Source organism: Podarcis pityusensis (assembly GCF_964106645.2).
Source record: "Podarcis pityusensis genome assembly, chromosome: 4".
NCBI classification, from domain to species: domain Eukaryota; kingdom Metazoa; phylum Chordata; class Lepidosauria; order Squamata; family Lacertidae; genus Podarcis; species Podarcis pityusensis.
Window position 1 is genome coordinate 8,800,055 of NC_138027.1, and position 71,565 is coordinate 8,871,619.

The window sequence follows — 71,565 nt, forward strand, 5'->3', positions numbered from 1 at the left end:
CATCCCTCGTTTTCCAAGGTGCTCCTCCCATTTCTACCAATTGTGTCTTTCCTCCAGGGAGTTGAGACAAAGCCGAATGGGCTGCAGGAGAGCCGTATGATTCAAGCTGACCTTCTCCTGACACCCCAGCTTGGCTGGGACCACACATCTCACTTGCAAAAGGCAGCACATTGGTGCCAGGAGCAATCAGGGAAGACGCTTGCGAGCGGATTTTTTTCAGAAAATATATCAGAACCGCAGGCCGCTGAAAGTTATGATTGTACATTTCATCATTAGGCCATCACAGGTCTGCAGAGATTTCTTAGCCATGTAGATTGGAAAACTGAGAGATGCAATTTCAGGGCATGTTGACACCATCCATTTAAACTAGGCTAGCTCTGAATCAAACCCTAGGAGCTGTTATCCGAAAGATGATGTTGATGATGATACAGTAGTACCTCGGGTTACAGACGCTTCAGGTTACAGACTCCAGTAACCCAGAAATAGTACCTTGGGTTAAGAACTTTGCTTCAGGATGAGAACAGAAATCGTGCTTCAGCAGCAGGAGGCCCCATTAGCTAAAGTGGTACCTCAGGTTAAGAACAGTTTCAGGTTAAGAACGGACCTCCGGAACAAATTAAGTTCTTAACCTGAGGTCCCACTGTAATAATAATTTTATTTATTTATTTATTTATTTATTTATTTATTTATACATACATACATACATACATACATACATACTCCACCCATCTGGCTGGGTTTCCCCAGCCACTCTGGGCAGCTCCCAACAGAATATTAAAAAACACAATAAAACATCAAACATTAAAAACTTCCCTAAACAGGGCTGCCTTCAGATGTCTTCTAAAAGTCAGGTAGTTGTTTATTTCCTTGACATCTGGTGGGAGGGTGTTCCACAGGGCAGGTGCCACCACCGAGAAGACCCTCTGCCTGGTTCCCTTTAACCTCACTTCTCGCAGGGAGGGAACTGCCAGAAGGCCCTCGGAGCTGGACCTCAGTGTCCGGGCAGAACGATGGGGGTGGAGACCCAAGAGAGCTTGGGTTGCAGCAAAAACTCTCTGGATTAAACTCAGAATCTTATGTCTGAGTCAGGGACCTCACCCCTAACATTATCATTTCAGAAATAGGCTGGGGGAAAACAAGGTTATGCTCATATGCCCCCATTTTAATATGCCCAGGTTGGTGGCTCTTCACTGCCTCCTGCTGGAGAAAATTCCATATTTTATCTATTTGCTTCCTTTTAATGGCATCTACGTTGGAAACCACCACTGCTTACTGTGGGATGGATTGCCATGGTTCACTGGAGCAAGACGGTCTGAGCACATTACACCGATCCTGGTCCGACTGCACTGGCTACTGATTAGTTTCCAGGCCCAATTCAAAGTGCTGGTTTTGACCTACAAATGGCTCAGGACCGCAATGCCTAAAGGACTACCTCTTCCCATATGAACCTACCTGGACCCTGAGATCATCTTCTGAGGCCCTCCTTCATGTGCCTCCTCCTCAAGAGGTCTGGAGGGTGGCAACATGAGAACGGGGCCTTCTCTGCAGTGGCTCCCCATTTATGGAACACTCTCCCTGGGGACGTTCACTTGGTGCCTTAATTATACACCTTTAGGCACCAGGCAAAAGCATTCCTTTTAAACCAGGCCATTGGTTGATCAGTTTGACATCCAGCACCCTTTTAGAAAGTGGCTTTTTTTGGAGGGGCGGGTGTTTATTGGGTTACTGCTTTTGGTTTGATTTTGTATTTTGTGGTCCTGTTGTGAACCACCCTGAGACCTCCTGGTATAGGGCGGTGTATAAACTGAATAAACAACAACAATAACAACAACAACTGCATGGATAAGTACTTCTTTTGCAGTGGCATGTGGTGAAATTTTTCATAAGAGCACAGTTAGGGCCAGAAGTGCGTGTGAGCATCCAGAGCTTTGGGAAGGTGGCGCCAGGCTTTAATACTTTAATGCTTTTGAATTCTGGTGCTGGAGGAGACTCTTGAGAGTCCCATGGACTGCAAGAAGATCAAACGTATCCATTCTGAAGGAAATCAGCCCTGAGTGCTCACTGGAAGGACAGATCCTGAAGCTGAGGCTCCAAGACTTTGGCCACCTCATGAGAAGAGAAGACTCCCTGGAAAAGACCCTGATGTTGGGAAAGATGGAGGGCACAAGGAGAAGGGGACGACAGAGGACGAGATGGTGGGACAGTGTTCTCGAAGCTACCAGCATGAGTTTGACCAAACTGCGGGAGGCAGGGGAAGACAGGAGGGCCTGGCGTGCTCTGGTCCATGAAGAGTTGAACACGACTAAACGTCTAAACAACAACAACTTTAATTTACCAGGGGCATTTAGAAGACTAGCTTCGTGCCCCTCGTCCACTGACTTCACGACATTGGAGCAAACCTTTGAGGAATGAGGAATGGTGGTGGGGTGTGTGTGATCATAGGTTTGAAAATCACAGGGCTGTTCCAACAACGCTTGCTTGCTTGTTTACATACAGTGGTACCTCTGGTTGCAAATGGGATCCGTTCCGGAGCCCCGTTCGCATCCTGAACGGAATACAACCCGCGTCTGCACGCCTGCGCATGCGCGGGCTGCGATTCGCCGCTTCTGCGCATGCGCGTGATGTCATTTTGCACGTCTGTGCATGCGCGAGCGGCAAAACCCGGAAGTAACCCTTTCCGGTACTTCTGGGTCGCCATGGAACGCAACCTGAAAAGATGTAACCCGCAGCGTTCACAACATGAGGTATGACTGTATCAGCATTTCCAAAGGACTGGCTATTTAAAATCTCTAAGTGGTGTACAAGGATACAAGGAGTAAAACAGAGATGAAAACAGGACCCTGGTTGTAGTAACCTCTGGGGCTTTCCTCCTCCCCTTCCAGGCTAGATAGGATTCCATGCTATGAGCTAACACCACGTCAGTATAACCTCTCTGGTTTCAAGAGTCTTAGCGGGAGAATAAATTTCATCCTCTCCCCCACCATAAGAGTAACCAGAGCAGGGCTCCCAGTACATCACGGCACCCTGATGTCTTGACCCCTCAACTCTCTTCCACGCTGAATGGATTTGTCCTCGCGGCAGAAACATTCGTTATGTTCCGAAATCCCGGAGCAGCCAAAGGCAGGTCAGTTTTTCATGCGAGCTGCACATGTTCAGTTTCAGCTGAGCCCAGCTAACAATGGATTAGTTAAGAAAGTCCAGGTTAGGGATTCGAAGACTTTGAAGTCCCATTATTGCCTTCTAAAACGCATTGGCCACGGGATTCAATATGTTGTGAATCTCGGCTTTGCATGTTTCTAGTCCAGTGTGTGCATTGTACCTCTAGCTAGAAAAAGCTTCTCACTTTTTTGCAATAATATTTTATTCTTTTTTTCCGTATAGAAAATTGCATTTGTTACTTAGCAATTATATTACAGTTTGACAAAACTAGTGACTTCCCACTCACCCAAATGTTTATAACTCAAATTACATACAATTGTGTTTTAATTTGCGTTTTAATTTCACCCTCTCTAACACGTTGATAAATCCTGCTGTTTTCTTACACTTTAAACCCCACTGTGATCTTTGCATATGGGAAATAACTTTTTCATATAGACTAGACAGGGTTTCCAGTCTTTTTTAAAAGATTCTAAATTTGTACAGTGGTACCTCGGGTTACAGGTGCTTCAAGTCAGATAGTCCTTTATTTCCTTGACATCTGATGGGAGGGTGTTCCACGGGACAGGCACCACTACCAAGAAGGCTCTCTGCCTGGTTCCCTGTAACTTCGCTGCTCGCAGGGAGGGAACTGCCAGAAGGCCCTCGGAGCTGGACCTCAGTGTCCGGGCAAAACGATGGGGGTGGAGGGAAACCCAACCAAATAGGTGGGGTATAAATAATAATAATTTATTATTATTATTATTATTATTATTATTATTATTATTATTACATTGGCCAAACCAGTTTCCAAAATATATACCATATCCAGGCAAGAAGGAGGCATTATCAGAGTTCAAGCCAGGAAGAAGCATACAAGGAGGCTGCAAAGCAGGGCATAAGGAGATCAGGTCATGGCTTGGGAAGGTTCCCGGGGGCCAAATAAAGAGTCACAGAGGGCCGCATCTGGCCTGATATGCCCTGTCCCTGATTTAGGACATCTAAGTTCCACATTAACTTAGGAAGCTGCCTTCAACGTGCCTCCTCTGCCCCCTTTCTTTAAATATCTAGGTCCATTTCAAAGTGACTCGAACAATTGCCATTTCCGCAGCAAGCCCCGTGACCTACAAAGCCACCCCTCTGAGCTTTGTGCCATTTCGTCCTCTCCTCTCCCCCATAACCACCTCCAGCCCTTGCGAGCGAGCGCGGAAACTCTGGCAGCAAAACCCATCCGTCAAATTGGCAACACAGAGAGGAAACGACCCCTGACCCCGGCTTAAAATGAGCCTAGATGAGCCTCTGAAGGAGGAGGGGACCCAGCAGGCTGCAAAAAACCCCGCTCCCCCCCCCATCTTCCCAGCCACCCCCCCCCCACCCCGTCCCGCTGGCCCAAAAATGTAATGAATAAAAAGCCAACATTTGGTTGCCATTACTGGTGATTAGGATAAGCTGTTTTAAAATATGAAGTGGGGGAATTTATCTTTATTTCCTAGGACAGCCCAGATGAAGACAACACAGCCCCATCTCGGTCTTCCGAGCTGTCTCGGTTTTCAATCATTTTTCTTTGTCAGATATTCGTCTTGCTTGGCTAAAGACCCCAACTTAGACCCAGGGCTGGTGCAGTCTTAGGTGGAGGCATTGATTGGTTATCTGCTGTGGTTAAGATGGCACAGGATGTCATAGAATCGTAGAATTGTACAGTTGAAAGGGGACGCAAGGGTCATCTAGCCCAACCCCATGCAATGCTTGAACCCACGACCCTGCAATTAGGAGTCACATGTTCTACTCCCTGAACAGCAATTTCCTGGGTTGGGGGGGGAATGCTGGATTTACGTATAAGCTAGTTTAGGGCTCTACTCTCTTGGGGGCCCCCAAAAAAATTAAAGGGGAAAAAACTGGATGTACATTTCCAAAATATAAGATTAAAAAACAAATAAAATAAAACCTACATACAGCGACAGTGTTTTGTGTTGTGTAGGCTCCTGTTATATAAGTCATGGGCCCCGCCTGCTACCCTGCTCCCTAAAATATCACTGGTTCGCTCCTTTCTATATATCTGGCTGGGTCTTCCCAGCCACTCTGGGCGGCTTCCAACAAAATATTAAAATACAATAATTCATCAAATATTAAAAGCTTCCCTAAACAGGGCTGCCTCCAGATGCCTTCTAAAAGTCAGATAGGCCTTTATTTCCTTGACATCTGGTGGGAGGGTGTTCCACAGGGCCGGTGCCACCACCGAGAAGGCCCTCTGTCTGGTTCCCTGTAACCTCACTTCTTGCAGTGAGGGAACCACCAGAAGGCCCTCGGCACTGGACCTCAGTGAACGATGGGGGTGGAGATGCTCCTTCAGGTCTACTGGGCCGAGGCCGTTTAGGCCTTTAAAGGTCAGCACCAAAACTGTTGCAACAATTGGGGACCACTCCTCCTCCATCAGTTTATGTACCTTTTCCCCATGGGCTCCACCCACATAGCCAGAGACTGCATCTGCGTGGAAGCGGCCATAATTCTCTCCTGGTTCTGGGAGACAGTGGTGTGGGATGTGTAAGCAGCCAGCCCTTCCATTGCCTGACTAGCCTCTTCCTCCTCTTCCTCCATCTCTGAAGCTCCCCCTGCCTCTAATTCTTGCCTTCGGGCTGATACAAGCCCCCCAAAACTACTGCCCCCCTCTCCCGAGTCAAATCCCGGCCCCCTTAACCTGGTACACCCTCGTCGGCTTCCTGCAAGTCCCTGGCATTTTGTAAGTTATTTTGAGTCGCCTCTCACGGGGGGGGGGGAGTGCCTAATAAATTAACATAACAAATGCTAATAAAAGCAATTAATCTCATTGGAAACAATTTAAAGTTACGTTACTGTCTGCTCAACTCATCTCTTCGAATGCTGGAGGGGTAATCAAATTTCTCTGGCTTGAGTCGTAAATCATTAGAAAAAATTAATTACACATGCTTGTTTATTTATTTAAACATTTGCATAAATATCAGGTGCCTGAGGTTTCTTTTTTTAAAAAAAAGATATTCATTTTGATTTTGATTCTCCTTGGAGGGCAGCGCCGCGGGGTCCATAACTCAACATTACCCGCATGCAATATGGTTTAAACCAGACACTGATATATGGGTTTGCTCCTGCTTCTATTCAAGTCAATGGAATATTTGCTCAGGGCCTGAAGGAAAGAGGCGAAGGGTCTGAATATTAACTTGCCTTTTCCTCCCGGGGAATCTCTTTCTGATTCTTAAAAAACAAACAACTCGCAAACCGGTGCAGAGAGCGATGGGATGAGGGAATAAAGCATGCCAGAACTCCACCATAAATTTCAGGAGTTCATAAAGTAAGGCAGCGAAGGAGAGAGAAAGAGGAGACTTCGAAAGAGAATGATCCCCTCTCTTTCTTCGTGGCCATCTGGTGATCTGTTTTTGTCCTGGTCGCGGCTTGGCAGGAATATCCCACCCGGGACAAGGAAGGTCACAACCAGACAAGAAGGAAATATAATTTCTTCCTTCCCTGAAGTCCAAAGTGGGGGACAGTTGAAAGGTAAACTCATCCGCCGGTGAGCTACTGCTACTTCCCTGCTAGCCAAGGAAAGCATGTCATGAACATAAAGAGCCCTTTCCAAAGCTTATGGCTTCAACAGAATGCAGATCTTCCTTCCCTCTGACACATAAGAAGAGCCTGCTGGATTGGGACCATGGCCAATCCCGACCAGATGCCTTTGGGAAACCCGCAAGCAAGATTTGAGCACAAGAGAACTCACAAGAGAGCCAGTGTGGTGTAGTGGTTCAGAGCAGTGGACTCGTAATCTGGTGAACTGGGTTCACTTCCCTGCTCCTCCACATGCAGCTGCTGGGTGACCTTGGGCCAGTCACACTTCTCTGAAGTCTCTCAGCCTCACTCACCTCACAGAGTGTTTGTTGTGGGGGAGGAAGGGAAAGGAGATTGTTGGCTGCTTTGAGACTCCTTAGGGTAGTGATAAAGCGGGATATCAAATCCAAACTCTTCCTCTTCTTCCTCTTCTTCTTCTGTGGTTTCCAGAGAATGGGATTCAGAAGCACGGCTCTGGGAATGATCCTCATGCACCTGACACCCCTGCACACAAGGGATTTGGACAGGTGGGCAGGACAACCCACCTGTCAATCAGTGGCAGAGTGTCAAGCTCCGGCGGGGAGGGCGGAGAACAGGTGTGGTTGGAGCACGTTCTGGGGGCGTGGTACACATCCCGGGGGCGTGACACGCCATCCACAAGGGCATGGCTCGCGTCCTGGGGGCGTAGTGTGCCGCCTGCGGGGACATGGTGCTCAGCACAGGGTGGGGGGCAGCCGCGATGGCTCCCCACTGGGATCGTGCTGCCGGGGGCACCGCACCCGTTCCTCCACCAGTGCTGTCAATTCATGTCCTGCCCATTTTCTGCAGCTGGTCCACAGAGCCAATAAAGTTCATCACCCCCCGACCCAAACCAGTGCTTTGAAATGGCAATAAAGAAGATTTTGGCTAAACATCAGGAGGAACCTTCCGAAGGCAAAATCTGTTCGACAGTAGAATAGTCTCCCTTGGAAAATAGTGAACTCTGCTTCCTTGGAGATTTTAAAGAAGTGGTTGGATGCTTTAGCTGTGATTCCTGGGCAGGATCCCTTCCAACTCTGTTTCTACAATTCTAGGAAACAGATGAAAGAGAGAGAAAGATCAGTTTTCACCGTCGTCAAGACCATGGAAGTACCTTGTTCTCAGCCTCTCTTGGGCTGAGCACACCTGATTTACAACAGCAATCCCGCAGGCTGATGGACCTCAAGATCTGGCAGCCTCAGGAAATCTACGCAGACACTCTGCAAATAATGTCGAATCCATGTCCGTAGAGCTGGACGTGCAGAACTGATGCTCAGATTTATTAGCCAATCAATTTCTTGGAAAGAGAAGTGGAGGAAAGGAATGATGCGGGAGGAGGGGGTAGAGAGAAAGAATGACAATGAGTTATTTGAAAATATTTCATGAAGACAAGCTGGCCCAGAAGTGTCTGGCGGATAGCTAGGAAAGGGTTGGTTTTTGTTTCGGGGTTTTTTTTTGGGGGGGGGGTTGCACTGATTTGGCAGTTGCAGTCCCAGGTGGTTGGAGATACCCGCTTGCGGAATGAATAACAGGCCAACCATCCAACTGTGAGTCAGGTTTTGCTAGCAAGAGCAAAAGTTGGAAGTTCTCCAAAGACTTATTGTGGAGAAGCTGGGCGTCTTCTAAAGGCCCCAGGCTATGTTCATCACCATGCATGGGGTGAAGGACTCTGTATTTAACAGAGATAATTGGAATTAAAGAGGCAATTAGTCCACTTCATTGACTAATTAGATGTCACGGCGCTGTCAGGCAAAGAAGGTCCAGAGTGAAGAATTAACTATTTTCAAAAGTACACTTACAAGTAAGGAAAAGGCATGTTCACCAGTCCTATGTTTCTCAGCTAGGTAAAGGTAAAGTAAAGGACTCCAGTGGGCTAATCCAGCAGGGCTGTTATATGCCATGCCAGCAGTTTCAAGGTTGAGCAAAGACCTAAGCCAAGGTCACCCTGGTTCAAACCCTAAACACTGTACCGGCTCTCCAATTAGCCTTAATTGGACCCCCTGGACCAGAGCACGCCACTTGGACAGGGATGTGGGTGGCGCTGTAGGTTAAACCATAGAGCCTAGGACTTGCCGATCTGAAGGTCGGCAGTTTGAATCCCCGCGACGGGGTGAGCTCCCGTTGCTCGGTCCCTGCTCCTGCCAACCTAGCAGTTCAAAAGCACGTCAAAGTGCAAGTGGATAAATAGGTACCGCTCTGGCGGGAAGGTAAATGGTGTTTCCGTGCGCTGCTCTGGTTCGCCAGAAGTGGCTTAGTCCTGCTGGCCACATGACCCGGAAGCTGTACGCCGGCTCCCTCGGCCAGTAAAGCGAGATGAGCGCCGCAACCCCAGAGTCGTCTGCAACTGGACCTAATGATCAGGGGTCCCTTTACCTTTACCTTTACCCACTTGGACTATCGTAATGTGCTCCACGTGGGGCTACCTTTGAAGGTGACCCAGAAACTACAACTAATCCAGAATGTGACTAGGAGCGGCCGCCGAGACCACATAACACTGGTCCTGAAAGACCTACATTGGCTCCCTGTACTTTTCTGAGCACAATTGAAAGTGTTGGTGCTGACCTTGAAAGCCCTAAATCACCTCTGCCCTGTATACCTGAAGGAGCTTCTCCATCACTGTGAAACCCAGATGTTGAGGGTTGTTGTGGGGATTAGCTGAGGTGGGGCAGAACCATGTATGTCACCTTGAGCTCCTTGGAGGAACAGGTGGGATAAAAATGTAGTTAATAAGGAAATGCATACATTAACAGGGCCATGGAATCATCACCTGCACCAGAAAAAAGCCCCTTTTGGTGGACTGGTGGTTGTTGTGAGATTCCACAACAAGCCCTAAACAGCCTCGGCCCAGCATACCTGAAGGAGCGTCTCCACCCCCATTGCTCAGCCCAGACACTGAGGTCCAGCTCTGAGGGCCTTCTGGCGGTTCCCTCCCTGCAAGAAATGAGGTTACAGGGAACCAGGCAGAGGGCCTTCTCGGTGGTGGCACCCGCCCTGTGGAACACCTTCCCATCAGATGTCAAGGAAATAAGCAACTTTGTTGTTGTTTAGTCATTTAGTCGTGTCCGCCTCTTCGTGACCCCCTGGACCAGAGCACGCCAGGCACTCCTGTCTTCCACTGCCTCCCGCAGTTTGGTCAAACTCATGCTGGTAGCTTCGAGAACACTGTCCAACCATCTTGTCCTCTGTCGTCCCTTTCTCTTTGTGCCCTCCATCTTTCCCAACATCAGGGTCTTTTCCAGGGAGTCTTCTCTTCTCATGAGGTGGCCAAAGTCTTGGAGCCTCAGCTTCAGGATCTGTCCTTCCAGTGAGTACTCACTGACTTTAAAAGACATCCAAAGGCAGCCCTGTTAAGGGAAGCTTTTAATAGTTGATGCATTATTGTATTTTAATATTTTGCTGGAAGCCAACCAGAGTGGCTGGGGAAGCCCAGCCAGATGGGCGGGGTATAAATAAATTATTATTATTATTATTATTATTATTATTATTATTATTATTATTATTGCTTTGGCACACATCAGCACCTTTATATGCAAGTATATGTTGCGCCCAGTTCTGGGCAGGGGCTGTTGAGAGTCTTCCGCCAGCCTTATCCTCTTATTCACCCCAAGAGCATATAAACAAATCAAGAGGTTGACAGGAGTTCGGGAAGGTTGCTCTCCCAGGATAACGGATGGTGTAAACAAGCGCCTTCGTGGTGGCTTAATCCCCTCTAGCACCAGCTATGTTAATCTACTCAGGGGTTTGATAAATGGCTTCGCTGCTGAAAGTAACACAAGACATGTGAGATCCCAAGCTGTGGAAATGTTCACAGCTCTTCTCGCTGTGGAAATGGGATTGCTGCAAAAGATTAGGAGCTCTCGCAGCAGGAGGAAATTGTTGGTGTTGTTGGTGTTGTTGTTTCCTACCTGCCCTTCACCATAAGGTAGTAAGGGTAAAGGGACCCTTGACTGTTAGGTCCAGTCGTGGCCGACTCTGGGGTTGCGCGCTCATCTCGCTTTACTGGCCGAGGGAGCCGGCGTACAGCTTCCGGGTCATGTGGCCAGCATGACTAAGCCGCTTCTGGCGAACCAGAGCAGTGCATGGAAACACCGTTTACCTTCCCGCCGGAGTGGTACCTATTTATCTACTTGCACTTTGACGTGCTTTCAAACTGCTAGGTTGGCAGGAGCAGGGACCGAGCAACGGGAGCTCACCCTGTTGCGGGGATTCGAACCACCAACCTTCTGATCGGCAAGTCCTAGGCTCTGTGGTTTAACCCACAGGGCCACCCGTGTCCCTTCACCATAAGGTACCAAAGCAGATTTGGATTGGCGTTTGTCTGTCTCAAGAGACAATGGAGTCTGCCTCCGGGGATGAAGTCAAAGCATTGTGTTTACAGCACTGGAGTGACCTTGCTGGGGTGCAAGCCTAGGCAGTATGTATGGAGGTCCTGGGCTGCCCAGACAACAAGACTCCCCTCTCAGCCTCATTGATGTGGTCCAAAGGAAAGCAGAGCAAGACATTTGCCACCAGCTTGGCTGCAGGAGTTGCCTGAACAAAAAGGTGCCATACAACTGTCTTAAGGACTCCACTGTGGATTTGTGTAGGGTTGACTTCTGAGCCTTTTATTGTCCCACAAGGCAGCGGAAGTTTAGGATCAGAGTTTTCCTTCTCCTAGATTAGGGTTACCAGACGTCCCTGGTTCCCGGAGACAGTCCCCAGATTTGCAAATCTGTCCCCGGACAAATTTCCGTCCCTGGAATGTCCCCGGATTTGCAAATCTGTCCCCGGGAAACGTGGCAGCGGCAGCCTCAGCAGCTCGGAGCCAGCCTGGTAGCGCAGTTGGCTCTGGCTGGCTTCAGGAGTTGCTCGCTGCCACCGCCACTGCCGAAGGGGAACAGGGGACGTCCGGCGGTACAGATCTCCTGCCCCCTTCTCTCTTTATTTTGACAGATCAGGGAAGGCTCAGGAGTCACAGGCGGGTGGCGTGCCGTTGTCCAGTTTTTTTTAAATTCTGTGCATTTATGTTTCACAGGGTGCAAAGAAGGGCTTTGCACCTTTATACAATATGCATGTGTGCTTGGGCCCAGGGTCTTTTGCCTCACCATCCCCACTACTGACTCCTGTTGCTACTTAAAAAAAAAAAAAAAGTGTCCCCGGATTCACTGAAAAAAATCTGCTAACCATATCCTAGACTGTTAAGTTGTGGGTGAACATATCAGACGACACAACGATTCTTCAGACAGCTCTTGTTTATTCACAGGCCAGAACAGAACTGAACTGAAGGGTTCAGCCAACCAGCTTATATAGAGCTCAACTACAAAGCAACAGTAACAACTTTCTGTAACTATCCAATCACTGAATGTCACTTTCAATTCCTTATTTGCATATGCGGACCTGAGTGAAAGCTATCTACAGTATCCCCCTGCTGGCCCAGGATGAGAACTTCAGTACATAACATGCACAGTACATAACATGAACTGCCTTCGTGATCAATGAACCCACTATTGGTCTCGTCTGCTCAATCTGCCAGAGCCTGTCTTCACATGCAGGGGAAGTCCCTAACCCACCGAGGGTTTGAGACCCATTGGGTACCTTCACTTGGTGTGATGGCCTGGGATTCGGATTCGGATGCTGAACCTGAGGAATCCCAGCCTGCACAGGATTCCCTGCTTCCAGAACCAGCTGAGCCGGGGCTGGGGCATGAGCCTGAAGGGTCCTCACCTGTGCTGGATCCTCAGGTGCAGGCACCAGGTGAGTCTGCTCTGGCTCCTGAGGTGATGGAGGACCCATTGCCTGCAGGTGCTCCACTCTCAGCCCCGTCAGGGGAAGCTGAGGTTGCCCCTGGGTCCGGTAACCCTCCAGCCTCTCCTGAGCTGCAGAGGCTCAGGGCAGAGAGGCGGAGGGAACTAAGTTCCCGCAGGAGGAGTGCTCGCCTCCAGGCCAGGAGAGGCGAGTCACCTGAGGATCGGGGCTGCCCTGTGCCTCGGGGCAGATAAAAGCCAGCCAGCCTCAGTCCCAAGTGGCAGGAGCAACTTCATGGGTTGTTAGTTCCTGCCTGAACCCTGTCCTCCTATCCTGCCTGAGCTCCTGGCCTCACCCGACTCCCTGCCCTAAATCCAGCTTCAACTTCTTCAAACTACCTCTATACTGTACCTTTGACCTTGGACTGGACTCGGACCTCGCCTCTCGGTTAGCCCACGGGATCAGCACACCTTGTTTAGCCAGCCAGTTGGAGCCATTCCTGGGATTGTGGCTGCTGTCACACACTGACAGCTTCTAGGAGCCACAGGTAAGTGCTGAGTGCATGTTGGGCACCAAAGCTGGACAAAGCTGGAACATGATGCAGCTGGAGCATCTCCCACCAGGAGCTCTTCTGGCATTTTTTAACGCTCTACTTTTTGGGATGCAGGTGGTGCTGTGGGTTAAACCACAGAGCCTAGGACTTGCTGATCAGAAGGTCAGTGGTTCGAATCCCTGCGATGGGGTGAGCTCCCGTTGCTCGGTCCCTGCTCCTGCCAACCTAGCAGTTCGAAAGCACGTCAAAGTGCAAGTAGATAAATAGGTACCACTCCGGCGGGAAGGTAAACGGCGTTTCCGTGCGCTGCTCTGGTTCACCAGAAGTGGCTTAGTCATGCTGGCCATATGACCCGGAAGCTGTACGCTGGCTCCCTCGGCCAGTAAAGAGAGACGAGTGCCGCAACCCCAGAGTCGGTCACGACTGGACCTAAGGGTCAGGGGTCCCTTTCCCTTTACAATGCTTTACTTTGCTTGCCATTTGTCCTCGTGAACTTGTTGCATATTGTGTAGGCCTCCTCTCCCCCACCCCCTATTGTCTCCTCCTTCCACCTCTATTCTTTTTTGGCAAATCATTTTTCCCAGCCTTTTTTTTTTTTTAAAAAAAAAGAAAAGATAGATTAAAAATAAAATAAACCCCAGCTTCATGCCAGGCATCTTAAAACCATTTGGAAACTCACATCCTCTTCTGCAATCCATTATCTGAAATTCCCATGTGCTCTCCATCATCGGAGACGGCCAGATTGATAATGCGGTATTCGGCGGGGGGCCCCAGATGGGGCGAGAGATTAGAAATAGGATTACAGCATTCCTAATGTCCAGCCGTTTCCCGCTTTCATTGCAAACCTGGTGAGGGTCAGGGAGACCTGCTAGCAGAGAGAGCGTAGATTGAGAAGACAGAGAAAAATCACACTTAGTCCCGATGTTAAAGAGGTTCATATCCAATCACACATAGATAAACTATGGAACTCACTGACACTGGAGCCAGTGATGGCCATTAACCTGGGTGGCTTGAAAAGAGAACTGGGCAAATTTATGGAGGAAAGGACTATTGATGGCTACCAGCCACTATGTCTCTGCTCAGCCTCCATGGCTGGAGACAGCAATATTTATGGAGACCAGCTGCTGGTAAACTCAAGAGGGGAGAGTAGCTCTTGTGCTCAAATGGGTTTTCCATTGGGGCACCTGAGTCCTGAATGCTGGACTAGAAGAGCCATTGGCCTGATCCAGCAGACTCTTCTGGTGTTTTTACATCATCCTATGTCTCTATCAACGTAAAGGTAAAGGGACCCCAGACCATTAGGTCCAGTCGTGGCCGACTCTGGGGTTGCGGCGCTCATCTCGCTTTATTGGCCGAGGGAGCCGGCGTACAGCTTCCGGGTCATGTGGCCAGCATGACTAAGCCGCTTCTGGCGAACCAGAGCAGCGCACGGAAACACCGTTTACCTTCCCGCCAGAGTGGTACCTATTTATCTACTTGCACTTTGAAGTGCTTTCGAGCTGCTAGGTTGGCAGGAGCAAGGACCGAGCAACGGGAGCTCACCCTGTCGCGGGGATTTGAACCGCCAACCTTCTGATCGGCAAGTCCTAGGCTCTGTGGTTTGTGCTCTGGCACTGGTCACGGTCCTCCGTGGGCCAGAAGCGGTTTTGTCATGCTGGCCACCCAACCTGGAAAGGTGTCTGAAAGCGAGATGAGCACCGCAACCCCATAGTCTCCTTTGACTGGACTTAACCATCCAGGGGTCCTTTGCCTTTACCTTTTTTTACCATAACACTTTAAACGTATGGTGCAAATGTGACCATTGCTTTTCCCATAGAATGCTGAGGTGGTTCCATGGACCTGAGATGGCAAATAGGTGGGGGAATCCCATGTGGAGCAGTTCTCTGTTAAGTAAAAGCTTCGTGCCAGAAAACGGACACACACTGCAAGGAATGGTATGTTAGGTTCAGGTTTTGTTTGCATTAGAGAGATATGTGAAAAACAACATGGTGAACATTTAAAAATGGTAACCCCTCTCTGTCCCCCATGACTGCAGTGGTGGAGTCCACTCTGCCACCCTAGGATTCTACTACCTCATTTGTCCATTGCATTGGGGGGGGGGAGAGTCCTTGGCTCAGAATCTAGATTTGCCCCATTTCCCCCCACCCAATGAAATCTATAGTGGCTGCGATCCTGGCCTTACAGGTTAGTGCTCTCGCCTGTTGGACGGCCAGACCTTCTCTACCATCAGGCCGCCCTTGGCTACCATGACGATGGAGCCAACAAACATTCGGCCCCGAAACTGGCACGGAACTTAGGAAGCGAAAGAAACCTGAAACCTGGCCTGGAATCCATAAGTCGTAAACACCCCCTTATGCAGGTCGGCAGGGAGAACACGTGGGACCCCCGGCTGCGGTTCCTGCTCACTGTCTCGACTCTGACAGCTGGGAAATTGATGCGCCCGACATGAGGCAACCTTGGCTGCTGCCCGTTCCCCAAAGTGAATTCTCGAAAGCCCAGATAAGTTCTCCAAAAAAGGCTGCTCTCTCATACGCATCCGTTTAGGATCAGTGCTCTGGCAGCAAGGCAGGTAAACTTGAAAACCCAGAAAGTGGATGCCACGTTCCTGCACAATCTCAAGGGAGCCCAATTTCTTCCTTCCAAGAGAGCCAGCATTCTTTGGCATGAATGGCCACTGGTCCCATCACCTCCTGGCAAATAGAAGGGGAAGAAATGGAGGCAGGGAGAGATTTTACTTTCTTGGGCTCCATGATCACGGCAGATGGTGGCAGCAGCCACGAAATTAAAAGACGCCTGCTTCTTGGGAGAAAAGCAATGACAAACCTAGACAGCATCTTAAAAAGCAGAGACATCACCTTCCCAACAAAGGTCCGTATAGTTAAAGCTATGGTTTTCCCAGTAGTGATGTATGGAAGTGAGAGCTGGACCATAAAGAAGGCTGATCGCCGAAGAATGGATGCTTTTGAATTCTGGTGCTGGAGGAGACTCTTGAGAGTCCCATGGACTGCAAGAAGATCAAACCGATCCATGGACTGCAAGAAGATCAAACCGATCCACTGGAAGGACAGATCCTGAATCTGAGGCTCCAGTACTTTGGCCACCTCATGAGAAGAGAAGACTCCCTGGAAAAGACCCTCATGCTGGGAAAGTTGGAGGGCACAAGGAAAAGGGGACGACAAAGGACGAGATGGTTGGACAGTGTTCTCAAAGCTACGAACATGAGTTTGACCAAACTGCGGGAGGCAGTGGAAGACAGGAGTGCCTGGCGTGCTCTGGTCCATGGGGTCATGAAGTAAACGACTAAACGGGGACACGACTAAACGACTAAACAACAACATTTATACCCCGCCCATCTGGCTGAGTTTCCCCAGCCACTCTGGGCGGCTCCCAATCGAGTGTTAAAAACAATACAGCATTAAATATTAAAAACTTCCCTAAACAGGGCTGCCTTCAGATGTCTTTTAAAAACAGGATAGCTGCTTATTTCCTTGACATCTGATGGGAGGGCGTTCCACAGGGCGGGCGCCACCACCGAGAAGGCCCTTTGTCTGGTTCCCTGTAACTTCACTTCTCGTAATGAGGGAACTGCCAGAAGTCCCTCAGAGCTGGACCTCAGTGTCCAGGCAGAACGATGGGAGTGGAGACGCTCCTTCAGGTCTACTGGGCCGAAGCTGTTTAGGGCTTTCAAGGTCAGCACCAACACTTGGAATTGTGCTCAGAAATGTACTGGGAGCCAATGCAGATCACTCAGGACCGGTGTTATATGGTCTTGGGGGCCACTCCCTGTCACCAGTCTAGCTGCCACATTCTGGATTAATTGCAGTTTCCGGGTCACCTTCAAAGGTAGCCCCATGTAGAACACATTGCAGTAGTCCAAGCGAGAGATAACTAGAGCATGCACCACTCTGGCGGGACAGTCCGTGGGCTTTCATCATTTTATTTTCTATAGCTGAAATTCTCTTAATAAAATATTATTTTTTTAAAAAGCAGAGGTTGGATGGCCATCTGTCACGGGTGCTTTAGTTTAGATTCCTGGATTAGCCGATCCTTGAGGTCCCTTCCAACTCTCCAATTCTATGATTCTGTGGCCTGCGACTCCCATCTGCTGCAGCAAGAATGGCCAATGGCTAAAGATGATAAGAGCTACAGTTCAGTAACATGGATGGCCATGGACTGCCTGTGCCTGTTGTATACAGGGAAGCTTCCAATCAGAGCTGCAGCACATTGAGCTCTTGAACTCAGGACCTGCTTGCGGGCATCCCAGTAATGCATCGGTTGTCCACTGTGAGAACAGGATTCTTGGACAGATGGCTTAATCCTGCAAGGCAGTTCTTATGTTCTTACGCATTTTCATTTAAACAACGACTTCTGCTGAGGAATTCCCTTGAGCTGCAGAACTCCAGGTTGTCGATTCCTTTGCAACCGCAGATCTGCAGAGCTGCAGTTGGTCGGATGGGAAACGATTTCTTCCCCAGACAAAGCCAATTTAAATGTATATGAATTGGCAATTTGCAGGAGGATGAGAAATTGCTAAGGCATGGGAACTGGGTCTTTAGGGAGAGAGGAATCTCGGCTAAATGGGTTCCATCCCCACCACTGTAAGCAAAAAAATGAATCCTCGGGGGTTTTTTTGCATTTAAGTGCCCTGTTAAGTCACTGGCTTGACAGATACTAATCGTTTTAATAACTGATGACCCCTTACGCAGCTGTCTGAGCTATGCCTGAGCTTCAACATGTCACAGGTTTCCTAGGGCCCTTGATCTAAGATCCGCTCATTGGGAAAGTCTTTCTGACAGACTAAATATTAGCAGATCTTTCTCGCACCGGCGATGAGTCTCATTCCAGGCTCCAATACACTGCTGTCCTGTTGGCACAATCTCCTGATCGCAGCCCCAGCTGAAGAGAAGTCGCTGCATTTGGAAATTATGTGGAGTCGATGAGCATATGTGTGTGTGTGTGTGTGTGTGTGTGTGTGTGTGGTCAAAATGGAAAAGGATGTAAAATTAAGTTTGGATGTGCGGTTGAGGAACCACGTCTGACTGATGGACCCGTTCTTTAGCTCCCCATCCCCCTGCGGGCTGCCCACCTGTCAATCACCAGACATCACAATTACATCTCTTCTGGAGGAAGAGAGGGGAACATGCCCCGTTGTATATCGGGGGCTGTGTGGAGAGAGTCTCCTCCTTTAAATTCCTGGGAGTTTACCTCAGTGAGGACCTCACTTGGAAAATCAACATAACTCAGGGGATCAGAAAGGCCCAACAGACTCCATTTCCTCGGGGTCTTGTGAAAGAATACAGTGGTACCTCGGGTTAGGTACTTAATTCGTTCCGCAGGTCCGTTCTTAACCTGAAATTGTTCTTAACCTGAGGTACCACTTTAGCTAATGGGGCCTCCTGCTGCCACTGCGCCGCCGCTGCACGATTTCTGTTCTCATCCTGAAGTAAAGTTCTTAACCCGAGGTACTATTTCTGGGTTAGCAGAGTCTGTAACCTGAAACGTAGCTAACCTGAAGCGTATGTAACCCGAGGTACCACTGTAAAGTCTAACAGCAACTGATGAACTGCTTTTACTGGTCCACAATAGAAAGTGTCTTTTCATATTGTATCACAGTGTGGTATGCTGGCCTGATGGTCACGGACAGAAAGTCTCTACAGAGGGTGGTGAACACAGCGCATGATATCATTGGCTGTCCCCTGAGCCCGCTAGATGACATCGCAAAGGATCGTTGCCTTCGGAGAGTGAGAAAAATTCTCAGGGATGACTCACACCCCGGCCATCAACTCTTTAATCTTCTACCCTCGGGCAGGAAATATACAAAAATAATCAACCGTACCAACAGGCTAAAAAATAGCTTCTGTCCATGGGATGTTAGGCCGCTGAATGGAAAATAACATAGCGAAATTGACTTGCGAGGTGGTGTGTTGTTCGATAAGAGATTGAGTGTTGGGGGGGGGAGGGAGACTCGTTTAATTTCATTGTACACAGGTTGTACAATGACAATAAAGGTACATAAATATCCCGCTGTACATCAGGGAGGGCTGTGTGGAGTCTCTTCCTTTAAATTCCTAGGAGTTTATCTCAGTGAAGACCTTACTTGGAAGATCAATACAACCCAGGTGGTTAAGAAAGCCCAACAGAGACTCCATCTCCTCAGAGTATTGCAAAAGAATTATGTCAATCAACATTTTATGATCTCCTTCTATCGGTCCACAACAGAAAGTGTCCTTTCCTACTGCATCATGGTGTGGTATGCTGGTTTGACATCATCTGATAGGAAGTGCCTACAGAGGGTGGTGAATACAGCACAAGATATTATGGGCTGTCCTGTGAATCGACTGGATGAAATAGCGGAAGAACGTTGCCTCAGGAGAGTGAGGAAAATTCTCAGGGATGATTCACACCCTGGCCGCCACTTTCTGGATCTCCTGCCCTCGGGCAGAAGATATAGAAGCATGATTAGTCGCACCAACAGGGTAAAGAACGGCTTCTATCTGTGGGCTGTTAGGCTGCTGAATGAAAAGATAACAACAGGGCAACTGACTTTTGGGTTTGGTGGGTGTGCGTCAGTAAACGAGGGAATTAAGACTAAGAGAGCTGAGTGGGGGGTGTCGTGTAATCTCACTGTATACAAGTTGTACGAGTGACAATAAAGCATTTCAAATTTCAATTAGGTTACCCCTTTTTGTGGGCACAGTTTGAAATCAGCTCTGTGGGCAAATGAGCAGCCTGCAAAGCAGCTTTCTGAGCACTGCAGAAGACCCAATAACTGGCTGACAGTCAGGTCTCCAAGCGACTTGTAGGTGGTGAGGTCTATCATTGGGAGTTCTTGAACCTAAAAATAAGACATAAGAACATAAGAAGAGCCTGCTGGATCAGGTGAATTGCCAGTCTAGTCCAGCATCCTGTTCTCACAGTGGCCAACCCAATGCCCCAATGGGAATTCAAGCAGGATTCAAGCACAAGAGCAACTCTCCACTCCTGCGATTTCCTGCAACTGGCGTTCAGAAGCATTGCTGCCTCCAACTGTGGAATCTGAGCATAGCCATCTTGGCTAATAGCCATTCATAGCCCTCTCCTCCTCCACGAATTCCTCCAGTCCTCTTTTATTTTTATTTTTTATAAGATGTTTATTGAGATTTTCAAAATGTTACAATATAAAAATGAAAAAAAAAATACAAAATAAAAATGATTAAAAACCACTCAATCTTTCCATTACTTATTTTTCATTAGTTTGTTTCCCGGACTTCCTCACACCTCCCTTTTTTGTATTCCAGTTCAATTTATTGGTTCAGCAAATCCTTACCCTCTTTGTTTATCCTAATCTTTGGTCTTAAAATAGTAACGTTAGATTTTTACCTATTAATAACCCATTTTTCATATTCCCTTAAAGCATTACAGCTGGAAACCACTTAATTTCTATCCAACATCATTCTAACATTCATTAATTTTACAATATTTCTGTAGATAGTCTTTGAATTTCTTCCAATCTTCTTCCACCGACTCTTCTCCCTGGTCTCGGATTCTGCCAGTCATTTCTGCCAGTTCCATATAGTCCATCACCTTCATCTGCCATTCTTCCAAAGTGGGTAGATCTTGTGTCTTCCAATACTTTGCAATGAGTATTCTTGCTGCTGTTGTGGCATACATAAAAAAAGTTCTTTCCTTCTTTGGCACCAATTGGCCGACAATGCCCAGGAGAAAGGCCTCTGGTTTCTTCAGAAAGGTATATTTAAATACCTTTTTCATTTCATTATAGATCATCTCCCAGAAGGCCTTAATCCTTGGGCACGTCCACCAAAGGTGAAAGAATGTACCTTCAGTTTCTTTACATTTCCAACATTTATTTTCGGGCAAATGGTAGATTTTTGCAAGCTTGACTGGTGTCATGTACCACCTGTATATCATTTTCATAATATTCTCTCTTAAGGCATTGCATGCCGTAAACTTCATACCTGTGGTCCATAACTGTTCCCAGTCAGCCATCATTATGTTATGTCCAACATCTTGTGCCCATTTAATCATAGCAGATTTCACCGTTTCATCCTGTGTATTCCAGTCCTCTTTTAAAGCCGTCTAGGTTGGTTTGCCAATACTGCCTCCTGTGGCAGGGAGTTCCATAGACTGACCAAGCGCTGTTTGAAGAAGTCTCTCTTTTTATCTGTCCTAAACCATCCAACATTCAGTTTCATTGGCTCTCCACAAGTTGCTGTTGTTGTTATGAGAATGAGAATTGATATAACGCCTTCTGCTCATAGGTCTCAGGGTGGTTCACAACATAAAGTACAGCGTCAAAGGCACAAAAGGCATAATAAAAATAATTAAAACGGTTAACAATGATGTATATGAACCAATAAAAAAATACATTCCCCAACAGAAGTCCCCAAACGATACCCCAGCCCATAAAAACAGAAATACTTCGGGATATCAGTTGTAGGAAAGCACAAGAAGTGAGAGTTGCTCCCTCATTGTGAGAAGCGAAGTTACAGGGAACCAGGCAGAGGGCCTTCTTGGTGGTGGCGCCCCCCCTGTGGAACGTCCTCCCATCGGATGACAAGGAAATAAACAACTATCTGACTTTTAGAAGGCATCTGAAGGCAGCCCTGTTCAGGGAAATTTTTAATATTTGATAAATTATTGTCTTTTAATCTTTTGTTGGAAGCCGCCCAGAGTGGCTGGGGAACCCCAGCCAGATGGGTGGGGTGTAAATAAATTATTATTATTATTATTATTATTATTATTATTATTATTATTATTTTAAGATTTTGCTTGCCAGTTTCTCATGGGCATCTGGCTGGCCACTGCGACAACAGGATGCTGAACAAGGTAGGTCCTTGGCCTGATCCAGCCTCCTCTTTGAATGTTCTTATGTTCTGACGCTGAATTCTGAGCTTGGATATCTGCAGTCAGGCATAAGTTTGACTTGACAAAGAGCAGAGTCCTACATCCGACAGCTCCTTTAATGAGCATCCTTGTGACACGAATCAGCACAAACAGGCGCACACATGCACACCCCATTCTTGGGCAAGTCTGTGGAGGTGAAGGGGCATGATATAAGTATTTCTCCAGACTCTGAGGCTCTCAGGTGTGCATCTCTGGCCAGGAATGTGATGCAGCTGCCGCTTCCGGGATTTCATGACCGACAAGTGGTCTGTTGACATCAAACCAGCTTATAGGAACAGGTGGTGATGAACCACAATTGTGCATTGTTGGGAGCACAACTGCGGCCATAACCACTTTCTCTCCCACTCATGAGATACCTGTTCTATTTAGCTGAGAGGATTTGAAATCTACAGCAGCAGCAAGGCAGCCGGTGCAAGAACCAATATCATATAATGGAAGTATTGTAATTATCATCATCAAATTTATAATGATTATTATTTAGCCTGGGGAAGAGAAGGCTGAGAGTAGGTATGATAACCATCTTCAAATATCTAAAGGGCTGTGAGATAGAAGACGGTGCAAGCTTGTTTTCTCCTGCTCTGGAGGGTAGGACTCGAACCAGTGACTTCAAGGGAGAAGAAAGGAGATTCCGACTAAACATCAGGAATAACTTTCTTCCTTTTTTCGAAATTTATTCACTTTTCTTGAACACACATTACATAAAAAAAGGAAAACCCCCACAAACTAATCTTACATTGGATATTTCTAGACTTAAGATAGTTATTACAGTATACATCTTTTTTAAAAATATTTTATTAGTTGACTACAAGAACAACATATAATCAAATACAAGCAAACACAGTTTTTCCCTAACTCCCCCCCCCCCAAAAAAAACAGCCCCAACTACGTCCAGGTAATTACATTAGTAATATAATCAAATAAAAAATTATTTCTACAGTTGCTGGTTTAAAAAATATTATTACAGTATACATAATCAAATGATCAAACCTCTAGGATAAATTTGTATTATTTAAAAGAAATAAAGAGAGAGAAAGAGAGAGAGAAAAGAAAAAGGAAAAACACACGACAAAAATAATAATGAAAATTTACAAGCCTAAAGATACCTATTGAACAAAAAGCATTATTTAGTTAATTCAAACCAGGAAGAACTTTCTGATGGTAAGAGCTGTTTGACAGTGGAATGGACTCCCTCAGCAGCTGCTAGGGATGCTTTAGCTGAGATTCCTGCATTGTGGGGGGTTGGACTAGATGACCCTTGGACCCCTTACAATTCTACAGTTCTATGATGCTATGATTTTGTGAAAAATCTCTAAGCAGTGTACTGTACAATAAAAAGAACAATCAATGCCGTTCAAACAATACAGGAAGCGATCCTTAAGATAGCCTGTTCCCAACCAGTGGATTCTTCCCACTCATGAGGAACATCCAAGAAATTTCAAGGAAGGAAAAAGAAAAGGAAAAAAGAATTTTATATTAAAAAAAAAATGAGAGAGAGATTTGCATCTTCCCAGTTAAATTTACAGTAGTCACGAAATTAAAAGATGCCTGCTTCTTGGGAGAAAAACGATGACAAACATAGACAGCATCTTAAAAAGCAGAGTCATCACTTTGCCGACAAAGGTCCGTCTAGTTAAAGCTATGGTTTCCCCAGTAGTGAGGTATGGAAGTGAGAGCTGGACCACAAAGAAGGCTGATCGCCGAAGAATTGATGCTTTTGAATTCTGGTGCTGGAGGAGACTCTTGGACTGCAAGAAGATCAAACCTCTCCATTCTGAAGGAAATCAGCCCCATGGACTGCAAGAAGATCAAACCTCTCCATTCTGAAGGAAATCAGCCCCATGGACTGCAAGAAGATCAAACCTCTCCATTCTGAAGGAAATCAGCCCTGAGTACTCACTGGAAGGACAGATCCTGAAGCTGAGACTCCAAGACTTTGGCCACCTCATGAGAAGAGAAGACTCCCTGGAAAAGACCCTGATGTTGGGAAAGATGGAGGGCACAAGGAGAAGGGGACGACGGAGGACGAGATGGTGGGACAGTGTTCTCAAAGCTACCAACATAAGTGTGACCAAACTGTGGGAGGCAGTGGAAGACAGGAGTGCCTGGCGTGCTCTGGTCCAGGGGGTCATAAAGAGCCAGACACGACTAAACGACTAAACAACAGCAACAACAAAATGTTATTCAAGCATATAAATGGCTCCTTTCCCTCCCTTTATTGACTTGTGTACATTACACATCATCTGCTGCTTGGGCCTGGTAACCTCAATGGATGCAACGCCTTCTACATTGGACTGAACATCTCACTGCGCACAGCTCATCCCTGTCTTTCTGGGCTGTTTTGATTTGGTCACAAGCCGCACTACATCTTTTTCTAATATTATCCCAACAGAGGCCTTTGTTCCCGGAGCCGGGCCATAATATTGCAAATATTTAGTCTCCAGCTCTTGCCAGGTATAGCTTTATTAGTTTTGCTGCATGCGTCGGATCATGGTTTGGATTATTACACAATCAATTCCTGAACAATAAGACATTCCCATCCACTATTGAGTGTTTCCATATTTCCACCGTCCCCTGCAAATTCCTGAGTCCAATAGCAGAAAAATAAAATAATAATTAGCCGTGGCTCTTTGGCCTGCAGACGTCACCTCCCTGGTGTAAGAATGCCCCCGTAGCATCTGGGATCCAATCTTCCAAGCCAAAATTCAATAATTCGTTGGTTACCTTTGACAATATTTCTTTATGGCCGTTTCCTTCAACACCCGTCAATATTTGCATTATAAAGATGGCCAGGCATTGGCTCCCAGGTTTTGCATCTTGGATACATGCCCTGAACCTAACGGGAAAGCCAGCCTTAAGACCACAAGACCAAATAATTCCCTTCGCTTATGCAAGGATTTCCCTTCTGGTTACTTGGCTGGGTTTGTGACTTCTGGACCGCCCAGATCTTTCATTAAAAATGCCTCTTCTCTTACGAAAGGTTGGGGTTGTGCTGGATAAGTTGGAAGGAACCTCCTGAGGAGAACCACGCAAGTGAAAACCCAGCCATTTGTACTTAAGAAACAAGGAGAGGCGTAGCAAAACAAAGGAAAATATGATCCATCTTGCAAGAGGGTTGAGAAACTCAGCTGAGGTCACTGTGTGGCACCAGAATGTGGCAGATAGACTGGTGACTGGGAGTGGCCGCCGAGACCATATAACACCGGTCCTGAAAGACCTACATTGGCTCCCAGTATGTTTCCAAGCACCATTCAAAGTGTTGGTGCTGACCTTAGAAGCCCTAAACGGCCTCGGTCCTGTATACCTGAAGGAGCATCTCCACCCCCATCGTTCTGCCCGGACACTGAGGTCCAGCGCCGAGGGCCTTCTGGCAGTTCCCTCACTGCGAGAAGTGAGGTTACAGGGAACCAGGCAGAGGGCCTTCTCACTGGTGGTGGCCGCCCTGTGGAACACCTTCCCACCAGATGTCAAGGAAATAAACAACTATCTGACTTTTAGAAGACATCTGAATGCAGCCCTGTTCAGGGAAGTTTTTAATGTTTGATGTTTTATCATGTTTTTAATATTGTGTTGGTAGCCACCCAGAGTGGGCTGATGTATAGGCAAGCAAACAACAAACAAACTTCTTCTTCTTCTTCTTCTTCTTCTTCTTCTTCTTCTTCTTCTTCTTCTTCTTCTTCTTCTTCTTCTCCTCCTCCTCCTCCTCCTCCTCCTCCTCCTCCTCCTCCTCCTCCTCCCTGAGACTCTAAATTTAGGAATTGGGATTTTGGAGTTTGGGTGCTATGGGGTGATGCTTCCTAATCTGGGGGAGGATTTAGTAGTGGGAAGGGGTCCAGCCTAGAGGATAGGCATCTTGCAGTCACTGCAAGAATAGGCAATATCAGAGATGGGGAACCTAAGACCTCCTAGCTTCTGGACTCTTGCTAGAGAGCCTGTCTGGCCTGTATACCTTGTTGGGGATCTGTTTGCCATTGTTTGACTCTGGCGTTAAATGGCCTTTAGTGAGCCCAGATTGTAAAATCCCCTTTGAGCCTTGCAGGCAGCTGTTAAGATGTGTTCCTGAAGAGATTGACTGTCCCATCTGGAAATGCCTGTGGCTTCTTAATGGCGGCAAGGCAGGTTTAGGCCAAACTGAAATTGAACAGCAATTGGGAAATCCCTCTGGACCTGCCAAACTAGGTGCGAAATCTGCCATGCTTGTAGTTTGCCCGTCGTGTTGGGATTCTGTCAGCCAGGAGGTTGCATGCTCAGAATTAAATACCAGGGTGCCCCTGAGCACATGTTGTGGAGTTGCAAGAAGTTATGGTCAGAACCGGAAGCACAAGTCCTTTCACACAAAAACCTGCTCCTGTTATTTCCTCCAAACGACCAAATTTAAGAAGGGGGAAGATATTTAGTTAGCATTGTTGCTGGACAGCTGGGAATCTGAAAGCCTTCATCATCTATTGCCAGTCACCCAGTGATGAACTGGGAGATCCCATCTGCCTTCTGCTCATGCTTAGTGTGTAGATAATGAAATCCTAGATGGTGGTGAGGTCTAATTGTTGCATTCACAACACTGAAGTGACCTCCCCAGGGGTGCAAGCCTGGGCAGTTTGCCTGGAGGGCCTGGGCTGCCCATATGATAAAGCCCTCCTCTTGGCCTCACCGATGTGGTCCAAAGGAAAGCAGAGCAAGACATTTGGCACCAGCTTGGCTGCAGGAGTTGCTGGAAGGAGGCGTACAAGGCACCATCCAATCATCTTAGGGGTCCCACTCCAGATTTGTATGGGGTTTACTCCTTGGCCTTTTCTTGGGCTCCATCACTCACTGGCAGCCAGTAGTACATGTAAAAATGTAAAGGCAAAGGACCCCTGGACGGTTAAGTCCAGTCAAAGGCAACTGTGGGCTTGTGGCGCTCATCTCACTTTCAGGCCAAGGGAGCCGGCGTTTGTCCGCAGATAACTTTCTGGGTCATGTGCCCAGCATGACTAAACCACTTCTGGTGCAACAGAACACCATGACGGAAAGCAGAGCACACAGAAACGCCATTTACCTTCCCACTGCAGTGATACCTATTTATCTACTTGCACTGGTGTGCTTTCGAACTGCTAGGTTGGCAGGAGCAGGGACAGAGCAACGGGAGCTCACCCCGTTGCGGGGATTCGAACCGCCAACCTTCTGATTGCCAAGCCCAAGAGACTCAGTGGTTTAGACCACAGCGCCACCCGCATCCCTTTTAAGACGTAAGACGTACCTACCAGACTACAGCAGGGATCTATCTGCCTAACCCAGTGAGCAGAAGCAGGATTGGACCCCTACTGATGCTTATGGGTCATTAAGGGCCATTTCCAAAGGCAGCCCCGTGTAGAACGCATTGCATTAATCATTGCTAGCTCGGATGTGGAGAAGAGCAGATTGCTCCATAAAATATCCCTTCCAAGCCTGACAAGACATCACATCCTAAGGCGAAGTTACACTAAGCAGATGCAGCCCATTAAGGAGGGGAACCCGAATATGCACTTACTCCTGTCAGGGCAAATCCTAGTTGAAAACTTTGGTCCTTTAAGAAATAGCCGTGAGAAGATGTTTGCTCTTTAGCTCTATTACGCTAATCTATTCCCTTGTCAGTCCCAGCGACGCAGGGATGATAAATATGGGATCTCCTCAGCTCGGACTCCTGGCGTGTTGCCTATCGTGGGCTGAGGAGCTGCGTAGCTCTCTCATCACGAAAGCCACCTGCTTCCGAATGTCATCGCAGCAGAGCTGCACCGGCAGCAGAGGAGCTCACTAGCTCATCTTTCTGTACAAGCCTTCTGGCCTGGAAAAGGGAGCACATCTAGGATTGGGGGATCTCCTTCCTAAGGGACATAGGAGCCAAGTCTTAGGGGCCAAGGTCCCTTCAGTCCCCCCATAAAATATTTGAGGGGGCTAGGATGGAGAGTGAAGAGATGTGTGGGTGTGGTTTTCGAATGCAGACAACTGCACAAAGGTATGAGGCACACTCGTTGCTCCACCCACTTTTCCCTTTGGCTCCACCCACTACTGGCATGTGGCCCCTGGAAAATTGCCTGCAAGGGATGTGGCCCTGGCACTCATTCTCCAGTCCTGTCCTGTAGCTTTTGCTGACCTGGACCTTTGCAGAATGTTTAAAAGAAATACTTGCTGCACACAGAGAAGAAGTGTGTCAGGTAGAAGTCTTCTTCTTCCTCTTCTGTGAAAATTCACTTATCCACATGTAGAGAATCATGCCCAAACCTTGCTATACGCTCTGCAGATTCACTTATCCAAACAGCTGACTTCCTTGTTTGTGCTTCGCTGGTCTGTGGCAGCCATTTGCGGAGAGAGTGGGTAGCGAGATCAAATCTAGACGTTTCGTCCTTAGTCTCTCTTGCTGATTGGCTGAAGTCATTTCGGGACGAACCCACAGAGAGAGGGAGGAGAGAGAGCGGACAAATCCCGCATTAGAAACATTTCCATATGAAATGATGGAAATCGTGGACTCGTTATGTGAACACTCATCTGACGAAACATTTCCAGGGAATACATTGTGTTTGGTAAGCAGGCCTTGCACACACGTAAAGTACAAGATCTCAGACTGGAAGGAAATGTAAGATACCAGTGAAGGCACTCCTGGATGGGTGGGGAGCCACAAAATAAGAGCCCCCTCTTTTGCCATCATTCTTCGAGTCTTCCTCAGAGGGGGGAACCTGGAGAAGGGTCTCAGATGATCTAAGACAGCCTTTCTCAACCTGTGGGTCCCCAGATGTTGTTGAACTACAACTCCCATCACCCCTAGCTAGCAAGGCTAAAGCTCAGGGATGATGGGAGTTGTATTCCAACAACATCTGGGGACCCACAGGTTGAGAACTGCTGATCTAAGAGTTCCAGGAGATCTTGGGAGTCCTGAGATGTAAAGGGCTTTAAAGATCAAAACCAGCATTTTGACTTGGAAGCCTAGAGGCAGCCAGTGTAGCTGGAACAATACTTGTGTTATATGATCTGTTCGCCTCCAACCTGTCAACAGTCGGCCAGCCACATTCTGCACTAATAGAAGCTTCCAAGCCGTGTTCAAAGGGAACCCCATGTAAAGAGCATTGCAACGGCCCGGTCTTGAAGTTACCAGGGCATACATCTGTGTAACCCAACTTTCCATCTGACCTGCTCGTTTTCTGCGTTGCACAAAACAAGCTCCTCTGTGCGAAAACATGGATTATAAATATGATTTAATAATATCATGCATTTGTATTTTAAAAGTCATTTATGTTTTTAAAATCGTTGCATACACTTACTAGGTATCCTTGGTTACGAATGCGTTCTCCAGCAGCCGGCCAAATTACGTGACTGAAAGCAATGCATAAGCTTGAAGGTTGTCTTGGAATTTGGCTTTCCTATAATTAACGGGCTCCAAATTTTCGATAAATGTGTTTGGTGCACATCCTTCAGTATTTATTGAATTATATAGCAAGTTTTGTCAACTTGCTATATTCCCACATTTTTCTGTACCATTGCGTCAGCTGGTTTGTCCATTTTCCATTTTCTTGCTAGGACTACTCTACTTCTCTCCCTTCACCTCATCACTTTGCGGTTGGCTGCTGAAAGTGTTCTCTTTGCCTGAACGTTGTGCTGAATCATGGATTTTTAAGAGGTGACTTCTTTTTTTGAAAAGTTTTTATTGTTAAAATAATTCATTAATACACATATATTACAAATATACAAACATACATTTCATGCAATCCTTAAAAGTGTTCAAACATACCTGCACTCAATCCCACAGATAATTCCTTTTCCCATCACCATCCACACCCCTCACCCCACCTTTGTGTTAGACTTCCAATCTACTCAACTGCAATTTCTTTCCACTTCTATTACTTTCTTTCACACACCTTTAACCTAATTTCATACTTCTTTTTCTATTACCCATTGTTATCCATCTTATTTAGTATTTCAGTATTTGAAACGGAACTTGTTTATTCTAATAGGAGTTCTGATTTTTCGATATAGTTTTGCAAGTATCTTTTAAACACCTTCCAGTCCCTGTCTATCTTCTCTTTTGAGATCCTTCCAATTTCTCCCATTGTTTTGGATACATTGTAGTACTCCAATAATTTGGCAAGCCACTCTCTAATAGAAGAGGTGACTTCTATTCCCACCTCCTGCCAATGTAGTACCCTCTACTGTTATTGCACCCTTGATAGGTCGCGGGGAGAAGAATCCTTGTCTCCAGGATCCTACAGCTGCCCAGAGGAGGCTGTGCAATCTCTAGATCAGTGTCTGAATGCAGTGGTGAACTGGACGAGAGCCAATGAACTGTGTCTGAATCCTAGGAAGATGGAGAATCTTTGGGCGTGTGGTTCCCATGTTGGGAAAACTGGCGGGTTACCTGTTCTGGATGGGGCTGCAGTATCTCTGAAGGAGCAAGTGCATATTTTGGAAGTATTCCTGGATGCATCTTTGTCACTAGAGGCCCAGATGTCCTCTGTAGGTGACTGTCAGGGACTGGCTGGATGCAGAGGACCTCCAAGAGGAGGAAGAGGGAACTCCCCAGAGGAGGAAGGCTCAGAGCCAGGGGATTGGTGGTGGGACCGTACAAAAAAACACACTCTGTACATAAATAGTCTCTTAATCCTCTCCAGGTTGTTGTTTGTTAGGATATTTCCGTTCCACCTTAAAAGGGAGCAGGCTTTGTGAGTCACACAGCCTGCGTATTTCCTGTTCACAGGATGTTTCTGTTGTGTCTTTGCTTTCGTTTCTCTCTGTGTGTCTGTAGACACTGAAGCTGGCAGTCATGTTTTCTCTTTGTTCTGATCAACGCTGAATAAACTTGTAAATAATGCTCTCCTGTGTGCGTCTTTCGCTGTGCATTATCTGCTGATAGAGCATGCATCAGCTCTGGAATGTGGCAAGCTATTCCTGGAGCTCGTGTCGCTAATTGCTGATACTGCGTGTCTACGGGAGATCGATGGATCGGAACGGAGATGACGTGGAGTCATGATAGATTTTGTCTCCCTGGCAGTATCCCAACAGTTTAGTCGTTTAGTCGTGTCCGACTCTTCATGACCCCATGGACCAGAGCACGCCAGGCACTCCTGTCTTCCACTGCCTCCCGCAGTTTGGTCAGACTCATGTTTGTAGCTTCGAGAACACCGTCCAACCATCTCGTCCTCTGTCGTCCCCTTCTCCTTGTGCCCTCCATCTTTCCCAACATCAGGGTCTTTTCCAGGGAGTCTTCTCTTCTCATGAGGTGGCCAAAGTATTGGATCCCTTTATGGATCACTGCCTTGCCATGGCGAAGGGGCTTGAATAACTCAGAGAAGCTATGAGCTATGCCATGCAGGGCCACCCAAGATGGACAGGTCATAGTGGAGAGTTTTGACCAAACGTGATCCACCTGGAGCAGGAACCGGCAAGCCACTCCAGTATCCCTGCCAAGAAAACTCCATGGACAAAGGCCTCTCCAGGTTAAAGGGACTCAACTCCTTCAGCCTTTCCTTGGAGAGCTTGCCCCCAGGTCCTTCACCATCCATGCTACACTCCAGTTTTGTCAATAGCCTTGTTAAAGCATGGTGCTCAGAACGGGACAAAGGACTCCAGGTGAGGTCTGAGCAAAGCAGAAGAGAGCAGAACCATTTGCTTCTTGTCATCTGGCCACTGTAACTTCTGAGGATGCAACCTCGAGTTGCATTGACCTCTTCAGATGCTGCGTCGCTTTGCCAAATCACGCTTAGCCTGTAGTCTACCAAACCCCCTGAGATCCTTTTCACAGCTGTCAAGCCATCTTGCATTTGTGCGTCTGACTTAATGCAGAACTTCTCTTTATCTCTGTTGAAATGCATTCATTTCTTCCTTGGTTTTTTGGCCCAGTTCTCCATCCTGTCAAGATAAACTTAGATCTTGTTTCTGTCTCTGAAGGTATTAACCACCCCTCCCCAGTTGGGTGTCATTTGCAAATCTTTCCTCTGCTTCATTGTCCAAGTCATTTATAAAGATGTTAAGCAAGACTGCACCCCAACTGTCACTCCTGTCCCACTGACGAGGCAAGGCTGTTGATGAGCCCTCTTTGGGGTGCAAGTCCACCCACCACTTGCCAATCCACCGCCGAAGAGTATTATCATCTAGCAAACATTTTTTCCAGCTTGCCAAGAAGAATATCATGGGGGAACCTTGTCAGATGCCTTCAAGATGAATTCAAGATGTTCAATGTCCACATATAGAGGAGAGCCAGAGCTTACTGCAGAGATGAAAGGGAGACAGCAACATGCTTTAGAATGGAGAACTCCAGATGCAAAGTCGTGAGAGATATGCTTCTGCCCATGCAATCATATGGTTGCTGGCAAACACTGTGACAGCCATCTTTGAGGATCAGGGATATGTGCTTTAAACAGAGAGGCATTCCTTACTTTTGAGGTGGACTTGCTGCAAGATGGGCTGATCACTCCCCTGAGAAAAAAGATGGCCTGGTCTGATATCTCAGGTTGAGCACTGAGTTGAGCACCTTCTGTTTCAATCGTTCAACGTCTGCTGAAAACATTTGCCCTCTGCCAGGCACTTAAGGATATATCTTTCCATAACAATAATAATATTATAATAATTTATTATTTATACCCCGCCCATCTGGGCAGGTTTCCCCAGCCACTCTGGGCGGCTCCCAACAGAATATTAAAAACACGATAAAACGTCAAACGTTAAAAACGTCGCTGAACAGGGCTGCCTTCAGGTTTCTTCTAAAAGTCAATTAGTTGCTTATTTCCTTGACATCTGATGGGAGGGAGTTCCACAGGGCGGGTGCCACTACCGAGAAGGCCCTCTGCCTGGTTCTTTGTAACCTCACTTCTCGCAGGGAGGGAATTGCCAGAAGGCCCTTGAAGCTGGACATCAGTGTCTGGGTTGAATGATGGGGGTGGAGACGCTCCTTCAGGTATACTGGGCCGAGGCCGTTTAGGGCTTTCAACACTTTGAATTGTGCTCGGAAACATACTGGGAGTCAATGTAGGTCTTTCAGGACTGGTGTTATGTGGTCTCGGCGGCCGCTCCCATAACAATTAGCTGTTGGCCAGGACCAGCCCAAAACATCTTGGTACCTGAGGCAAACCAGAAAATGGCGCCACCTCCCCACCAGGGAAGAAGGAGGGATCTATATCAGGGACAAGGGTGGGGAAAGAGGCTGCTGTAGAGGTAGCTTCAGGCGTCCTGCTGCTGCTGAGAAGATGGTAGATCAAGCATCCAAGGCTTTCACTGCCACCGTGGCAGCAGCAGCAGGTGATGCATTCCTTGGAGGCTGGATCTGTTGCCCCTCATGGACCTTGCCACCTGAGGTGGTAGTCTCACTGCAGTTGGCCTGTGATTTTGCCTTTTTTTGGTATCTATTATATTGTTGTGGGTTGGGGGTGGTCAGTCTAGAATATGCCATGAGTCCCTTCAAATTCTTGAGGTCCCATACCTAATGAAGGTTGGAATCTAGCAGAGTTTGCTGAACTAAGGCAAGTTTCTTTGTGAGATAATGACCTTAGCTGGCCTCTTAAGTGTCCTCATCAGCATCCCAAAAGAATGAGCTCCATCGCAAGATCTGCAAGGAAGAGATGGTGCCCTCCAAGCTAATGGGCGGACCTTTCCTCACCCGCCTCTCTCTCTAACACCTCCAACGGGTTTTCTGCTCGCTGGCCAGCATGGACCTCACTCCTCCTGGAGGCAGTGATGGTCACCAACTTGGATTTCTTTAAAACAGGATTTGGCAAATCAATGGAGAAAGCTACTAGGCTTTATGGCTATGTTCTGCCTCCACAGTCAGAGGCAGCAGTGCCTCTGAATACCATTTGCTGGAAACCACAAGCTCTCTGATATCGTGCATTTTGTCTGGGTGTCAGTTCTGCAAAAACTTTGCTCCTGGTTCACAATCTGAAACCCTGAGCCGCGTTCTCCAGTTCTTCCTTTTCCCCAAGGACTCAGCAAAGACACGCAACTGAAGAAGGCAGGAAATAAACTGTGCGAAGTAGCCTGAGGAGGATGGAAGACTTGAGAGGGATGACGGAAGGGGTGCGTGGAGAGATAAAGGGATGTGCGAGAGATTAAAACCTTTTCTGGTTTTTGTTCTTTCAGCTGACAGTCAGGAAGCTGGAGATCTCACAGCCTTCTCGAAGATTATCCCATGGGAAGCAGCTGGAGACTCCACCGCTTTGAATGTTTCGGAGACAGCCCATCTTGGCTTACGCGTGGAAGAGAATTACCTCGCAAGGTGGGATGGAGACAGAAGCGCTCTGTTTTCACACATTTCAAGGTCCCTCCAGATGGTCTCCCACCCCCAGGCGACTGATGGGATGACTACGTTACAAAAACAAGTTCTCGGCTGTGATGGCAGGAGCAACGGTTCTGCAAGCACACCACTGTTGTGTGAACCACATCCTCGCCAATGACACCGGCTATTGCAGTGCACTAAGGACGCGGGTGGCGCTGTGGGTTAAACCACAGAGCCTAGGGCTTGCCGATCAGAAGGTCGGTGGTTCGAATCCCCGTGATGGGGTGAGCTCCCATTGCTCGGTCCCAGCTTCTGCCGATCTAGCAGTTTGAAAGCACATCAAAGTGTAAGTAGATAAATAGGTACCGCTCCGGCGGGAAGGTAAACGGCGTTTCCGTGCGCTGCTCTGGTTCGCCAGAAGCGGCTTAGTCATGCTGGCCACATGACCCGGAAGCTGTACGCCAGCTCCCTTGGCCAATAAAGCGAGATGAGCGCCGCAACCCCAGAGGCGCCATGACTGGACCTAATGGTCAGGGGTCCCTTTACCTTTTGTTGCAGTGCACTGGTTTGGGCTAAATTCCGAGCAGAAACAGGCTGATTCCGGGAGATCTGGCCTCTGATGGTGGAGACAGCCTCGGATCGCTCTGGGTTGGGGTGTGTTATGTACTGAAGTTCTCACCCTGGGCCAGCAGGGGGATACTGTAGATAGTTCAGGTCCACATGTGCAAATAAGGGATCAAAAGTGACGTTCAGTGATTGGATAGTTACAGAAAGTTGTTACAGTTACTTTGTACTGGAGCTCTATATAATCAGGCTGGCTGAACCCTTCAGTTCAGTTCTGTTCTGGCCTGTGAATAAACAAGAGCTGTTTGAAGAATTGCTATGTCGTCTGATATGTTCACCCACAACTTAACAGGGTGCACCGACTGAAGCAATCTGGGGCTGCTGGAAAGCAGGAGAGGCAGGCAGCCTCTGCAAAGAGCAGCATGGGGCTGTTTGCAAAAGGGCTTTTAAACAGCCCTGTGCTTCGCTTTGGCTACATGCCAGGAACAGTCAACTGAAGACATCTGAAGGCAGCCCTGTTTAGGGAAGCTTTTAATGTTTGACAGACTATTGTATTTTAATCTTTTGTTGGAAGGCCTTAAGAGAGAATATTATGAAAATGATATACAGGTGGTACATAACCCCAGTCAAGCTTGCGAAAATCTATCATTTGCCCGATAATAAATGTTGGAAATGTAAAGAAACTGAAGGTACATTTTTTCACCTTTGGTGGACGTGCCCAAAGATTAAGGCTTTCTGGGAAATGATATATAATGAATTAAAAAAGGTATTTAAGTATACCTTCCCTAAGAAACCAGAGGCCTTCCTCCTGGGCATAGTCGGCCAAATGGTGTTAAAAAAGGATAGAACTTTCTTTATGTATGCAACAACAGCAGCAAAGAATACTCATCGCAAAGTATTGGAAGACACAAGAACTTCCCACACTGGAGGAATGGCAGATGAAACTTATGGACTATATGGAATTGGCGGAAATGACTGGTAGAATCCGTGACCAGGGAGAAGAGTCGATGGAGGAAGATTGGAAGAAATTTAAAGACTATCTTCAGAAACACTGCAAAATTAAGGAATGTTAGAGTGATGTTGGATTGAAAATAAGTGGTTTCCAGCTGTACAGGTTAAAGTTAATGATAGACTAAGATTAAAGATTAAGATTAAAGATGTTTAAAGAAATGGAAATTTGATACTAAGAGGGAAAATTTTAATGTTATATGATACTAAGATTAAGGATTAGGTTTAAAGAAGTTGAAGTTATATATTTTAATATTTTATTATACTAAAGATTGGGATTAAAAAAGTGGAAAAGAAACTGCTGGACAAATAATTTGGATTGGAATACAAAAGAGGGAGGTATGAGGAAGTCCAGAAAATAAGTAATTTAAAAATGGAAATGGAAAAGAGATATTGTTTTTAATTGTTATGTTTTTTTTGTTTTTCTTTATTGTTGAATTTTGTGTTGTTTTTTGTGTGTGTTGTTGTGATATGTATTGTGTATGTTTTTCTTTTTCTCTTTTTTTGTTGTTTAAAACCTTAACAAAAATTATTAAAAAATAATAATAATAATAATCTTTTGTTGGAAGCTGCCCAGAGTGGCTGGGGAAACCCAGCCAGATGGGCGGGGTATAAATAATAAATTATTATTATTATTATTATTATTATTATTATTATTATTATTATTATCCACTGGCTGCATTGGTCTCTTTCTACGACATGTTTTACTTATCGCACCTATAATCCACCTTTTTCTGGAGGAGATCAAGGTGACATACGTGGTTTTATTCTTCCAGCTAATCCACAGAACTGATTATTAAGGCTGAAGTAAGTAAGTAAATAGGTAAATTTTTATTTATACCCCAGCCAGGAATGGGCTCAGGGCAGCTAACATCAAATTAAAACACAATCAAACAATTGATTAAAATACACCTTTAAAATTAGAATCAGGATAAAATTAAATGACTGCCTATGAGAGGCGGTGGCAGGCCGACGTGAGCTTCATGGCTGAGCGAGGATTCAAACCCTGGTCTCTCAGGTCCTAGTCTGATACTCTAACCACTACACCACACTGGCTCTCAGGTTCCCTGCAGGATTGAATTCTCCACTCAGCAGGTCGCCAGCTCACTGAGGGTTTGTGTGCATGTTCCCCTGCTGAGAAGAAGCTCATGCAGCCAAATAGCACCATGGGGCTGTTTAAGCCTTGTTGAAATAAACCCTGGACTGCCGTATCATAGAGCTGGAAAGGACCCCAAGGGTCGTCTAGTCCAACCCCGCAATGCAGAAATTGCAGCTAAAAAATCCCTGACAGATGGCCAGCTGACCTCTGCTTAAAAATCTCAAACTCCACTTCCTTGGTGTGACTTACTGCTGGCTTGCTCCTGTCCCATTTGCAGGAAAAAATGGAATCACAGCCAGCATTATTATTATTATTATTATTATTATTATTATTATTATTATGATTATTGATAATCTTTATTGATTTTATAATTACATACTATACATATACACATTACTTTACATTTACATTTACTCCTAAGAGTTGACTTCCTCGTTCCTCCTTCTGGCTTTTTTATGTCATCTCTAAGTTTTTCGCATTGTCTTTATCGATTTTGTATATTGTTGTTCTTCTTTCAACTTTATCCATACGGTGTCTATTTGCATATAGTGCAAGCAGGAACCCCCCCAATCATTCAGTTTGTACAAACACAGCACACACTCACACTCACACACGACATATGCGACGTTTGTGTTATAAATTCATAATAAATCAACCTTACATCGGATTTACACCGGTCCACTTTTATTTTGCTCCATGAAGGAAGGACTATCAAAGGGAGATAGTTTGATACAGGATGGCCATAATCCCTTAACCATACCAACACGTACTCAGGAGCCCTGCCCAGTTGGCATGGCAACCTTGATGGTCTTCTGTCTGGGACCATCAAGGACACAACGGACTTGCATATGGGAGTGGATTCAACACGGACTGGAACAAAGGACAATGATCAGATCTTCCCTCTGGGGGCAGGAAACTGCCAACTCCCCTTTGTCCTCTGGAAATGACTCATGGGGAGGGGGAAAGGAGGAACCAGCCAGGTGACAAGATACTCAGCTTACTTCCACAACCCCTCCCTCAACCCCTCCTTTTTGTGATGTGTCAATGATGTAGTCATGATGTAGTTGTGATGTAGTTCTAGGGGTGTAGCTTGGGGAATTACCGTATTTTTTGCCCTATAGGACGCACTTTTCCCCCTCCAAAAATGAAGGGGAAATGTTTTTGCGTCCTATGGGGCAAATGCAGGCTTTCGCTGAAGCCTGGAAAGCGAGAGGGGTCGGTGCGCACCGACCCCTCTCGCTCTCCAGGCTTCAGGAGAGCCGCAGCACCAGCCCCACAAGGTCGGGGGACAGCGGGGAGGCGGAACGCCGCCATCCCGCTGTCTCCCGATGTGGTTTGGAGGCTGACGGCGGGGAGACGCGTGCTTCTCCCCGCCGCCAGCCCTGCAAGCTCTGGGGACAGCTGGGAGGCGCAGCGCGTCTTCCCGCTGTCCCCGGACCTGGTCTGCAGGCAGGCGGCGCTTCTCCCCGCTGCCGGCCCCACAAGCGCCTGGGGGGGAAATAATTTTTTTTTCTTTATTTCCCCCCAAAAAAACTTGGTGCGTCCTATGGGCTGGTGCGTCCTATGGGGTGAAAAATACGGTAGTAGCTAATAAAAGTTGGGGTCTTCTTTTGTTCTGGGCTTCCATCTTGCTTCATCTTGTTGTGGGTGGGAGTCTCCTGGTTGCTGTCTTTGTCTTTTTGTCCAAGGGAGCCCTCAGATTCCTCCGTTAACAATAGACACTGTATTATTATTATTATTAATAATAATAATAATAATAATAATAATAATCAAACTTATATAGCATCCTTCATCCGGAGGGCAGTTTACAGTAATTTTTTCTCCAGGCAAAAATCCCTTTCTCGTGCTGTTTGCAACATTTGGGGAAGCTATCCTCTGTCCCTGGCCTTCCTTGCACGTTCTGTACAGAAGAGGTTGGGGAGGCCGTGTCCCAGGGAGCGGTGCATGCAACCTGCGAGAAAGAGAGAGGGCTGGTTTCTCTTCCCCGGCAGACCAGCCACATGGCTTCCACAGCAAGACACTTTGAGTGGTTCTGCCTTCAGGGGTCTGTTTTCTAGCAGGAAACAAGGCTGATCCCTCCGGGACCCGTTTATCACTTTCCTGACAAAGCCATTGTTAATTGCATTCAGATTGCAGTTTTCCTCGCCCAAACCCTCTTCTCTCTCTCTCTTTCCCCCCAAACTCCCAAATGTGTAGCTTCATGGGAAACAATGTCATTTGCCTTGTCTGTTGTGGTGTGGTGGGTGGGTGGGTGTAAAGGCACTTTCCTCTTTTGCCTATGCAACACCACCACCACCACCACACACACACGCACACCCCAGAATAAAACCCCACAAAAGGGCAGCTGGGAGTTTTCTCCAACGGACATCATTATTACCACAGATGAGGCAAGGCATCCAAAGGATATTAGACAGGCTGGAAAGAGGCCAAAACACAAGGAAGGGGGCTTTTTCTTCCTTTTTCTTCCTCCCCTCTTTCCTTTTTCCTTTCTCCTTCTGTGATGGAACTCCTATTTGGGGACTTCCCTGGCTTTTTTCTGGCCCACATAGGACCAGTCTGGATAGTTGGCCTTGGTGAAGACTTGACGTTTTCATTCCCCCCAAAAGTGTTTGATTCGAGTTCCTACTGAAATGAGGCTGCATTTTAATGTTGTATTTTAATCTTGTTTTTAAGTTGTATTTCAATCAATTGTTTTTATACCGGTGTTAGCCGCCCTGAGCCCGGTCTTGAGAGCCAGTGTGGTGTAGTGGTTAAGAGCGATAGACTCGTAATCTGGTGAACCGGGTTCGCTTCCCCGCTCCTCCACATGCAGCTGCTGGGTAACCTTGGGCCAGTCACACTTCTCTGAAGTCTCTCAGCCCCACTTACCCCACAGAGTGTTTGTTGTGGGGGAGGAAGGGAAAGGAGAATGTTAGCCGCTTTGAGACTCCTTAAGGGGAGTGAAAGGCAGGATATCAAGTCCAAACTCTTCTTCTTCTTCTTGGCTGGGGAGGGTGGGGTATAAATAATATTTAATAATCATAATAATATTTTTTCTCAGCCCAATGGCCACATAACTTTCTAGGCAATCTTCAGAGGGCGGGGCACATACCATGGCTGGGCGGAGCCGGAAGCAAAAGTGGGTGGAGCAATGAGTGAAGTTCACCTACTCAACCATCTCTCTGGACTACTCAGAATTAGACAAAATGGCAGGAAGGATTCGAAACCTGCGGGACCAGAGATTTACAGAAGATTGAAAGAAATATAAGAACTATTTGAAGAGCAACTGTAATCAACAAATTATGCCAGTTGGACTACAAGAAGTTTTGTAAGGAGAAATATATGGAACATTGCAAAATAGAGAAAGATTAGAGATATTAGTTATGAGATTTAAATGTAATAGTGAAAGTAAGAAATGTATATCAAGTGATTAGATTGGAACATTTTCAGATGTGATTGATGGAAGTCAAAAAAAAGTGTATAAGATGTAAAAGTATGTTTAATTATTGTTGAAAATGAAATGTTAAAAAACTATATATATATATATATATATATATATATATATATATATATAAAGGAAGAAGAGCCCGCTGGATCAGGCCAATGGTCTGTCTGCCCATCATCCTGCTCACACTGTGGCCAACCAGATACTCCAAAGCAGGACCCAAGCACTAGAAGACGCTCCCCTCCTGCGGTTTCGAGCGAATGGTATTTGGTAGACTTGCCCCCTCCAGCTGTGGAGGCAGATAATAGCCATCATGGCTAGAAGCCATCTCTCGTCTTCTCCATGCATTTGCCCAACCCTCTTTTAAAGCCATCCAAGTTGGTGGCCGTCCTGTGGCAGTGAGTTCCATAGTTTAACCTTGCACTGCATGAATAATAATAATAATAATACATTTTATTTATACCTTGCCCTTCCTGGTTCAAAAACCGGGCTCAGGGTGGCTAACAACAAATTTAAAACACTTAATTGATGCAACAACAAAAACAGCATAAAATACAGTATAAAACGTGAATAACGATAAATTCAGAATTGAAAAATCAATGGGGGGGGGTGGAATCCATCCAATAAACATTAGATGATCACCAGGGCTAGCTGGCTAAATTTGGGCCAGCATGGAGACCAGGGGAGAAATCAGCTGTGGGATCCCAGAGCGGGTAATCTTCATAAAAAGGGGAGGGGGAGGGAACGAAGGGGAATAAAACATCAGGCTAAGTTCAAATTGAAAGCCAGGTGGAATATTTCTTGCAGGCCCTGCGAAGGAAGTGAAATCCTGCAGGGCCCTGGTCTCACGGGACAGAGCATTCCACCAGGTCGGAGCCATCACTGAGAAGGCCCTGGCCCTGGTGGAGGATAATCAGACTTCCTTAGGGCCCGGGACCTCTGAACTATGATTATTCATAGACCTTAAGGTCCTCCGTAGGACATACCAGGAGAGGCGGTCCCGTAAATATGAGGGCCCTAAGCCACAAAGGGCTTTAAAGGTCAAAACCAGCACCTTAAACCTGACCCGATACTCCACCGGGAGCCAGTGCAACTGGTAAAGCACTTGGTGAATATGCTCCCATGGCAGGGACCCCGTGAGGAGCCTCGCTGCAGCATCCTGCACCCACTGGAGTTTCTGGGACAGCTTCAAGGGCAGCCCCGCGTAGAGCGAATTACAGTAGTCAAGCCTGCAGGTGACCGTCGCATGGATCACTGTGGCCAGGTCAGGGCGGGAAAGGTAATGGACCTACTGCTTGATGCGGCGAAGGTGGAAAAATGAAGAAGGGCTTTCTTTTGAAACAGCTTCCTATGTCACTCTGTTGATGTCCTTCATATACAGGGTGGAAGAGGACCTCAATGAAGGGCTCTCTAGTGCACCCACCAATATATTAGGTTCCTATGTGGTTGGGAAGTGAGAGCTGTGTGGTGGAAGTGAGAGTGAGAGCTGGACCATAAAGAAGGCTGATCGCCGAAGAATGGATGCTTTTGAATTCTGGTGCTGGAGGAGACTCTTGAGAGTCCCATGGACTGCAAGAAAATCAAACTGATCCATTCTTAAGGAAATCAGCCCTGAATGCTCACTGGAAGGACAGATCGTGAAGCTGAGGCTCCAATACTTTGGTCACCTCATGAGAAGAAAAGACTCCCTGGAAAAGACCCTGATGTTGGGAAAGATGGAGGGCACAAGGAGAAGGGGATGACGGAGGACGAGATGGTGGGACAGTGTTCTCAAAGCTACCAGCATGAGTTTAACCAAACTGCGGGAGGCAGTGGAAGACAGGAGTGCCTGGCGTGCTCTGGTCCAGGGGGTCACGAAGAGTCGGACATGACTAAACGACTAAACAACAACAACATGTGGTTGGGACCTGAAAGACATACTGGACAACAGTGTTCCAGTGTGCAACAGGAGGTTGAGAGCAGCCATTTAAATTTCCCACAATGCCTTGGGGTGAAGCTACTTTGGGAATGTGGTAGGAAATTGGCATGGGGACAGTGAGACCTAGATGGTTGGCATTTCTTGGTGGTCGGGAAATTCAAGCCAGCATCCATGGTGGGTTTTGCCGTTGACCTGGGACTCCCAGTATCTACCAGAGAGTGCTTTTCACTGGTGCAGGTGATGATCATGTGACCCTGCTCATGTATGCATTCCTTTCTTTATGGCGTTTATATTCCGTCTCTCCCCCCCCCCCCGTTTTATTCTCACAACAACCCTGTGAGGTAGGTTAGGCTGAGAGGCAGCGATGGGCCCAAGGTCACCCAACGAGCTTCATAGCTGAGTGGGGAATCGAACCCTGGCCTCCCAGCTCCTAGCCTGGCACTCTAACCACTATGCCACACTGCCCCAATGGCATCTGAGACTCAAGTTGCCAGCGCCTTCCCAGGAAAAGCATTGCTTCGGGTTAATAAGCATTCTCAAGATTCGTGTGCAATTCCAGCCTTTATTTCATACCATTGTCAAGCTTGCTTATAATATATATATATATATAATATATATAATATTTATATATAAAGTAGAATAGAGGGAGGGGGAAAGCATCGGATATATTTTCATAAATATTTCTGTATGTTCCGCATACAAAACAAAATATGTACATCTGCGAAAGATAGTGGTTCTGTGCTGGGATTAATCCTGGCAGGACCGTGCAGCCTGTCCCAGTGTTTTCAGCGAGGTCTGTCAATAAGGGACAATGTCAGTGTCTGAAATTCATGCATATCCCTCTGTGGGGGTCTCAAGACTCTTCGTCTGTAGCTAGCATACACACCCAAACATGCACCCCCCCCTCCAGAACCAACTGCAGTGAGACTCAGGGTACCAGCGATAATTCTCTAGTTGTGATTCCTGCTGGTCAGGGGGTTGGCCGAGATGACCTATGTCCACACCTTTCCCATCCCTGGCCTAGCAGAACAACCCACAGCCCAGGTGTGCCCAACACAAACCTTTCTCCTTGTCCCGGTCTGTGGTTGGGTATAAGCAACATTGCCGTTCAGGAGAGGGCAAGGCTGAGACTAATAGGTAAAGGTAATGGGACCCCTGACCATTAGGTCCAGTTGCGGACAACTCTGGGGTTGCGGCGCTCATCTCGCTTTATTGGCCGAGGGAGCCGGCGTACAGCTTCTGGGTCATGTGGCCAGCATGACTAAGCCGCTTCTGGCGAACCAGAGCAGCACACAGAAACTCCGTTTACCTTCCCACCGGAGTGGTACCTATTTATCTACTTGCACTTTGATGTGCTTTCGAACTGCTAGGTGGGCAGGAGCAGGGACCGGGCAACGGGAGCTCACCCCATCATGGGGATTCGAACCGCCAACCTTCTGATCGGCAAGTCTTAGACTCTGTGGTTTAACCCATAGCACCACCCGTGTCCCTTAGACTAATAGATAGTCAGGGATGAATATTCTTCGCGGTTTCCTGCCAAATTCCCAAGCTCTACCCTTCCTAAACTCTTCCATTCCCCTCGATTGCATGAAGCAGCCACGAGAAACCAGCTCCCACCATGTAGGTTTAAAATCCAAAGCCATCCTTGTAAATCTGAAGAAACTATAAGTAAAGAACCGTTTCTTCCCTTACCAATGAGACTTCTCTGTGTTTTATGAACTTTTTTAAACAATGCAAGTGATCTGTGAATGAGACAGACTGAGGGACTGGATAGATCCAGCTTCCAAGCTTCGAACTCAGCTATACAGTGGTACCTCAGGAGTCGAACAGAATCCATTCCGGAAGTCCGTCCGACTCCCGAAACAGTTTGAGCAGCCAATCGGAAGCTGCCGAAGTTGCAACAGACATTCGCAAAGAACTTTTGCAAACCGGAAACACTCACTTCCAGGTTTGCGGCATCCAAGGGCCAAAACGTTCAACTCCCAAGGCGTTCGGTTTCCAAGGTACGCCTGTACAGCGGTACCTCGGGTTACATACGCTTCAGGTTACATACGCAGGATAAGGACAGAAATCATGCTCCGGTGGCGCGGCGGCAGCAGGAGGCCCCATTAGCTAAAGTGGCGCTTCAGGCTAAGAACAGTTTCAGGTTAAGAACGGACCTCCAGAACGAATTAAGTACTAAACCTGAGGTACCACTGTATAACTATATATTTTTTAAAAAAAAACAACAACCACAAAATCTGCCATGTGGTTTTCCTCAACGCATCACTTGCCGTGGTTATTTTAGGTCCCATCTGTGCTACTTACAGCAGTGCCATGCCACGATTCCCTGCTTAGGAATAATAACAGCTTAACTTTGGGTACCAATCCAAGATTATGCACATTCCCAGCCATATCTTGCCACCATGAGTGGGACGCATGAGATTGTCCTTTGCCATCGAAGCTCTCTTTCATGGTGGATCGATGCAAGGATCAGTAGCTGGCAGGTCTGGGGCCAGGGCATAAGGAAGAGCCCTACTGGATTGGCACGAAATCTCAGCATCCTGATCCCGGGAGTGGTCCACCGGGTGCATCCCAGAATCCCACAAAGACAACGGTTGCCATCCCTGACCCTGTATTCCCAGCAACTGGTATTTCGAGAAAGACTGCTCTTGAACCTGGAGGCTCCATTGACTTTTCACGGCTGACAGGGGTGAAGCCAGGCCTGCCGTTGGCACCCTGCCTGCTGAGGCAATTGCCAGGGCAACCCCAAAGTGCCCACTGGTGCTGACGTTGGTTGCTGGCATCGTTTTCTTTTGTTTGGCTTTCTTTTGCATGGCAAGTGTGCTGTGATGCCAAGGTGGCAGTCGCTCGCCCCTTTCAGGACTTAGAAACTTTCTAGAGAAAAGAAGGCAGCGTGCAGCTACAGCCTCAGGGGGGCGCTCTGCTTTGCAGTGTGCCCGCTGTCCTCAGAAAAATATCAAAGCACAAGGGTCTCTTCCCCACTGCCACCTCATAAGCTTCCTTGGGGAGACCACCAGGTTGCAATAGGGATCCCCCAGAGGACACCGTGTCCAGGGCTCCCAGAAACCTGATGCCAACTCTGGGGGGAGGCTACCCTCCAACTGCCCAGCCCCAAATCTAAAGCTGTGGGAGGTAGTGGTTGCTGCAAGCGTAGGACTTAGAGCACTTCCAGATGGCCTGCTTATTGAGCATGTATCTTGATTTGCCTGCAGGGAGGTTAGGCAACTAGCAAGAGCTCTTCCCCAACCAAAATGGGCAAAGGCCTGGAAACGATGCCTTATGAGGAACGGCTAAGGGAGCTGGGCATGTTTAGCCTGGAGAAGAGGAGGTTAAGGGGTGATATGATAGCCATGTTCAAAGATATAAAAGGATGTCACATAGAGGAGGGAGAAAGGTTGTTTTCTGCTGCTCCAGAGAAGCGGACACAGAGCAATGGATCCAAACTACAAGAAAGAAGATTCCACCTAAACATTAGGAAGAACTTCCTGACAGTAAGAGCTGTTCGACAGTGGAATTTGCTGCCAAGGAGTGTGGTGGAGTCTCCTTCTTTGGAGGTCTTTAAGCAGAGGCTTGGCAACCATATGTCAGGAGTGCTCTGATGGTGTTTCCTGCTTGGCAGGGGGTTGGACTCGATGGCCCTTGTGGTCTCTTCCAACTCTATGATTCTATGATTCTATGATTCCATCACTTTCCTTCCAGCAAAAGTCCCCAAAACTGCTAGTTTGGTTTCAGTTGTGCAACCTGTCTTTGCTGGTCTGCAGCTGAATCCTACCCACAAAACTAAGACAGCCTGGAGGTGCCCCTAGTCTCTCCCGTGTTGTTCTTGATGTTTGTGCCCTTCCCCTCTGCCAATTCAGAAGCATGGCTTACCGCCTCCTTCTGGACATGCTCTGCAAGCACAGGAGCCTCTGAGCAAGGCACACAAGAGAGAACTCAAGAGAAAGAGAGAAACATGGTGAAATTCACAACAGCGAGAGCTCACTTTTGAGGAACAGGACTCGATCCTTGCCTGCTCCTTTCCGCTGCATCATCAGCTTCTCAAAGTGACCGTTTGTCAAAAGCAGGGTTTCCCAAACTTGGGTCTCCAGCTGTTTTTGGACTACAACTCCCATCATCCCTAGCTAGCAGGACCAGCGGTCAGGGATGATGGGATTTGTAATCCAAAAACAGCTGGAGACCCAAGTTTCCTGGTCAAAAGCAATCGCTCACACCAGGCACAGTCACTCAACCCTAGAAGGATGGGTAAAACGGGGGCAAAATACTATGGGGATCTTTCCTCCTTTGATGGCGCTCCCATCCAAGAAAAGAACAATGTTGTGAAAAGGGAACCAATGGGGAGAAAGGGAGAGAGAGAGTCTCTGCAGTAAAACACTGTAGAATTTCCTTTGTCCGCTATCAAATGTCATGTTACATTACAACAGAGAAACAAAGGCTCTCCTGTATTGACTTTCATGTGTTCTTATCCCATTCCTGGCAACCAGCTTCCCATTCCCCTGGCCTCACAGCACACACAGAAGGCACCCAGTGGCCACGTATTGAACAATAACAAGAAGGCCGGTTGTCCACTATATAAGCACCGAGTTTGGTCTTTGCAGTTGTTTTGGCAATGAAGATCCAAGCGCCAACACCTGTTTGCCAGTTTAATCCACGCCGTCCTCCACGGATTGCGAAAGATCCTTCCCAAAAGGTGACAATTTATGAAATGTCTGGTCATTCCAGCGTTGCGATGGCTTTCCAACAGTCTTGTGGGTTTCTTGTTTATAAAAGCAAGGCAAACATTGTCCAGGGTTCGGAAAGCTTTTCTCCTGTCCGAAAAGCGCTGGGGAGGAGGGTGGGGAATGTGGCACAGATGTCTCAAGTCTGCGGGCCCAGAGGGGAGCCGAGTGGCGCGAGGAGGGGTCTCACTTGCACACGTATCTCTCGACAGTCCTCTCGCACTTTTTGCAGGTGACGTAGCAGCACCAGTGGTACTTGCAGTGGCAGCGCTCCACCACTTTGTCCATGTAGGGGTTGTAGCCGCGGCCGCAGCACATAAGGTCACAGCTGTCGCTGCCGTTGGAGGTCTTGTTGCATTGCCTGCAAGACAGAAAACGTCATGAGCTGGGGATGCCAAAGGCGGAGGGTGGGGAAGGATGCCTGAGGAACTCAGCTGCGAAGCCCATCAGGCTCCTTGTGGGACTGGGAGCTGGAAGGGAACCAATACATCATCAGGTTGGAAGCGGCCAAAAGCATCTCCGCCTGGGAAGACTTTTCCCTTTCGGGGAAAGGGCTGAAGCTCAGCCGTAGAGCATCTGTTTCGCATGCCGAAGGGCCCAAGTCCAATCCTCACCATCTCTCCAAAGAGGGCTGGGAATATCCCTTGCCTGGAACCTCGGAGAGCCTCTTCCAAGAAGGACCAATAGTCCAATTTAGCTGAAAGTGACGTCCTACGTTTCTATCCTCAAACGCAATGCATGGTCTCCCCCCGACATTGCAGGAAGAGGAGACAGGACACAAGCAGAGGCACATCTGCTGAAATTGCAGCATTCGCACAGGTTACAGCACCAAATTTGGATCGGGACCCTCTTGTTGTGGGTGCTCACGCCTCCAAACTGGAAGGGGCTGATGCACACTTTCCAAAATTTTCTGATGGAAATAGGGACGTCCTATTCCATATGCCCTCCAACATTTCTCCAATGAAAATAGGGACATTCTATTCCATACCCTCCAACATTTCTCTGATGGAAATAGGGACATTCTATTCCATACCGGCCAACATTTCTCAGATGAAAATAGGGACATCCTATTCCATATCCTCCAACATTTTCCCAATGAAAATAGGAACATCCTATTCCATACCCTCCAACCAAATAGGGACATGCAATCCATACCCTCCAACATTTCTCCAATGAAAACAGAGACGTCCTAAGGAAAAGCAGGACATTCCTGGATCAAATCAGAAACTGGGACAGCTTCTATAAATCTGAGGCTGTCCCTGAAAAATAGGGACATTTGGAGGCTCTGCTGATGGAGTCACCAGAACAAGGATGGTGCTTTGAAAGGAAGGGGGAGTCAGTTAGCACCGTGTTCCTATAATCTTTCAGGGGACATGTGAAGAGGGGTGAAAACACTTGCCTCCTTTGAACTGCCACATTAAAGGAAGCCATCCCAGCAGGGCAATCCTTGCAACACAGCTGTGGGAATTGTTTTTCTTTCTGCTCAAAGGAGTGCTGTTCTTTTTTTTAAATATTGGGGTGGAGGGAATCCCTCCTCAAAACGTTGCCTTTTGCTGTGACCACACGAATATAAGAATGTGCTTTATGCCAGATCAGACTATTTGTCTACTGAGCTCAGTGCTGTCTACTCCAGGGGTGAGAAATGTAATTCCCCACCCCAGTTTTGGGGGACAACTCACATGAGCTCCAGCCAGCATTGTCTAGGATCAGGGATGATGGGGGTTTTTAGTTAGTGATGGGCACATTCTGTCAGTTTTCCGTTGCTCTCAGCTTCTTATTTTGCCGGCCTTAAGTTCAGTTCTCCACACTGCCAAATCAGTTTCCCCCCCCTTTTTAAAAAGCCCTCAGCAAATTCATCAGCATTCCTGTGTGAATTTCTCCTAATACACACAATTTTTGTTTGCAAAGCAATTTGCCCTAATGCAAAGCAGCAGTAGCCTCATATCTGGTGTTGCTTGGGGATTCGAAGAAACCCAAAATCAGCGCAGTTCTGAAAGGTTCTGCCCGCCATGTTGATTCAAAATGGCACCTAACTGTATTCAAACATAGACAAAAACCTGCTCCCTGACCTCAGGAACCACCATGAAACATTTGGTGATGATAACGTGGTCTTAGATTGTCCTTTAAATGTGAACAGAATCAGAATTCTCTACAAAAACTGGGTATCGGCTACTCCTGGTCTAGTCTCACTGGCAGTTCTTCAGGGTCTCAGGGACAAAAGAGGCGCTTTTATTGCCTTCTGCTTGACCCTTCTAGCCTGAGATACCAAGGATTGAACATGGACCTTATACGTGCAAACCAGATGCTCAAACCACTGGGCTATGGCCCTCCCATAAATAATAATAATAATTTATTATTTCTACCCCGCCCATCTGGCTGGTTTTCTCCAGCCACTCTGGGCAGCTTTCAACAGAACATTAGAAACAGAATAAAACTTCAAACATTAAAAAGTTCCCTAAACAGGGTTCCCTTCAGATGTCTTCTAAAAGTCAGATACAGTGGTACCTCGGGTTAAGAACTTAATTCGTTCTGGAGGTCCGTTCTTAACCTGAAACTGTTCTTAACCTGAGGTACCACTTTAGCTAATGGGGCCTCCCGCTGCCGCCGTGCGATTTCTGTTCTCATCCTGAAGCAAAGTTCTTAACCCGAGGTACTATTTCTGGGTTAGCGGAGTCTGTAACCTGAAGCGTCTGTAACCCGAGGTACCACTGTATTTCCTTGACATCTGACGGGAGGGCGTTCCACAGGGCGGGTGCCACCACCAAGAAGACCCTCTGCCTGGTTCCCTGTAACCTCATTTCTCGCAGATAGGGAACTGCCAGAAGGCCCTCGGCGCTGGACCTCAGTGTCCGGGCAGAACGATGGGGGTGGCGACGCTCCTTCAGGTATACTAGGCCGAAGCAAAGAATTTTTTGGCAAGCCCTAAATCTCATTCCTCCAGCAACCCCCCCCCCAATACCACACAAGGCCATGCATCGCCCCCTCTTAACCGTGATCCAAACTTCACAGCAGCGCCATTCTGGGCTCAGTTTCTGGTTGCAGCTGCCCGGTGCCAACTGCCAATAAACACAAGGTCCAATGGATGTGGAAAAGCCGTGATTTTTTTCTGTCTCTTTACAAACGGCTTCAACATTGCTTCCAAAACAGCCTGGCGTGCTCCGTCGCTTTGGACGCGGCCGTAATTCAACATGAGATCTGGTTGGCGAGAAGCAGGGGAGGGAAACCGAGGTGGTGGATGAGCTGAGGACTGCTGGACCCTACGCCGTGGACCATCGGTTAATGGATGGAAATGAATCCGAAGAGATTTATATGAAATTCCTCATGAGGTAATGCTTATGAGAAGTTATGGGATTAATGAAGTGCTGAGATCTCGTTCTCGGCCTGTCCTTTTATTTATTTCTGACTCAGCCTGGCCTCCTGTTTGTTATTTCAGATTTGAGTTCCTATCCAGGTTTAACTCTCCCTCCCCTTTCCTGGCTCTCTTAAGCCGGCCGTTCTCATCACCCACTTCTTTTTTTTCCAGGGGTGTGGGGTGGGCTAAGGGGGAGAGAAGAGATGCGTGCAAATATTTACAGATCTCTGGAAGGCTCGGCGCGGCTCCTTCGTTGCAGAACGTCCCCCCGGGAGCCAAAAACCCACAATTTGCAGCCACATGCTGCATGTTTGTCTAGTGCTGGACCGAAGGCGTCACTCGAAAGACACCCCTGCGAGCCAGGATGGCCGCCGGCAGCAAACCTCAGCGCAATCCCTCCTACACAAATTAGCCGAGAAGACAAATATTTGGAGCAAAGGTTCACAGGCTGAAAACAGGCACGCGGGGGGAGCTGGAGGGTTCGGGAGGAACTTTCGTGACTGTAAACCCCCTGGATTGCCAGAAAATCATCAGCAGGGAAAGGTGTGATTTGTAGGAGAAAAGTGTGGGGTGAAAGGTGTGAGAGGATTAGACAAATTCATGGAGGTCATCACGACTATCTTCCACTGCTAGAGGCCCTAAGCCTCTGAATACCAGTTGTTCAGGAACATAAGCGTTCTTGAGCTCAGGTCCTACTTGAAGGCATCAGGTTGGCCAACAGGATGCTAGACTAGATGGACCATTGGCCTGATCCAACAGGCTCATCTTCTGTTCTTCTCATGTTTAGACTAGGAGCACAGCCCTGAATCTGCTTCCTTTGCAGATGTTAAAACACACAGCATCTTAAAAAGCAGAGACATCACCTTGCCGACAAAGGTCCGTATAGTTAAAGCTCTGGTTTTCCCACTAGTGATGTATGGAAGTGAGAGCTGGACCATAAAGAAGGCTGATCGCCGAAGAACTGATGCTTTTGAATTATGGTGCTGGAGGAGACACTTGAGAGTCCCATGGACTGCAAGAAGATCAAACCGATCCATTCTGAAGGAAATCAGCCCTGAGTGCTCACTAGAAGGACAGATCCTGAAGCTGAGGCTCCAAGACTTTGGCCACCTCATGAGAAGAGAAGACTCCCTGGAAAAGACCCTGATGTTGGGAAAGATGGAGGGCACAAGGAGAAGGGGATGACAGAGGACGAGATGGTTGGATAGTGTTCTCAAAGCTACCAGCATGAGTTTGACCTAACTGTGGGAGGCAGTGGAAGACAGGAGTGCCTGGCGTGCTCTGGTCCATGGGGTCACGAAGAGTCGGACACGACTAAACGACTAAACAACAACAACACACCACACTCTTTCTGCCATTGCCCTCATGCCCTGCACTGATGGGCTTCCCAGAAGAGACATCTCTTCTGCAGTGGAAAACAGCATGGTGGATCTTTAGCCTGGCCGGCAGATGGACTCTTCTGATATCTGTATTCCAGATAAGAACCCATCTCTCCCTTCACCACCCTGCAAACGCTTCTGCTTTGTTCAGAACATGTTTACTCCTCCTTTCCCTTCTTGTCTTCGACTTATCCAGGCAGCAAAGATCAGATCATGCCAAAGAACAAAGGAGCGTAGATGAATACCGTGTGCTAAATTCAACTATTTTCCCATTTACACCAGTGTAGTTTATTCTGATTGGCAGGGGCACCCCAATGGCTGTTTGAAAAGAACTCCCAAGCGCCTGCTACCAGAGATTCCTGCTGTTTTTTTAGATTACCTGCTCTGGGATCCCACAGCTAATTCTCCCCTGGTCTCCTCGCTGGCCCAAATAGGACTAAATTAGCCAGCTAGCCCTGGTGATCATCTAATGTTTATTGGATGGATTTCCCCCCTAAATTGATTTTTGAATTTATTGTTATTCCCATTTTATACTGTATTTTATGCTGTTTTTTGTTGCATCAGCTAAGTGTTTTAAATTTGTTGTTAGCTGCCCTGAGCCTGGTTTTCTGAATTGGGAAGGACGGCGTATAAATAAAAATTTATTATTATTAGTCTGCCAATATCACACAACCAATTAATGTTTCTACAGTTTGCCTTCTGTTAAAATGCACGGCCCGTAGCAGATAGGGAGATGAATGAAACAGGTTTTAGTGGAGGCAAAACTGTAGCAGAACAGAAAGTGCAGATTGCAATGAACATAGGGCAATATGAAAATCACTACCTCCTTACATCCCTGGCTTTGGCGCTTCCTCATAGCTGTTCAACAAACCAAACCAGAGCTCACTAATCTAAAAGGGATGGGGGAAAGAGAGCCATTTCACTTTCCAAGTATAATTGCTCATTTCATAGAGAATTGAATCAACTGATTTATTTATTTTTTGGAAACCTAAGTTGTTTCACCCTTTCCAGTGAAAGGCAGAGATATTCCTGCTTTGTCTTTTACTCTTTCCCCTATTCCCTTTCCATTAACTGCATCCTAGTCTGGTATCATTTACCGCTTATTTCAAAACTGTTGGTGTTTTAGGAAGAAGGTGGGAGGCTGGTGTTAGGAAACTCAAAGGGCCTCATTTAAAAGATAAGGTTAAACAGGGTTTTCCTTACAAGGAAGTTCCATCCCCAAAGCTGAATAGAAACCATCTTTTCTCCCCGGTTCAGCACATGCTTCTTACTGACGCTCATAAATCGGCGGAGCTGTTTCGCAAACCAGTTCCTGTCAAGATTTATCTTCCTCTCCAGGTTGTATTTCTTTTGCTTAGCAAAACCACGGCAGAGATAAGCATGAGGGGAGATCTATCTACGCAATAGTGCTGGCCCATCGGAAACGTAATTCTCAAGATGTAGAATCGCGCACCAATTCTGTGCAGTTTAAAACTATTGGTTCCCATCTAGGCCTTGTGCAATTTGGCCGTTTGCGGAATCTGGGAGGGTTCTGGGAGAATCCAAGAGGGCAGGGCACATTAGCAGGAACGCCAACTCCAGATTCAAGCTACGAATGCTCCCTAAAGCTTGGGTGTGTTTAGATTTCAGGACTTTGGTTCAGGACCGCTTCCAGTTTCAACATTTTTGTTGTTGTTGAAAAAGAGGAAGGAAAGAAAGAGCATAAATGAAAACAGGCTTTCTTTTTCCAACATGGCCCCAGGATAACTAAGAACGAGTCCCAGATTCCCACTTAAAGCTTTCTAAGCACCACCGTGCCCTCATTTGGGTGGGTGGGGTGAGCGTTTTACATAGACCTGTTTTAGTCATTTGATTCCCCCCAGGAATTCACCCGTAGGGGAAGGATGCTAATTGGGGAATGATCATTAGGTCAAAATGGACACATCCTCTTCAGTTAACCAATGCATCCACCTGCTGGCGTGAAATTGTTCCCTGCGGCGCATGATGCAACTCTACGCATAAAGTCATAGACAATGGAACATTCTCCCTAATTATCCCCATCATCCTGTTAAGTGATCAAAACACAATTGACGGGATGCGAGAGAAGTTTCCCACCTTCGCCTCTGCTTCTTTTTCCACACGTTCATCTTCTCCCACCCTCAAGTTCCTCCTTCTTTCCAGTTCCCCTTTACAAGACCATTGATGGAAACAATGGATTCAGCAGAGATCTTGGGTTTCTAAATCACATGAAGGTCCCAAGTCAGAGAGTTGTTTCAGATAGCCTTGCCAACAACTCTCCTTTGAAACACAGGTGCAAGGGACTGACCTTAGAACTTGCAGTACGTAAGGTGGGTTATTTATTTGCTATTTATTACAGCATAATCACAGGGACGCGGGTGGCGCTGTGGGTTAAACCACAGAGCCTGGGACTTGCCGACCAGAAGGTTGGCGGTTTGAATCCCCACGACGGGGTGAGCTCCTGTTTTTCGGTCCCTGCTCCTGCCAACCTAGCAGTTCAAAAGCACATCAAAGTGCAAGTAGATAAATAGATACCACTCCAGCGGGAAGGTAAACAGTGTTTCCATGCGCTGCTCTGGTTTGCCAGAAGCGGCTTAGTCATGCTGGCCACATGATCCGGAAGCTGTACGCTGGCTCCCTCGGCCAGTAAAGCGTGATGAGCCAGATGAGAGCGCAACCCCAGAGTCGTCCGTGACTGGACCTAATGGTCAGGGGTCCCTTTAGCTTTTTTTTACAGCATGATCACATCTGGTGCATGTTCAGCTCATGTAGTTTCAGCCACACGCAGTTGGCGCCTGGCTGGTTAAAAACCCACAAGTTAGCTCAGCTGATTAGAGCGTGGTGCTGATAACTTCCTGGTCGTGGATTTTATCCCCCTGCAGACCACCTACATATTCCTGCATCGCAGGGGACTAGATGACTCTCGTGGGCAGGCCCGGATTTAGGTTTGATGAGGCCCTAAGCTACTGAAGGTAATGGAGCCCTTTATATGTCCAGCTGTCCTTTGTCAACAACAAATGGTCGCTGTTTTTTGTGTTGAATATATGCTATATGGTGAGAGCTGGAACATAAAGAAGGCTGATCGCTGAAGAATTGATGCTTTTGAATTATGGTGCTGGAGGAGACTCTTGAGAGTCCCATGGACTGCAAGAAGATCAAACCGATCCATTCTGAAGGAAATCAGCCCTGAGTGCTCACTGGAAGGACAGATCCTGAAGCTGAGGCTCCAAGACTTTGGCCACCTCATGAGAAGAGAAGACTCCCTGGAAAAGACCCTGATGTTGGGAAAGATGGAGGGCACAAGGAGAAGGGGACGGCGGAGGATGAGATGGTGGGACAGTGTTCTCAAAGCTACAAACATGAGTCTGACCAAACTGCGGGAGGCAGTGGAAGACAGAAGTGCCTGGCGTGCTCTGGTCCAGGGAGTCACAAAGAGTCGGACACGACTAAACGACTAAACAACAACATTTATACCCCACCCATCTGGCTGAGTTTCCCCAGCCACTCTGGGTGGGCCAGGGCTGCCCCGACCTTAAGTGCCCCCCAGTAAGCCCACCCCTACTGCCAGCCGATTGGCTGGCTGCTGTGGGTGATGAATAATAATGACCCTGGGAAATCCCTGAGTCCCGCGGGGCTGCGAGAATGTAGGTGGGGGCTTGAGCCCGCAACCCCCCCTCCTTATGTCGGGAGTGGCTTTGCTGTATGTAGATTTTATTTTATTTGTTTTTTATCTTATATTTTGGAAATGTACATCCAGTTTTTTCCCCTTTAAATTTTTTTGGGGGGGCCCAAGAGAGTGGGGCCCTAAGCTATGGCATGTTTAGCTTATACGTAAATCTGGCAATGCTCAGGGGACCTTCCATCTAAACAATTCCTATGATTCTATGAAATTAAAGTATTGTTTCCTGCTTGGCAGGGGGTTGGACTCCATGGCCCTTGTGGTCTCTTCCAACTCTATGATTCTGTGAAGTAAGGCAGAGAGTTTGTTGGACTTCCTGAGGCTTCACTACGCACTCTTCCCCTGTTTTTAGTAATGCTTCATAAATTTATTACGAATTACATGGAGGGCACCAGAATCTTTGCACCGCTTGGGGCCTCTCAAGGCCTTAATCCAGCCCTGGGCAGGGAGTTTAGATAATGATGCCTATCTGTTCTGATGTGCTTGCAGGGACACTAGATGATGTTGCATCAAAATAAGTGTGATCCCACACTCCCCAATGCCTTTCCAGCGCACTTTATTTTTTTTGGGGGGAGCAGGTTTGTTGCACAAGACCACCCTATAAAATACAACAGGGCAATTTACCCAGATGTGCTGTAATCCCACCCGAAAACAGCAATACAGTGGTGCCCCGCAAGACGAATGCCTCGCAAGACGGAAAACCCGCTAGACGAAAGGGTTTTCCGTTTTTGAGTTGCTTCGCAGGACGAATTTCCCTATGGGCTTGCTTCGCAAGACGAAAATGTCTTGCAAGTCTTGAGATTTTTTTTTCGCTTTCCCCCCCCCTTTATCTAATCTGCTAAGCCTTTAATAGCCTTTAATAGCCTTTTAGCAGCTAATCCGCTAAGCCTTTAAGCCTTTAATAGCCGCTAAACCGCTAATAGCGCTAATCCGTTAAGCCGCTAATAGGGTTGCTTCGCAAGACGAAAAAACCGCTAGACGAAGACTCTCGCGGAACGGATTAATTTCGTCTTGCGAGGCACCACTGTAGTCTGGAAGCCCTACACTTCTATACGGGACAGACCACAGGCGCTTATTTGTTAAGCATCGCTTCCAGAAGTACAAAGCCACCAATTCTGCAAACCGCAAACAGCCGAGCACACCAGAGATTGAAGATGTGGGTTCCTATTTCCATGAGTGAGTGAGGGAAGCTTAAATCTGCTAGTAAAAGCATTGGACAGATAGCTTATCAGCTCTTTCTGAGCATGTTAAGCATCTGAGCTGCTCCAGACAATAAGGTCTGCATTATGCATTCCTGGAAAGTCCATCCCAGATATGGAACTCATAACATGGTTCTGGAGAAAACAAAGTTATCTTTTATGCCTCCATACATTTTTGTTTCTTTTCTAAAGGGGCTTTTAATAAAGGGACAGAAGTAATGATGGAATCAACTACTACCGGCTACCTGCAATATTACAAAGCATTTAACTAGATGCATGCAAGCAGTGGGTTGCCTTGTTCTGCACAGATAGCTGCCTTAAACTGAGTCAAACCATTGGTCCATTTGACTCAGTATTGGCTACACAGGCTGGCAGCAGCTTTCCAGGATTTCAGGCAGGGGACACCCCAAGCCCCATCTGAGGACTGAACTGAGCACCTCCTGTGTACAAAGCAGATCTTACATCGCTAAGCTACAGCAACTATTCTCTTGGATATGTGTTATGTAGAGATCTCAGTTTGGGCAATCAACTTCCAACCTCCAGGGGTTTCCTGGTTATAAAAGGGGAAGTCATACAGAAATTCAGAGAAGTTTTCAAATTGGAAGACAGGTGAACTAATGCCAGTGTACTGGAAAAAGCAAAGATCACCCGTGTTGAAGCAATGATTCTTCAACATCAACTTCGTTGGACTGGCCATGTTGTGCGGATGCCTGATGATCGTCTTCCAAAGCAACTACTCTATTCCAAACTTAAAATTTGAAAGCGTAATGCTGGTGGTCAACAAAAAAGGTTTAAAGACTGTCTCAAGGCAAATCTAAAAAATGTAGTATAAACACTGACAACTGGGAAACACTGGCCTGCAAGTGCTCCAGTTGGAGAACAGCCTTTACCAAAGGTGTCATGAAGACACTTGAACTCAGGACACAAGGGAGAAACGTGCCAAGAGGAAGGCATGCTTGGCGAATCCACATCGTGATCAACTCCCGCCCAGAAACCAACATCAACACTGTGGAAGGATGTGTGGATCCAGAATTGGCCTCCACAGTCACTTATGGTCTCATAGTTAAAACCATGTTCATGGAAGACAATCTTACTTGCTTTGAGTGAGGAGAAGAAGAAGAAGAAGAAGAAGAAGAAGAAGAAGAAGAAGAAGACGCCGCCTCCAGGTGACTGTCGAAACAGCTGTCAGAATTTAGAGCTACAGGTGGTCCACCTTTTCAGTGTCACAACTCCTGTTTTCAGTGTTTGGCTCTGTGGTCTAAACCACCAAGCCTAGGGCTTGCCAATCAGAAGGTCAACAGTTTGAATCCCCGCCACAGGGTGAGCTCCCGTTGCTCTGTCCCAGCTCCTGCCAACCTAGCAGTTCAAAAGCATGTCAAAGTGCAAGTAGATAAATAGGTACCACTCCGGCGGGAAGGTAAACGGCGTTTCCGTGCGCTGCTCTGGTTCGCCAGAAGCGGCTTAGTCATGCTGGCCACATGACCCGGAAGCTGTACGCCGGCTCCCTCGGCCAGTAAAGCGAGATGAGCACCGCAACCCCAGAGTCATCCGTGACTGGACCTAAATGTCAGGGGCCCCTTTACCTTTACCTTTTACCTAAAGGAATTGATCTGCTGGTTTGAATGAGCAAGTGAGGGGGCTCTGTGTGGATGCCTGTAACTCCCATTCTGACGCCACTACAGTCACCCAGAGGCTTCTGAATGCGTGGCAGCTAATGTGTGAACTGGGGGGGCAGTTTATGAGCTTCTTGTGTGCTGCTCTGCTTTTGTACTTGTAGGTTTCATACAAGCAGGAATTGTGGACAATTTTAGTCAGAAAACATTGCACGCATAGTGCTGGACTCACAGCTCCAAATTCCATTAAATATGGCAGCGCTTCCCTATCATTAGGACAGAGATGGGGAAACTCAGGCTCAATGCGGCCCTTCAATCTCTCTGTCTGGCCCTCAAGACTCTCCCCAAGCCACACCTTCTCATGCCTCTTCTTTGACTCCTCCCTAAGTATGTTTGCCCGGTTTGTTGAACGCTGTCTGCTTATCTGGCTGGAGGGCAGAGACATCAATCTTATTGTACAGAGGTAAAATTTACATTCACGGCTCCGCCCACTTTTGCCACTGGCACATGGCTCCCAGAAGGCAATGCGGCTCTCACGTTAAGAAAAGTTCCTCACCCCTGGCTTAGGTAAAAAGGGTAAAAGGTAAAGGACCCCTGCATGGTTAAGTCCAGTCAAAGGCAACTATGGGGTTGCAGCGCTCATCTCGCTTTCAGGCCGAGGGAGCCAGCGTTTGTTCACAGGCAGCTTTCCGGGTTATGTGGCCAGCAGGAATAAACCGCTTCTGGTGCAATGGGACACCGTGATGGAAACCAGAGTGCACGGAAATGCCGTTTACCTTCCTGCCACAGCGGTACCTATTTATCTACTTGCACTGGCGTGCTTTCGAACTGCTAGGTTGGCAGGAGCAGGGACAGAGCAACGGGAGCTCACTCCATCGCAGGGATTTGAACCGCCGACCTTCTGATCGGCAAGCCCAAGAGGCTCAGTGGTTGAGACCACAGTGCTACCCGCCTCGCTGGCTTAACCCTTTCCACACTCACTGCTTCTCCCAGGCAGTCACTCCCCCCTGGATCCTTTTCTCTGAGATGGAGCAACATGCTTGGGAATCCAGGGACAGGGAAAGGAGGCTGCAGGTAGCATCCTCCTCCAGCAGTTGATATGGTGGTAGACTACCCCTGACCCTGGAGGTTCCATTGGACCACAACTAATAGGCATTGATAGACTTTTGTTGCGCAACCCACAGCCCAGATACACCTAAGAGAATCCAATTCATAGCAGCACTGCCTGAAGTCCACTCTTGAGTACATAAATCCATTAATAGCACCAGTTAATCCACTAATGTTCTCAGAGGAGGGGGAAGCAGGAAGGAGGGGGAAAGAGAGGCTTGTCCTGGCGACATCGCCTTTCCGACACCTCTGGTTTGCTGATCCCTGCTCCAACTTGAAAGGGAAAGTGTCTTTTCTTCTTCCTCTGCCAGTACAGAGCAAGCGAGTGTGAATGGATGAAATGGGGACGCATTATTGCTGGGGAGGCCGGTGGGCAGCCAGAAGGATGCACACCTTCTGAGAAAGCGCTTTCGGCCCAACGGATCGGTTTTAAAAGGCAGCAGCGGTGGGATCTTCCAAACGTGGAAGCTCAAACAGCGCATAATATTATAGATGCCCCTGGGGCCTTATAAAGCTATTTGGAAGAGGTCCATATGAACATTACACTTCTTTATGTGTGGGAAGTGTGAACTATATTTTATATATTTTCACACACCCCCACACACAGAGATTCCATAACGCCTTTGGCTCCTGCATGAAAAGTCTCTGCTCCCTTATAAGACCATAGGAAACTGCCTTAAATGGAGTGAGACTTTTGGTCCATTGAGCTCAGGCTTGCCTACACTGACTGGCAGAGGCTCTCCGGGGTTTCAGACTGGGGACATTCCAAGCCTGGAGGTGCCAGTGGAGATTGATCCGGGGATCTTCTGCATGCAGCGCAGATGCTCTCGCACTGAGCTACATCCCCAGTTTGTCAGGACTAGAGTTGGGCATAGGTCATCACCTGGTACGCAGGCTGGGACCCTACCTGCCCGCAGACTGATGGCGGCTAATGGATTGAGGTTGAATCCTGACAAGACAGAAGTACTGTTTTTGGGGGACAGGGGGCGGGCTGGTGTGGAGGACTCCCTGGTCCTGAATGGGGTAACTGTGCCCCTGAAGGACTAGGTGCACAGCCTGGGAGTCATTTTGGACTCACAGCTGTCCATGGAGGTGCAGGTCAATTCTGTATCCCGGGCAGCTGTCTACCAACTCCACCTGGCACGCAGGATGAGACCCTACCTGCCCGCGGACTGTCTGCCAGAGTGGTGCATGCTCTAGTTATCTCCTGCCTGGACTACTGCAATGCGCTCTACGTGGGGCTACCTTTGAAGGGGACCCAGAAACTGCAACTAATCCAGAATGTGGCAGCTAGACTGGTGACTGGGAGCGGCCGCCGAGACCACATAACACCGGTCCTGAAACACCAACATTGGCTCCCAGTACGTTTCCAAGCACAGTTCAAAGTGTTGGTGCTGACCTTGGAAGCCCTAAATGGCCTCGGCCCAGTAGACCTGAAGGAGCTTCTCCACCCCCATCGTTCTGCCTGGACACTGAGGTCCAGCTCCGAGGGCCTTCTGGCAGTTCCTTCACTGCGAGAAGTGAGGTTGCAGGAAACCAGGCAGAGGGCCTTCTTGGTGGTGGCGCCCTCCCTCCCATCAGATGTCAAGGAAATAAACAACTATCTGACTTTTAGAAGACATCTGAAGGCAGATCTGTTTAGGGAAGTTTCCAATGTTCGATGGTTTATCGTGTTTTTAATATTCTGTTGGGAGCCTCCCAGAGTGGCTGGGGAAACCCAGCCGGATGGACGGGGTACAAATAAATCATCATCATCCTCAACAGAACAGTAACTCCCCAAAAATTAAAGGAATATGTTGAGCAAAGATTTTCAGAGCAAAGAGCAGCCACTGTTTAACTGAGCACAGCAATATTGCCTGGCTGACTGAAGGCAGCAACTCAAGACAGCAAGAACGAGGAGGGAAGGAAGGGGGGAAAGCACACGATTATTAAAAATGTGGTTGTGTCCAACTGGACAATTCTGAAAGGCAGAAATTCAATGCTTTGAGTGGGAATTCAACCAGGATACGGCTTTAAAAACAAATAAACGTGTGCCGAGGGATCTTGGATAACCTCCCTGTACAAATCCAAAGCACTTTGGATGTCAGCGGTGTTGGGTCATCTCCAGGCCAGTTGGAGGGCCGACTTTTGGGTTCTCCAATCCCCAAACACAAGCCCTTTTGTTTTGCCACGGCCACAGGTCATTTGTCTGGCAATGGATCTTCCAGATGGAAAAGAGGATACCAAGACAAGACTGTACAGCTGAGGAATGAGGGCAGTAACATGGAGATGGTGGAAACTGCCTTAGATAGAGTCAGATCCTTGGCCTGTCTAGTGCAGCATAAGTCTGTCTATCTACAGTTCCCAGGATTCTTTGGGGGAAGCCATGACTGTAAAAGTGGTATAGCAGTGCTTTAAACTGTAAGGCGTGGCCTCGGTCTCGGCCACAGAGCCTGATTCAGCATGGGAAAACAGGAAACCACCTTACACAATGTCATACTATATTCAACTAGCCAAGCATGGTCTACTCTGACTGGCAGTGGCTCCTAGGATCTCAGGTATCATGGCCTTGAGCTCAGAGGAGGAGGAAACAGAGCCTGTGTTACCTGTTCCACACCTGACCAATAGCTCAGGCAGCATGGCAAGTGGGAGACCACAGTAAGTCGAAGAAGTGACTGCGTGTAGGCCAGAAGGTTTGTTCTTAAGAGCCCTAATATTTCGGGTAATTGGATGGAGCTTAGGACGAAGGGTCTCATAAGGGCCTCAGCTGACCTCCAGCCTTGGTCAGAGCAACGTGGCTCACGGGGAACTATCCGTGGTGCTGAAACTACTGGGCGGCATGTGCTGAAACCTGCGTGTACCCGGCGCACAACTTTGGACTGATCCAGCAGGACTCTTCTGGATGCACATACAGACCAGACACTCAATGCCCACACGTTTGGACAGGCAGGTGCCCACGCTCACTCACATCCGTTCAGATCCCCCACACTTCTGCCAATCAGCAGAGAAGTGAGAGGGGGTTCTCCCCACCACAGTGCTGCAATTGGATGGGGAAAGCAGGAGAAGGGAAGGCCTCTTCATACTTTTAAAAGCCATTGCATGAAAGTCTTGGCAAACAGAAAGGAGCCCTCCTTCCCTGAGTTCCAAGACTTTCTTCCAAAGGCACAACGGAAGAAAGGGTCCTTTCTAGAGGAAAGAAGAGGTTCCCTGTTTGGGGGACTATAGCTGTTTTGGACACCCAAGCATACCCCAAAGAACCCCATGGGTGAAGAACAAGCAGAAAACATGTTATTATTGTTATTTTAAGAAGACTAAAACTTTTTTTTAAGAAACACTTGGGGACTGGATGCCACCTGCAAACTGTAGATTCTCAGGATGTGCTCTACTCCTGGGCCTTTTAGGAATACATTGCTGAATGAGTCAGACTCCACTGAGTCCCTGCTCTGAAGCCCAATGGATTTGCAAAACACAGACCCTTGAATCAACCACTGGCCTGCAGGGTTTTCTGGACACTGGTGCCAAGTCTTGTTTCCTGAGTATTTACTGCAGAGAGAAGATTTTAACGACTTTGGCTTAGTGGTGCTGATTTGGAGGGAACTACTAAGCGAGAGGAGGATGAAGAACAGGTTCCACCTGGAGAGCATTTACCTGTCCTGAGTCCCGTGAGATCCCACTTTCTCGTTCTTCATGCAGAAATCAGGCGAGCTTTGCAAATAAACCAGCTCTGTCTCCTTTACTGGGCGGATGTCAAGATCCTTGGGGACTAGATGCTTGCGGGTGCCCATAGGCCGATGCACCACCTTTGTAGCTGAAAGGTATTTGTTTTTTAAATCCAGGGCAATGTCTCTCAGTTCCTGAAGCCCCCTCCAGCAGGTCTTGATCGAACAGGACCCAGATACTCCGTGGCATTTGCATTTCATCTCCAGAGAAGCTTTCAGGGCCTGTAGAAAGAGCAGCACAGGGATTTTGAAGTGACTTTTCCCTTTTGCTCAAATGCTCACCATCATCCCCCAACTGTTGCCGCCCCTCCCAGGGAAAGGCTGAAAGGAGTAAGTGTCCTCACTGTGTTACAATCAAGGCTGTGCGTCTTGGGCACGTGAATGAAACTCATTTGTATATACTGTATTTTTTGCTCTATAAGACTCACTTTTCCCCTCCTAAAAAGTAAGGGGAAATGTGTGTGCGTCTTATGGAGCGAATGCATGCTGTGCAGCTATCCCAGAAGCCAGAACAGCAAGAGGGATCGCTGCTTTAGCTGCGCAGCGATCCCTCTTGCTGTTCTGACTTCTGGGATTCAGAATATTTTTTTTCTTGTTTTCCTCATCCAAAAACTAGGTGCGTCTTATGGTCTGGTGCGTCTTATAGGGCGAAAAATACGGTAATTTACATAGGTCTGGGGAAGCATTTCAATTCCGCCCCTGTTTCTCTCTCTTTGCCCCTTGACTTGACCTCCCTGCCCTGCTCCGCCCTCTGCCATCTTGCCCCACTGCCACAATTTAGATTGTAAGCTCACAGGGGCAAGGACCCACCATTTTTGCTTATGCTACTCTGTTACACCATGAAACAATTCACCCTGCTTTTGCTCCTCGTGAGAAGGCGTACACAGAAACGCATCTCTGAGTCGTGGTGGAGGATGTGGCTCAAACAAACCCATTTACAACTGGAGCTATTTCTTTCTTTTATAATAATAATAATAATAATAATATACAGAAATGGAATTCAGAGGCATGAAAAGTCACTCCATCTGGAATCTACTAGCCAAAGAGGTTGCTTCATATCATGCCACAGTGAGGATGGCCTCAGTAAGGAGTTGACATGCCCACTCAGGTAAAATGTAAAGGTAAACCCTGGACGGTTAAATCCAGTCAAAGGCAACTATGGGGTTGGGGCGCTCATCTCTGTTTGTCCAAAGACAGCTTTCCGGGTCATGTGGCCAGCATGACTAAACCGCTTCTGGTGCAACGGAACACCGTGATGGAAACCAGAGTGCACCGGAAATTCCATTTTCCTTCCCGCCACAGCGGTACCTATTTATCTACTTGCACGGGCATGCTTTCGAATTGCTGGGTTGGCAGGAGCTGGGACAGAGCACCACCAAGATTCGAACCGCCAACCTTCTGATTGGCAAGCCCAAGAGGCTCAGTGGTTTAGACCACAGCGTCCCACTCAACCAATGGGTAAAATCCCTGGAAATTTTGGTTGCAGTTTTGAATGGGCTTCTGCACTTTTAGAATTCATTTGCAGAAATCTTCTACTTTTAGATTCACTTCTCCATCTGTTTTTGTCTATGAAGCCGCCTCTGAAAGTGAGCAGCCAACCACACCAGCTGGTTGCAGAAGGAGAGTTAGCTTAGCAAGCAAGCGCTACGCAGCCTCCATTGTAAGCTGCAAGCCTAAACATCTCCATTCAGGAGTCAAAGTCCTATTGATTTGGGTTAGGGTAGGCAAACTCAGCCAGGCATTTTTGCTTGCTGAGCAAGGGCGGTGGGAGCTAGACCAAAACAGAACGCTTAGTGGAAACTGGAAAAAAGAATGAATGGCAAGCCATAACATGGATATGCAAGGGAATAACTGAAACATTAAAAGGGACGCGGGTGGCACTGTGGGTTGAACCACAGAGCCTAGGACTTGCCAATCAGAAGGTTGGCGGTTCGAATCCCCGCAACGGGGTGAGCTCCTGTTGCTCAGTCCCTGCTCCTGCCAACCTAGCAGTTCAAAAGCACGTCAAAGTTCAAATAGATAAATAGGTACCGCTCTGGCGGGAAGGTAAATGGCGTTTCCGTGCGCTGCTCTGGTTCACTAGAAGCAGCTTAGTCATGCTGGCCACGACCCGGAAGCTGTACGCTGGCTCCCTCGGCCAATAAAGCAAGATGAGCGCTGCAACCCCAGAGTCGGTCACGACTGGACCTAATGGTCAGGGGTCCCTTTACCTTTACCTTTACCTTTAACTGAAACATTAATGAGCACAGAGCAGAGAATGGATGGACTCTCCCAGAAACACCAAAGGGTTGGGACTCAATGAGACCATCAAACTGACTAGCATTGGCTCTCCAGGGTCTCAAACAGGGACCCTGAAGATGGCAAGGACTGAACCTGGTGCCTGTGCTCAACCACAGGCGTGCAGGGGAAGGATTTGGGGAGAGGGCCTTCTTGGTGGAAGCCAGAGAGCAGGCCAATATCTCCCTCCAGGAACTCTGCCACGAGTGACCGCAGGAGAAAACATACTGGTGCAATAGCTCTCCTGCCCAGTTTCCCTCAATGGTGCCCACAGTCTGCCAGCTGAGGAGTCCACCTCCATTCGCTTCTCGGCAGGTTGATGGCCCAGCCGAAAGCTCTCCCTTTGTACACAGGTTCAGCCCAATTGCTGGTTGAATCCGTACTGGCTTCCAACCCTTTTGTTAACCCCGGACGGCAATTGCATAATGAGAACATCTCTTTTCGGAATTGGTTACCTGTCTCCCTACTTCACTGTTGTGCAGATGCATCAGCTTATTGGCTTGTGATCCTGATTTTTTCATCTTCATGGGAGCATCTGAAAATTTGGACCCCATGACAAGACCATAGTTGAGGTTGTCAGCACATCCTCCCCAGCGATACCCAGGTCCAGGTGTCTCACCTGGGATGGGACCACAGGAGCAGCCAGGGAGGTCCCCGGTGGTGCAGGCTCTGGCGATGGTGTGGCTGATGGCTGCGGCGGAGAGGGCGTACACAAAGGCCGACTCCCTCGTGCCTGCGGAGACAGAAAGGTTGATAGGAATACATTTCCACTGGATTTTCAATCGGGTAGAAAACAAACGGGGGAGGGAAACATGGCTCAATGAATAGGAAATCTCGGAAGCTCTCGTGATAATCAGGCTGTCAACCTCTAAAGGTCATCGCTTCTCATCTAGCAAGTACTAAAAGGTAAAGGGACCCCTGGCCATTAGGTCCAGTCGCGGACGACTCTGGGGTTGCGGCGCTCATCTCGCTTTATTGGCCGAGGGAGCCGGCGTACAGCTTCCGGGTCATGTGGCCAGCATGACTAAGCCGCTTCTGGCAAACCAGAGCAGCGCACGGAAACGCCATTTACCTTCCCGCCGGAGCGGTACCTATTTATCTACTTGCACTTTGAGGTGCTTTCGAAGTGCTAGGTGGGCAGGAGCAGGGACTGAGCAACGGGAGCTCACCCAGTCGCGGGGATTCGAACAGCAGACCTTCTGATCGGCAAGTCCTAGGCTCTGTGGTTTAACCCACAGCGCCACCCGCGTCCCTTGCCGTGGGCCTGTTACGTACCCACTAAACCAGCCAGCTGTCCTCAGGTGCCCTTGGGGATTGTATTCTGTTGCCAGTGTGGAAGTAAGATTCAACTGTCAGTCCAGTCCGTTCCCATACATGGGGGGGGAAGGCATCAACTTGCCATTTAAGAACACAGAGAACTGCTTTATAATGAGTTAGGCCACTGCTCTCCAAGGTTTGAGGCAGGGGACATGCCAAACCCTACCTGTAGATGCCGAGGATTAAATCAGACACCTTCTGCATACAAAGCAGATGGGGTACCCATAGAGATACATCCAGTCTGTGTTCAACAAAATGCCTTGGGATGGCCCTACATATCAGATATATGAATAATAATAATAATAATAATAATAATAATAATAATATTTTTTTTACATCCCGCCCTCCCCAGCCGAAACCAGGCTCAGAGCGGCTAACAACAGTAAAAGTAACACAGTTTACATAAAATCACAATCAATTCATTGAAATACCTTCTAAAATCAATTCATTCTAAAATCAATTCAGAATCAAATTAATGGCAACCAATGGGCTAGAGCTCTATGAGGATTACCAAAGGAGGGGGTCAGACTATGCCTTGGCCAAAGGCCTGGTAGAACAGCTCTGTCTTGCAGGCCCTGCGGAAAGATGTCAAGTCCTTCAGGGCCCTAGTCTCTTGTGACAGAATGTTCCACCAGATCGGGGCCACGGCCGAAAAGGCCCTGGCTCTAGTTGAGGCCAGCTTAACCTCCCTGTGGCCCGGGATCTCCAGGGTGTTGTTATTTGCAGACCGTAAGGTCCTCCGTGGGACATACCAGGAGAGGCGGTCCCATAGCTATGAGGGTCCTAGGCCGTATAGGGCTTTAAAGGTTAAAACCAGCACCTTAAACCTGATCCTGTACTCCACTGGGAGCCAGTGCAGCTGGTATAGGACAGGGTGAATGTGATCCCATGGCGGGGACCCCATAAGGAGTCTCGCTACGGCATTCTGCACCCGCTGGAGTTTCTGGGTCAGCCTCAAGGGCAGCCCCACGTAGAGTGAGTTACAATAATCAAGTCTGGAGGTGACTGTCATGTGGACCACAGGGCGAGAGAGGTAAGACTCTCAGAACATAGGGTGCTGCCTTATAATGAGCCGGACCATTGACTCAGTACTGCCTGTACTGATCGTTCCCAGCCCCACCTGTAAGCTCCAGGGATTGAAGAAGGGAGGTTTTGCATGCTAACCAGGTTCTCTACCGCTGAGCTACAGCCAGTCTGCAGAACTGAGGCACTAAATGTGTGTTATGCAAATAGCACCCTTTTAAAGGTAAAGGTAAAGGGACCCCTGACCATTAGGTCCAGTCATGGCCAACTCTGGGGTTGCGGCGCTCATCTCGCTTTATTGGCCAAGGGAGCCGGCGTACAGCTTCTGGGTCATGTGGCCAGCATGACTAAGCCGCTTCTGGTGAACCAGAGCAGCGAACGGAAACGCCGTTTACCTTCCAGCCAGAGCAGTACCTATTTATCTACTTGCACCTTGACGTGCTTTCGAACTGCTAGGTTGGCAGGAGCAGGGACCGAGCAACGGGAGCTCACCCCGTTGAGGGGATTCGAACCGCCAACCTTCTGATCGGCAAGTCCTAGGCTCTGTGGTTTAACCCACAGCGCCACCCGTGTCCCTTCACCATAAGGTACCAAAGCAGATTTGGATTGGCGTTTGTCTGTCTCAAGAGACAATGGAGTCTGCCTCCGGGGATGAAGTCAAAGCATTGTGTTTACAGCACTGGAGTAACCTTGCTGGGGTGCAAGCCTAGGCAGTATGTATGGAGGTCCTGGGCTGCCCAGACAACAAGACTCCCCTCTCAGCCTCATTGATGTGGTCCAAAGGAAAGCAGAGCAAGACATTTGCCACCAGCTTGGCTGCAGGAGTTGCCTGAACAAAAAGGTGCCATACAACTGCTAGGTTGGCAGGAGCAGGGACCGAGCAACGGGAGCTCACCCCGTCGCAGGGATTCGAACCTCCAACCTTCTGATCGGCAAGTCCTAGGCTCTGTGGTTTAACTCACAGCACCACCTTACCTCTCTCCAAATCCAGGAGGTAGTTGGGCGCCAGCTCAATGGAGGAGCAATTCCACCGCATGTCGGAGAACGTCTTGCGGCACGTCTTGATCACCTCCCGCGCGGCCTGGATGATGGTTTGCATCAGCTCCAGGTTGCTCCGACACAGCTGGACTTGCGAAACCACCAGCCCTTCCAGCTGCTTGCAGTGCTGCGTCTGGTTCAGGGCTAGAACTGAGGGAGTCTTGAACAAGGCTCTGGGAAGGCGAAGAAAGAAACACACCCGGCCGTCACCATTAGCAATTTTGGCAATCCTCAAAGGTCCCAGAGAAGGAGACTTGGCGCTCCTAGAACCCTGACAGACGTCCCCATTTGATCCGGCTTTAAGGAATTTCATAACCAAGTGCACAGCATCTCGCGGTTGACGGAAACCAGTTCCCAGGTTGCAGCACCCTTCCCCGTTCCCCTAATCCCTATCTGAAAACATCCTAAGTAGTTTGTGCAGCCGTCAGGCTGGACTGAAGTGAACCATCTCATTCTGTGTCTGTAAGCAGCTCCCCATTGCCACAGATTTCACATCCCCACTGGGCACAGATCTTTGATTGATTTGCCGTCAACATCCTCAAGTCTCATTCCCCCTATTTAATCCTATCAACAGAGGTGACCCCCATGACTTTCCCAATGATGTTGTGACACTAAGGTAAAGGGGAAGCACCCCTGGACAGTTAAGTCCAATTCGACTATAGGGTGAGCTCTCATCTCGCTTTTCAGGCCAAGGGAGCTGGCCCTCATATCTACGGGACCGCCTCTCCTGGTCTGCCCCGCAGAGGACTTTAAGGTCTATGAATAACCATAGTTTAGAGGTCCCAGGCCATAAGGAAGTCAGACTATCCTCCACCAGGGCCAGGGCCTTCTCAGTGATGGCTCCGACCTGGTGGAATGCTCTGTCCCATGAGACTAGGGCCCTTCAGGATTTAACTCCCTTCCATCAGGCCTGTAAGACAGAGCTATTCCGCCTGACCTTTAATTTTAATTCAGCCTGATCTTTTATTTCCCTTCTCTTCCCTTCCCTTTTATGAAGATCACCCGCTCTGAGACCCCACAGCTAATTCTCCCCTGGCCTCCTCGCTGGCCCAAGTAGGACCAATTCAGCCAGCTAGCCCTGGGGATTATCTAATTGATTTTTTATTTTTGAATTTTATTGTCATTCATGTTTTTATACTGTATTTTATGCTACCATTATAATTAAGTGTTTTAAATTTGTTGTTAGCCGCCCTGAGCCCAGTTTCTGAACTGGGAAAAGCGGGGTATAAATAAAATTTTATTATTATTGTTGTTGTTATTTGTCCACAGACAAAGAGGCTCAGTGGTTTAGACCACAGCGCTACCAACATCCCCACATTGTGACACTATGCCCGATGATATGGGATGGTCTTACAGATGATTATAGGTTATAGGTAACAACCGGTGTCAGCCCAAGAAATTTTGCTGCCTGAGGCAAGGTATAGTGATTATATATAGTGACCTTCGGAGATCAGGGTTCAAATCCCCACTTGGCCATGAGGTTCTCTGGGTGACGTAGGGCCAGTCATCACCTCTCAGCCTAACAACCTCACAAGGTTGTTGTGGGGATTAGCTGAGGTGGGGCAGAACCATGTATGTCACCTTGAGCTCCTTGGAGAAACAGGTGGGATAAAAATGTAGTTAATAAGGAAATGCATACATTAACAGGGCCATGGAATCATCACCTGCACCTGAAAAAAGCCCCTTTCAGTGGACTGATGGTTGTTGTGAGATTCCACAACAAGCCCTAAACAGCCTCAGCCCCATATACCTGAAGGAGCATCTCCACCCCCATTGTTCTGCCTGGACACTGAGGTCCAGTGCCGAGGGCCTTCTGGTGGTTCCCTCCCTGAGAGAAGCTAAGTTACAGGGAACCAGGCAGAGGGCCTTCTCGGTAGTGGCGCCCGCCCTGTGGAACACCCTCCCATCAGATGTCAAGGAAATAAGCAACTGTCTTTTAGAAGACATCTGAAGGCAGCCCTGTTTAGGGAAGTTTTTAATGTCTGATGCTTTAATGTGTTTTTAATCTCCTGTTGGAAGCCACCCAGAGTGGCTGGGGAAACCCAGCCAGATGGGCGGGGTATAAGTAATACATTGTTGTTGTTGTTGTTGTTTGAACCCTGGATTTCCTGGCACCGGACTTTTCACTGCTAACCCACACAGATGTCTGGAGATTCAGTCATTCACTCATAAGGTAAAGGGACCCCTGACCATTAGGTCCAGTTGTGACCGCATCTGGGGTTGCGGCACTCATGTTGCTTTATTGGCCGAGGGAGCCGGCGTACAGCTTCCGGGTCATGTGGCCAGCATGACTAAGCTGCTTCTGGCAAACCAGAGCAATGCACGGAAACGCCGTTTACCTTCCCGCCGGAGCGGTACCTATTTATCTACTTGCACTTTGACGTGCTTTCAAACTGCTAGGTGGGCAGGAGCAGGGACCAAGCAATGGGAGCTCACCCCGTCGTGGGGATTCGAACTGCCGACCTTCTGATCAGCAAGTCCTAGGCTCTGTGGTTTAACCCACAGCGCCACCCGCGTCCCTCATTCACTCATACATTACTCTTAAAAGCTGCACTGCTTTTGAGTGAAAGTGGAGGCGGAATGCCTAGACAATAATAAAAAAACGGGAAGGGTTGCTAGAGAGACAGGTAAAAACTCGCTTCGTGGAGCACAAAAGGCCCACAGTTGACCATGTTGTGGCCAAGAAGACAGTGTTTTGTCTCCATGTTTCCAGTTACAGATGGGTAGCCGTGTTGGTCTGCCATAGTCGAAATAAAAAAATTCCTTCCTGTAGCACCTTAAAGACCAACTAAGTTAGTTCTTGGTATAAGCTTTCGTGTGCATGCACACTTCTTCAGATACACTGAAACAGAAGTTACCAGATCCTTCTATATATTGAGAAGGTGGGGAGGGGTATTACTTAGAAGGGTGGTGGGAATCGGAGATTGGCAGATAGCTGAGATGAGCCTGTTGACGACTCTTAACGACTGTAATAGGTCTTACAGGGAAAGGCAAGGGGTGAGAAGGTGAGAAATGGCTTAGTCATGTATAATGAGATAAG

At 47.8% G+C, this 71,565-nt stretch overlaps 1 protein-coding gene and 3 long non-coding RNA genes across 5 annotated transcripts in view; 2 read left to right on the forward strand and 2 right to left on the reverse strand.

Annotated features, from left to right (window-relative positions):
* The first annotated feature begins 29,659 nt into the window (after positions 1-29,659).
* On the forward strand, positions 29,660-33,607 carry LOC308475487. The gene is made up of 2 exons (XR_013985255.1): positions 29,660-30,519; positions 31,345-33,607. It is a non-coding gene; the product is annotated as an uncharacterized lncRNA (long non-coding RNA).
* A 9,063-nt stretch (positions 33,608-42,670) lies between these two features.
* Positions 42,671-44,454, reverse strand: LOC308475439. The gene is made up of 2 exons (XR_013985196.1): positions 44,322-44,454; positions 42,671-44,137 (listed from the first exon to the last, which is right to left on the reverse strand). It is a non-coding gene; the product is annotated as an uncharacterized lncRNA (long non-coding RNA).
* Positions 44,455-45,812: 1,358 nt separating this feature from the next.
* WNT11 (Wnt family member 11) overlaps positions 45,813-71,565 on the reverse strand; it is a 63,563-nt gene continuing 37,810 nt past the window's right edge. The window contains exons 4-7 of the mRNA XM_081002316.1: positions 68,463-68,698; positions 65,603-65,880; positions 62,800-63,092; positions 45,813-47,207 (exon numbers count right to left, since the gene is read on the reverse strand). Of these exons, the coding sequence (XP_080858442.1) occupies positions 47,033-47,207; positions 62,800-63,092; positions 65,603-65,880; positions 68,463-68,698 (982 nt within the window). The 3' untranslated portion in view covers positions 45,813-47,032. The remainder of the gene's footprint in view (positions 47,208-62,799; positions 63,093-65,602; positions 65,881-68,462; positions 68,699-71,565) is intronic.
* LOC308475414 overlaps positions 65,887-71,565 on the forward strand; it is a 105,293-nt gene continuing 99,614 nt past the window's right edge. For both annotated transcript variants that reach the window (XR_013985166.1, XR_013985167.1), the window contains exon 1: positions 65,887-67,716. This is a non-coding gene — a long non-coding RNA (uncharacterized lncRNA). The remainder of the gene's footprint in view (positions 67,717-71,565) is intronic.